Consider the following 71823-nt stretch of genomic DNA (forward strand, 5'->3'; position numbering starts at 1 on the left):
GAGAAGTATGGGCTATCATCCAAAGATAAGTAGTAGTTTGGTTGGTCTCTCTGCCACTCTTTTGTTTGTGTATCTCTTATAATGATTGGATTTGACTGATGTATTATTGACTTTTTTGGATTAGAACTCTGGTTTTGCAATGATATGTTACATTTACCATAACTTGTTTTGATGAATTGTCAGCATGTTCTTTTTGTTTTTATGGTTGCTTACAAAACTCCCAAATTTGATGTTTTGTTTGCGCTATATATACATATATATTATGTAATCTAGTTTGATTGATTGGTTGATTTGATTGCAATCTTGTTTGACAATAAGTTTTGGTGTGAGTTCTATTGGCTTGACTATCAGGGTAGTATTTGATCTTAGTGATAGCCATTGTTGGAGATGTAGTATAGATTGTGTAAATTTGGAGGATAATTTCTTTTAAGGAATTTGTTTGTTAACCTAGGGCTAGGGTATGTGGAACATAGTTTTTGGTGAACGGTGGAGGAATACAAAGCCTCTCCATGAAGTTCTTAAGTTATGACATGAAACAAAGGAGGATGAAACTATTATCATTTAGAGTAGTAAGAGTTTGAAATACCAACTTCTAATGAGAACACTTTCACTATGTTATTGAAGTATTGATGTTCTGGCCACAAGTTATGAGCTTATATGTACAGCAATATTTTTGCTTAGAAGTTTAGAAGCTGGACCTGGCTTTTTCAGGACCAAAGAAAATCCTTCTTCTTTTTTCCTATTTGGTTAACTTGTTTAAAAAGATGTAAATTCAATGCATCTTAATTGAACGAAAGGTAAATTTATACGTTGCAGTAATGGAGATTTTTAATTATTGCAAAATATCTTGGAAATCCAGTGTGAGCTGCTTCTTTTTCTGTATTTTTGTGTGTAGCAAGGAAACCTTGATTGCACTGTTTATGATACTTGGATGATTGTGTAGAACATGCTGATGTCTGATGTAGAAGAAGTGGTTCAGCATGTCATCAAAAGAGTTGATTCTAATTATTACCAATTCACAAGAAGGTTTACATAGTAGCTAACTTCAGATGTATGTAAAACATGAATTTATGATGTTAGCATTTCCTTTGGCGGTCTTTTTTTCAAATTCTTAATGTGAAGCAGCATACATCAGTTTTGCGGCATTTTCAGTTGAAAGTTAATTAGTAAGAGTTTGAAGTTTGTTACTCCATCTGTGTATCAGTTGTTTTCAAGTGTAAATACTACTCATTAATCAAGGCTAAACCAGGCTTCTGTTTGGAAATTACGGTCATCTATTGCCTTTAGTTGTGCATCATTAACATAGTTGGCTGGTTTTATAGCAATATAAAGTGATGTATCACACATAGCTATGTAAAGTGATGTATCATCCAATTGTTCTGCTTATTGTCAAAAGATGTTAATAATTGTTGTGAATGATGCATGGCTTGAAAGCCCATGAAAGCAGGTTGCACCCTATTCTTTTTCTCTCCTTTTCATTTATTTCAGGCTGAAATATGTTCTGCTTCATCTCATCATTCTCTTAAAGTTTGCTGTGATTGTCCTGGGATTGCACAGCTAATTCAAAACCTTCACCCCTGCATCGCCTGGAGATCAAATGTGATGATTCAAAAGCTAAAACTGATGCTGAAATCCTTTCCAGACATTTTCATGACTATCATTCCAAAAGAGGAGAACTCCATTGCTGATGAACTGGCTGCTTATGGTAGCCGCAACCCACATCTTTCTCTCTTCTTCAGAGGTCACCGTCCGAAATGGATTGAAGACCTCTGAGCCAGTCGCCAACTCTTCTTTTGTTTTCTGTTTCTTAGTTCTTGTTCGTTTTCCTTTTCTTTAGCTCTAAGCTTTTTGCTCAAAAAAATAAAAATAAAACAAAAAACCCTAAGATTCAAGCTTTCTCAGAACATTTATAAGTGCAAACAATAAAACCTGGGTCATTAATATAGTTGAAATACACTGTAACTCAACATACACAGAATGGTACAACATGAGATGTTTGAGACCCTATCATAGATAGAGATGTGTACAAGATACATTAGACCCACCAGTGAGCTGAATTCTCCAGGTCAAGCCTCATTCATAAATTGCATCCACTAGTCAAACTAACAGCTTGTTATGGCCAACAAGACCTCTATGAATTAGTTTGCTGCCACCTTCATTCCTTCGGCCGAGCAAGCCAGAGAGAACTCAAGGCCCGTAATCTTGAGAAATAATCATTTATAGCAAGAAGCGCACGTGCAGACTGGCGTGTTGTCAATATCCGGTGCATTTGTTGCAGGGTTTGCTGCCGAAGATTGTCAGCCTGGTTATCACAGCAAATGTATTGTAATATTTTTAAGAGCTAGCGCAATTAGAGAAGATTGCAGGATGGCGAACATCTTTATTAACGCAATCAAAAAGGTCAAAAGCCTCACCTGGCGGATAAAATTTTCAAGGGTCCCCAGCTTTCCCATCGCCATTGCCATCTGACCCATGTAATTAGCAACATTTCCTGAAGACCCTGACGGCCCAAGAGACCCAGCCAAAGTTTCTGCCAATGACTGTTGCAATGCTTCCATTCCTTGTGAAAGTGCATCTTCTGCTTGTTGTGACGACTGCTGAAGGTTGCAAATCCCGGCCAACTGCTGCTCTGTGAGAGGCTCCAGCTGACGAGTAAGTAGCTGCAATGTTACAGTATAATTAGATTTGACTGAACAATCTATTATGGCTGCAAAGTTCCATAAGTCATATAAACAGAAACCTAAATACCAATGGAGCAACATTGCTGACTTTTGGAAACATGCTGGAAATTCGAGAACTTGCAAAGACAATTTTATATAAAGATAACTTCTATCCCACTAACAAGCATCTCAATGTTCATGAAACAAATTTAGACCGGCCTTTGAAGATGCACTATATTTCCTTAGGGCTAGTGAGAGAAGTGAATCAGTAAACCTTAAGAAGCTCAGATGACCGGAAGCCTCCGAGCCATAGAAAACACCTTTCTGCTGGTGTCTTCCACATGCCAGATAACAAATGGAAGACATCAGCCTTGGCAGCAGCACTTTTCAGTTTAAAGATGTCATCATAGTGTGCCATGATTCCATCAACAATGGAACGGAGATCATTGTCACTTGCATGAGAGTTGACTGCAGATCTTAACTCACTTATCTGCCTATTATGTTCATCCAGCCATCGCGCATACTCTATGTCAAAGGTCATTGCCCCTGAAAGACAAATACAGAATTCTTGAATAGTTGCTAAAATGTAAGGCATATGAACAATTATCCACATGGCATAGTGTATATATATCAAAGCCAAGATATGATGATACATTCAATCTGTCCAAGTAATTCACTTTCAGCATATGGTATAGCTGCTCAACCCCAAAGAGACCCACAAAATGTTCCATGCCTTAACCCATATAAGTTCCCCTTGGAGTGAGCGCCATTTCAGTAATGAACATTACGAAGAACTTCAATTAAAGCTAGTTCATCAAAAAATTTCACCAGATAATATAATTAAATGCAATTTTATCATGTCATAAATAGCATTTCAACCATTAACCTGCATAAGATATGCTTGTCCATTTATAAGAAAAGGAAATAAATTTAAAATTAAAATAATAAATAATAAAACAAATAAATAAATAAACTGAATGAGCTAGATGCTATATACCATTTCCACTCATGGAATGGGCCTGGTCTCCTGAACTAGAAATAAAAATGCCCTGCAGAGGATGTCACAAAGATTAGCAATCTTAAATCATGGCCCACGAATACAATGAATTAATGGAAATTGCGCTGATAACTTAGAGAAAGACAATAAGACAATAAGAAATGATGTTCGGATCATACCTGCTGCCGAGCTCTTTGGAGCTCCTGTTCTAGCTGGGTAAGCTTCAGCCTGCTACTCTCAAGTTGTTGCACATACGCCTATATATTTATAAAAATTTGATCATTACATCAATAACTCAAAGAAGATGCTTAAACAATTTTCCAAACAAATTAGCATTAATGTACTTCAGCACATAAATACCATTCCTGTAATAATCCAAAGATGATGGAAAACACTTGTATCAGGGGTACAAAACCACAGTCCATCCAAGGAAAAAATGCAGTCAACATACTGCATAATATTCCAAACTCAACATCAGAAAAAAGTTTCAATATGTCTAAGATAACTGCCTATGATGTGAATACAGCTCAAGATGGTGGAACTAAAACACAAACCAATAGGGCATTTATTGCAACTTTATTCACTGGTTCAACATAAGTTGATCCATAAATAAGGGTTTCATCCAGCAAAAAAAAAAATAAATGCATATTTGAATACAGGGTCAAATTAAGTGTGTTATACCTTCATGCAAGGATGTGAGTTAATTAAATGTTTTCCTCTCAATAATAAGTGTTTTATGAATTAGTTTATCATGTTTAGTCCAGATTCCAGACCATATAGTTTAAGAGCAAAATTATAACAATGCAATCCAATAATAAATGACAACAAATCAATTGAACAATTTTCTTATAGGATGCTTCTCTTAAATTACTGATTTAACAGATTTTACCACTAACTAACAGGGACCAGTCCTACTGCCCTGTTGATTTGACTCACAATTCAGAAAATATAGTACCTTTTGTGTGGATTAGAACCATTACACCATCAGTAAGCCCCTTCGTAAATTCAAATTGGCGAGACCAAATACGAGTTGTTGTAGGGGCAAATTAAGGCCCATAAACCAATATAACTTGACAGGCAAACATTATATAATTAATAATACCAATACCTCCCCAAAAACAATTGATATCCTTAACATGTGAAGATACAACATGTTTTCCCACCACATAAAAGCATGTGACAATTTCCACTCATCAATTCTATATTGTCATTACGAAGTGGTAACCAAATAGGTATCAGAACACTTTGGCATAACAATGGTTCGTACTTCCTACAACCACAATGCATGAATGTCTACAAAATCTCACAAGAAGCATTATCATGCTAATGGGTGAAAATGGACAGTCAAAACCGGAATTGAAAATCTAATACCTTTTTCCTCAAGCGACTTTTCCGAGCAGCCTCACGATTTTGAGCCAGCCGACGAAGTGTCTGCATTCAAAATGAAGCTGAAGTAGCTCAGACTACTTTAATCGATACAAACAAAGATAGTGGTTGAAATAACAAATCAATTACTTTCTGATCCCCAGTCTTCTCCTTTGATCGATCACTTGAATCAGAAGGGACAACAGCTACTGGTTGCCCTTGATCAAACTGCAAAGTAAAAAACGTGTTAGTCTTCAAATTTGTAGTGCGTGAACAGTACAGATCATGAAATCTCCAATTTTTATGCACACATAAATGAGTTTCTGTCTGTGTCACACCGTACATATCCGATATGTCCCTCGCTTATTTTTCCAATATCCAGAGGTTAATTCAAAAGACAAACAGAGCATAAGAAAACTCAAGATTCGAAAACAGAACTGAAGAAGCAACAAAAATAGAAGTTAAATACAAGACAGTAAGGACAAAGTATTGATAGAATTTTAAACATAAAGGACTAAGATTTCTGACAATCAAAACATTTATGATGCAATCCTCAGCCAACCATTTACACACCAGCACAAGTTCAGATTCTATGGTTTCAAATCAATAAATAATGGTAACAATCAAATCAATAAATAATGGTAACAATCAAATCAATAAATAATGGTAACAATCAAATCAATAAATAATGGTAACAATCGACTATAGCCCATTATTATAGTATGGTAAGCAGTACCCTTACTATTGTCTATGTGACAGCACCTTCAGTGGCAGCTCAACACAAAGTAGCTAGATTAACAAACAGTCTGTTTATAAACTAATCTTATGTTGATCGAATAACAACTCACCAAAAGTGTTTCAGAAGTAAATCAAATTATACATGTATAGGTATGTAAATATGGAAAGAACAGGGACACCAATTAAACTTAGGACATTCTTCACCACTAGTAGTGATGCTTGTTTGATATAAACACAAGTCAATCTATGATTCAATGTTTTGGATGAATTTGTTTGCCAAATTAGGCATTAGATAAAATAACAATAGAAGCAGTTACAAACAAATACACCTTAGGGTCCTCCACAAATAATATAGAGAATTTCTTGGAAATATTGCAGCGTTAGTATAAAATTTTTAGAACTAAATCACCTTCATCCCCACCTGCACTTTTGATCAACCTCAGCACCACAAACCACAACTTGCAAGTTCCCTTGATTATCTAATAACCATACCCAGTGGTTCCAAGGGATTTCTTGCAAACAAACAAAAGAGAAATTATTCAATCATGAAACTCAGAGAAGATTCTGGTCTTTGATGTCTTAAATATTAATACTACATTAAAGTAGTAGAATCAATATAAACACTTTTTTTAGGCATATATTAATCAAATGAAGCTAATTTAAACCACCAAACATTTCTTTAATGGTCTTATTCACTTTCTGTAATTAAATAATTATCTTTCCATTTAAGTAGACTTCACCTGCAGGTCTCCAAAAACCTCAACTAAAAGAAGATATTAAAAAGAAGTGCATCTTTGAAACGGGAATGGGTACTGAAGGCAATAGATTGTCGTATACTGCCCAATAAAGGGACATAGGATCACACGCAAACTGTAAATACATTAGTGACTCAAGACTTTCTGAAACACCTCATGGTCCTAATTGCCTTTCCATCAAAAGGGAGCAAAAAATAAAGACCCTAGTAACCAACCACTCCAACTTTAGCAATGTGGTATAGTAAATGGCAAGTACGCCTGAAAATAGAAATTTTCAATGTCCTATAACCCACCAATTTAACTAGATGGGAAATCAAAGCACTTCATGCATCATGTCAGACCCATCTATCTTAATGGCAGGTAAAAAACCTAAATTAAGAAAAACACCACATGTCATACAAAGACCTTGAAACTTGCATCATCAATATTTATTGCAAACCATTAAGTCTTACTCGTAATGCTCCAAACCAATTAAACTAGAATAACACAAGAAAAATGAATGCATATGAGAATAACCCTGAATAACTTTGTACTTCAATGTCTAAAACAAGTTGAAGGTATGCCACCACCATGATAGCAGAAAGGTATCCAGAGTTAAAAATGATCTACTGATCAGCATTTCAATTACATGCAGGAAAGACATGTTAATGTAAAATATAGCTCCACTAATTTGGCAAGGAAACTGAGCATGTCAGCTCAACTTTCCAATAATATGTATAGCTATGATTTGTTCTAGAGTAGAAGTTAAACTAATAAGTGCACTAGATATGGCAAGTTTTAACTAAACTTGCCGTTTTGTAAAAATGATTGCACCAGCTAACCAGTGAATTTATAGCCCAAGCATTTTTACAGATAGTAGCAAACAACATGCTTGGCCCTAATGGAGATGATAAATGCGATGGGCTGATAAACCTTGAAACCGAGAAAAAAGGAGGAGAGCAGTCTACACAGGCTTTCAACTATTCACACACAGAAACTAACAGCAACACATAGGAAAGATATACCCTTTGATTTTTGTCATCATGGTCCACATCCGTTGAAGTATCAGTTCTGGGGCTCGTATCAGCCATGGTCGAGTCACCCCAGTTATCAAAGTGGCCACTAGACACTGATGCCAGATTAGGTTGTTGCCCCCTTTGTTGTGGCAATGTCAAAGGCCTAACTGTAGACACTAGAGAAGCAATATCCGTTGGAGCAAGAGGCTGTAATTAGACAAACTAAATCAGTTGCAATTATTTTTACCCAGCAACAAGCATAGAAAAACAAAGAATATGGTTTTTTGTACCTTACTATAAGCACCAAATTGAAGAGTGTCACTAGGACCAGCCTGACTATCAGATTTTGGATCAATCACAGTGCCTGCAAATAAAAAAGAAAGCACACAGACCTGACAAAGTAGATTTGATAATTTGAAAGGATTTGAATAAAAGAGTTACATATACTTTGTCATCCCATTAGCTACTTTTCACAAAGAAATTAGATTATTTTTTGGCTGAACTTCCTTGCATTTAGGCCCCTAACGCAGCATGGTGAAAGAAATCTTCTAATGATTTAAGATTTTTAAATTTTAAACCTTTAAAGTAGTTTTTTATTTAGTATTTTATAATTATCTTAGCTTTATTGGTTATTTTAGTTTATTTATTTATCTATCATTTTGTAATTATTTTAGTTTTATTTACTATTTTTTCCTTAGTCTAGGCTCCTATAAATACTTATTTTAGGTTTTGTAGAAGAGAAATAATCTATTGAAATTATTGTGTACTTTTTACTCGATATAGAACTGCAAATCCACTGCGTCAATTTCAGGCCCACCCAACTCAATGTCTAATGTATAACAAGAGCAAAAAAAAAAACAAAACAAAACCTTGAGAAAGCAGAAAACACGCAGCAAACCTTTTAAACTGTTATACGAGATTGAGAAAAGAAAATATCTACAACAATACTATAGCAACACAGAGCCACTTGGAATTCGAAGTAAAGATAACAATGCATACCTTGATTTAGTATAGCTGCATCCTCTACACGAAATCCAATGGTCTGTTGAAGCACTCCAAAGTCAGAAGCTCTAGAAGGGTGCATATTGTTTTCTTCTGGGTCACTAACAAATACAGAACCGCCAAATGGGGGAAAAAAAAGCAGGAAAACTATGTCAAATGTAGAATTAAAAAAAAATAACCAATATAGGCCAACAAAGTTTGCGAAGCAAAACAAACAGCAACAGTTGGAGACATTGAACAAAGAAATAAGAGACCTCCTGCAGAAATTGAATATTCTACTGATTCATTTAAACAACAAGAAGAATATAAATTTGCTTATTCATTTCATCGAATTGATATTAATATCCAAAAGTCAACTCATCAACTGGAGTTTAGCACTAAGCCCTGTTTGGTAACATCTCTCCTAAACTCATTCTTCAAGAAACATTAGGTAAAACTTACTACACATTACCTACCAATATCTGATACAGATATCTACAAGACAGATAGGTAACAACATCAAGCACAACAATGGCCCTCTCAGTATAAATGCACACAAGGAGATGCTAACAAGTAATAAAGATCAAACCGAATAAAGCCCCCACCTTTCCCACAGGAAAGCGATTATCAAAGCTCAAACCTTTACTAACTAAAAAACAAAGAAATTCAAAAGACATAAAGATCAAGATAAGATCAGCATACATTGCATGAGCCGCAGGCAAAGAGTTGACGAAGCTTGGCATCCCGCACGCCGCCTCCTTAACATCTTCCACTCTAACCCCACCCCTCCTACTTCCCCTCAATCATCCTCATCACAATCACCAAATCCCCACCACAACGCGTTTGCAATCAACCCCGAAACCCCAAAAGAAACCCACCTAATCCCCCAATAAAAACCCGACACCGACGCCTCTCCAACCCTTATCCGTACCGCCAAAGCAAACCCTAGAAACCACCACCTAAAAACCCCTCAGACCCCAACCCTATCAGCAAGAAAAGCTGCGATTCCACCGGAAAAACGGAGAAAAGAACCTTCAGCGACCTCGCCGAAACCCTAGAATGGATCAGGGGTGCTTAGCTCCGAACTTGGCCACCCTGGTGAGCTTTGGAATGCGTTTGGGTTTTTCTCGCTTTTTTATTGTGAGGATCATTCCAAATCTCTAGACGTCGTTTTCTCAAAATTTCACTTTTCGATGCTTTTATTTTATTTTATTTTATTTTATTTTATTTTATTTATTTGTTCTTCTTCTTCATTAGCATTTAGCTCATGCAGTGAACTCTATTTTCACCGTCTTGTTTTACTCTACGGGATTTTTTTCTTGCAACCCCTTGGCAAAATATAAAATTTGGTTTTTGGTGTTTTCCTAGGTGGTTAAAACACTTCTAAACCGGTTTTTAAGTGGCAAAGCTTTGGACAAAAGAAATTACTTAGTTTAACTAATAAGAAAGTTTAATTTAATATCGACTCAACAGTCAACACCGCCACTAATTTTTAAAAAAATAATAAATTATTTTTTTTTAGCCTCACTTGTGAAGATAAAACATATTTTGTAATCAAAATATTTTTATAAAAGTACTCCCCCTCTCATATTAACTGTCATATTTAAAAATTAATTACCACCTTTAAAAATTTTATAAGTATTAATTATTTTTTTTAATTTTATTTTTTTCTTTTGAATTAATAAAAAGTAAATATTTTTAATAAAAATAAAAATATCATAACTCCTTACTATTTGTACAAAGGGTGCATGTGATAATTAAAACGAAATAAAAAAATATTTTAATTAGTTATCAGCTTCTTGATTTATTGATACTGAACTTTTTGCATGATAGTGTCTGTGTTATTTTAAAAAAAATATGTTCAAACTTAATGTAAAGTAAAGAGTATATATAGATAAAGTGTTTAATCTTTTTAATTTATACAAGTCTTTTGCCTATGTGATTTGTCCGCTCATTAAAAATATAATTAAATAATAATTAAAAAAAAATGATAAATGAATTGTCTCTATAATGGGAGAGTCTAGTTCATTTCCCCGGGTTGAGGTTAACAAACAAGAGATAAATTACCGGATTTAAAAGTAATTTAGTTAACTTTTTTTATTAATAAAATATATTTTTAAAGTTTTATAGGGGGGAATAAATAAAGAGAAATGGATTAGTTTTAACTGCTGGTCTTTTGAGCTGGAGAGCAGAAGTGATAGTTACCGCGGCGCAGTGGGGACAAAGGGTTGTCAGAAACGCGGTGAGTCAGGGATCTCAATCTCATCCGTTTCTTATTAATGGGATTTGCTGTTTGGGATTGGACAGCGTCGCAGTTTATAGCAGTGCTTTGTTTGGATCGGTGGTTTTGGCCGTTCCTTTTTGCCTCGTGATTCACACGCTTTACTTGGTTGATATCTGCGTTAGAGTTGCAGGATGGGCTGGCACTGCCGGGACACGGTGCGGCCCGAGCACTGTACGTGCTCAGGCCCACACGACCCGGCTTTGCAATCGAGCCAGACCGGTACAGCCCACCATACAAGGGGGTTAACCCAGCCCGTGGCACGGTCCCAAATCAACTGGGCTAGGCCGGCCGGCCCACTTTTTTTATTTTAAAATATAAATTCTTTAAGATTATTGTAAAAATTGTATAAAATCCTTTAAAAATACTAAAAATTAAAGAAATTTTTTAAAAAATCTAAATATCATAAAATATAAGTTTCTTGATTGTAAAAAATATACAACACATAAAGACTATAGAAAAAATAATTAAAAATATGCAAAAAATTTAAATTTACATGAATACAAAAAAGATAATTTTTAAAAATTTAACATAATATTAGAAAATAAAATTACATAGAAAAAATAGAGATAAACTAAAAATAAATTACAAATTGATATAGGAAAAAAATTGTCATTTTATTTAAAAACTATGAAAACAACTTAGAAAATTACAAACTTCGAAACAATTTAGAAAATTACAAACTTCGAAAACAATTTAGAAAATTACAAACTTCAAACTTCATTTGATTAATCTATTTCTTCATCAATACGGGTTGAAGTTGAACACTCGATGGTGTAAGTCCCTCTCCGGTATCACTACCTTCTTCATGTATTTGTTGTTCTTGTAACCTATCTTCTGCTTCTAACCAATCCTTCAGACATATGCACATTTGCACTGTTTCTTGGTTCACGCCCTCTTATCATCGAGTACCCTTTTTTTCTGCACTAAAACAAGACTCCGACGCTACTGTAGACATCAGTGGAGTTAGTAGATCACGTGTCATAGCGGCTAGCACGGGATAGCTATGTTCTTCTTATTTCCACCATGAGAAAATATTAAAGTTATTAATTTCTTCGGTAGTAAGAAAATCATTAAAATTATTATTTTAAAAAAAGATTTAATTCATGCAAAGAACTAGTACTAGAAGAAGAAGAAGAAGAAGAAGAAGAAGAAGAAGAAGAAGAAGCAGAAGCATTTGTAGATTTTCTTCTAATCATATTTATAAGATCGGCCGGAGATTTAGTTTTGGAAAGTGAAGAAGAATTTTCAAAATCTCCGGCAAAAGTAGAAGCTCATCGACTTCCATATGTATGGTTATATTCATTATACATATCATGAAGCAAAGAACGATATTCATCTTTGAAAATTGAATGATCAAGTCCCATGTTTTCATCATAAAAATCAATCATACAAAAAGTACCATCAATTTTAAAACGGGGATCAAGAAACATAGATAAAAACGGGAAGAGGGTTGATTTTTTTGCAAAAATATTTTTTTAAATTCTAATTCCATAGGAGCAACAATGGGAGCAAAATTAGGATCACATCTATATTTTGCAAAAATTTCACTAATATAATATAAATGAGAAATAGTCATAAAAGTAGTAGGATAATAAATACCGGAAAAAAAATTAGTTGCGGAATTAAAAATTTCCAAAAACTCCTTTATCATATAGCAAACTTCACAATCATAATTAGTAATTCCAAGGTCAGGAAAAAACTCATGGCAATACATTGTAAGAATATCTTTATAATCATAAGCACAATTCAACATATTATACGTTGAATTCCACCTATGAGGAACATCGGAAATAATTTTTTTATATTTTTTCCCCATTTGCCTACAAAATCTTTTGAATTCATGCCTTCGTGAAGAAGCTTTTGTTGCATATAAGATAGCTCCTCTAACTTTATGAATATGAGGATCAATAATTTTTAAACCATCTCTAACACATAAATTTAATATATGGGATATACAACGAACATGAAAAAAATTTCTGGAAAACATAGGCTCTAAATGCAAATGTAACATATCAACGGCACAATTATTTGCCGAAGCATTGCCAAGAGTGATTGAAAATACAAAATTTCTCAATTTTGTACTCATTAATAGTACGCATGATGTAACCGGCAATATTACATGCGGTATGTTGGTATTCTAACTCAATAAAACTCAAAATACGTTTTTGCAAAGTCCAATTATTATCAATATAATGTGCGGTAACACAAAGATAATCGGAATTATTTTGAGAACAAATATCGGAAGTAAGAGAAATTTTAAATAAACCTTTAAACATTTCAGAAATTAATTTTTCTTTATATTCTTCATAAATAATAAGACAATACTTTCTCATAGTAGTCCTTGAAACGGATTTAAAATTCGGATTAAAACCCTTAACTTGCATTTTTTTATAAATGCGAGATTTTTCAACAAGATAAAAAAAGGTTGTTCATTTTTGAACAATAAATTTTTGCAATCCATTTTCTTGCATTTCATTGGAAAAAACAAAAGTTCCAATACTTGAATTTGCAAAACTAATTTGTGTTTGGGAAGGATCATTTTGATTAGTAGTATGTTTGTCGGCATGCCTTTTCAAATGACCCGTTCCACCCGAAGTTTGACAAGAAAAATCTTTTTTGCATTTTTTTACAAACAGCATGAGTCCCTTTGTTTGGAATTTCAACAATATTATAAAATTGCTATACACCCGAAGTTCTTTTTCTTGTGCTTGTTTGAGGCTTGTTACTAGATGCTCCCATATTAGGGGATTCAGTAACAGGCTCAGGCTTAGGCTGTGAATCATCAAAATTTTCGGAGTTGTTTTCATTAAAAAAAAAGGTGTATCGAAAGGAAAATTGGGAGAGCCGGCCATTATAAAAAATAAAAAAAGGGTTTAGGGTTACCTCAACCTTGATGATGTAAATTTAATTCATGGATTTCTTGAAAATTCCGAATTGATGAATTGATGAAAAGGTGGGGGAATTGCCGGATTGATGAAACACTTGAGCAGAATTTGACAAACTTCAAATCTTGAACTTGAAGAGAGTGAGAACTAAGAGAGCTTGGAGTCTTTAATGCTTGAGAGATTAGAACAAGAATGAGTAATTTGGTATGGAGAAATATATAAGTGTTTGAAGGTATTTATAGGTTTTTTAAAATTTTCTAATTCCCAAAATACCCTTGTAAACTAGCCGTTTATTGTTGTTAAAAAGGGTAAAAAAGTAATTATATTTTAAAGTCTAAAATAGCCTTAAAAACTAGCCGTTTTATAGTTGTTAAAGGGGCTACAATAGTCATTTTCCAATATTTAAATTAGTTAGGGAAAAAAAATTGGCGGGTCGTGCTACGGGCATGCACTGTGGCGGGTCGTCTGGTGGCCCAGGGCTCAAGACGACCCATGGATATGGGCCATGCCACCCTAGCCCGAGCATCGTAGTCGATCGTGCCGAGCCGTGCACGCCCAAACCGTCTTTCGGGCCGTGCCTGGGCTCGGGCCCAAGACGACCCAGTTTGCACCTCTATCTGCGTATATGTTTGTTTGTGTCTTTTTATTGGTAAAATAGAAGGAATATGTTTCTACTTTTGAAAAAAAAAACATAATAAATTAATTTAAAGTTTTTTATTGCGGCTTGTATTGATGTTTTCATTTTTTATTATGAAATTAAGAATTTATATTTATCTTAATATTTGTTTTTAACTCTATAATTTTTACATGTTTAAGGTGGATTTTGTGTTCTAGTTTTTAATAATTTTAGTTACTGTATTATAAAAAAAAAAGTTCAGTGCTATATTTTTATTTTTTATTATGTTTTTCAAAGTAAATGAACTGCCAGGCAGAGGTATATGTATGAGTTTTTTAAATATATCACACACTCTTATTCTGTATAATGGGAAGTTTAATCTTATTTGTGCACATCGACTCATGTGAGAAATAGAAATATGAATATTTTATCAATTTTCTTAATTAAAATATTTTTTAAAACTTTTAAGACGGTTTATATGATGTGAAAATGATTAAAAAAAATTGATAAAATAATAGTATGTTTTCAAAAATATAAAATCATTATTAATTTTATATCATGCATTTTAAATGTAGATAAATCAAAACTAATGGAAAAGACATATATATTAACAAAATTGGTTCAAAGAATATTGACTTAGGACTGTTTAGATTATGAAATAGGAATGACAATGAGAAAGAAGGGAATAGGAATGGGTCACGAAAAAGATTACAAGAGTTTGGGTTATAGAGAAGAAGGTGAGTAAAGTATCATGAAGCTATAAAAAGAGAAAAAAACATATCTTAGAAAAAATTATTTTTTTCTCGAAGAGGATTACTCAATCGCACCGATTCACAGGGGTGTGGGATTACTTTGTGAAAAGAGTTCCACTCCTTTAAGAAATAAATATTCATCCCTTTGTTACATACCAAAGGAGAGTATGTAACAAAGGCTGGAAGTCCATGGGAACCACTCTCATTAGCCAAACTGAGCTTTAGATTATTTAAGTATCTAAAGTTCAAATCTTTATCTATATAAAACAAACACTCTCTACAAGAACTCTACCTTTTGTAAAGGCCCCAATATCTTACCTCAAATCAGTTTAGAGTATGTGGTTCTTAAAAATTAATGAGTTAAATATTAAAAAAATAAATAAAAATAAGAATCATATCTAACATTTTAAAAATTTGATAACAAAGGTCAACCATACAACTAAGTACAACTAAGTACAACCAAGCATAAAAAGCAATACTGCAACTAAGTCTAAATGAAGAAATGATCATAGTTTTAGGCTGTGTTTGATTACAACATGAAAAATATGTGGAAAAGAAAATTTTTCTATAGAATATTTTCCATGGAAAACAAAAAAAATGGTTTTTGATTGGCATCATTTTCTGACTAGAAAATCAAGAATTATTTATGGAAAATTTTTATTTTGTTGTTTGATTGCTCCTATTTTCCATGGAAAATGTAATATTTTCTATGGAAAAAATCTTATTTGTTGTTTGATTGCATCAATTTTCTCCATAAAAAAATTACATTTTACATGAAAAACTTTTTATATTCCCCAAGGAAATAGTATTTTTGGCTACCTAAAATGCTATTAATCCTAATCAACCATTTTTTCTATTTTGTGATCATTCAAAAAAAAAATTATTTATGAATTACTGACTTTAAAAAATCATCATATTAAATCATTCAAATAACATAAATCATTTATATTCCTCAAAAAGTTGATATAGTAAACCACAAAGTTCAAAATTATCTTTGCAAATATGTCTATTGTTTCAAAGTACTCCAACTAAAAAAAATTCAAAGTGCACATATTTCTTCCATTGAAGCAAAACCACAATTCGAGATATGGATCACTTGCCAAGCTTGTGATTAACCCATGCATGCAAAACGCTTTATCATTGATCTCAAAGAAGAAATGAGCCTCTTTTTCATCATGCACAAATATTTACATGAGAACCATAACATCATCATCCGCAAGACCCAATTCTCGGACTTTCTCTAGGTTGACTTGTACATAGATGTGACTTTGACTTGCTTGCTTTTGGAACTCATTGGCTATTTCTTGTGAGGATTGAGTAATAATTGTGAGCACTAAGGTAGCATCATCCATAGGTTTTTGACGGGACTTCTCTTTTTTTCTACTTCATTGGTGCATTGGCTGTGCTAGAGTGACTTGGGTGTGCTTCCTCCATTTCATCTTCATCCCATAAACCAACTCCCACCGGGTTAGTGATGTCATCATCATCATATTTCTTCCATTGAAGCAAAACCACAATTCGAGATATAGGATCACTTGCTTCAAAGCTTGTCAGATCTAATCCCCTAAATAGCCATGCAAAAAACGCTTTATCATTGATCTCAAAAGAAGAAATGAGCATCTTTTTTTCATCATGCACAAAATATTATACATGAGAAAACCATAACATCATCATCCATGCAAAAGACCCAATCTCGGACTTTCTCTAGGGTCGACTTGCTACATTGATGTGACTTTGACTTGCTTGCTTTTTGGAACTCATTGGCTACTTCTTGTGAGGATTGAGTAATAATTGTGAGCACTCAAAAGGTAGACATCATCTATAGGTTTCTTTGACTGGGACTTCTCTTTTTTTCTACTTCATTGAGTGCAAAAAATCTGGGTCTGTAAAAAGCTAGAGTGACTTGGGTGTGCTTCCTCCATTTCATCTTCATCCCATAAACCAACTCCCACCGGGCCCACAACTAGGACGGACCACATGCTGGGCCGACCTTGGTGGTGGCGGGCCGTGCTGGCCCAAGCACGCATAGTGCATGGGCCGTTGTGGGCCCGGGGCATGCCGGGCCGGCCCGTTTGACACCACTAACTAAATCACAACCAATCATAAATATAACCACAGTTGTTTCTAATATCAATTAACCTTCACAGAACTTATAAAAGATAAAAAATAAAAAATAAAAATAAAATAAGAAATCAAACTCTAACGTGGGAGAATAAATGTGAAGAAAGGAGATTTTACTTAAGTGTGCTTCTCCCAAACAAGAGGATCCACTGTGACTCATCCGTTCTCATCCAAACCAAACCCACTCATCTTGAACAACTCTGTGATCTCCTTGTAATCAATTTTGAGAGTCTTCAACCTAGCCTCACATGAGCAACTCCTACAACCACTTGGTAATGTTCAAGTACTTTGCTGACAACCTTTGTACATTCGTCAGCCTTAAATCCATTTTCTATTCTTCTTGACCCCACAAACACCACCTCTAAAAGAGTATCTATTAGTGCTTGATCCATATTGCCTGACTAATGAACTTGCTTTTTCTTTGTTTCTACATGGGAAGAGGTTGGAGTGATTTCCTCAACATTACATGCAGAGGAGCTTGAGATTGTAGCAGGTCTAGCAAACGGATAAGCCTTGATTGCCAAATCATTGACTTCCCATTTTTTGTTTCACTTTAAAAATCAATAACATAACATAGCACATATATTGCTGAAATGTGCAATTAAGAGTACATAAGTGTAATATAAAGTTATGACAAAACATAACATAAGTAACTGAAATATGCAATTAAAGTGCATAAATGTATAAATATAAAGTTATGCCATAAAGTAACATAAAATAAGATGTCGAAATTTATAACATAACATAGCATATTAATTAATCATAATAGGTAATGTTATAACTACTGGTTGAAATTAGCCCACATAATATTAGACAGTGGATCTCTTTGTTTGGTCCATTCTACTTCAGATGTGATTCTGAGATTTGCATTAACATGTGTGTCTTCAGGTACATCAATATGCAAGGGGTTTATTTCATTGTCATTAACATCATCATCACTACAAAGATCATCTGAATCATCAATACGTAAGAAGTTATGCAAGGCACAACATGCAAAGGATGATCTTTGATTGTGTATATATGTCATGAAAGGATATGATTGATGCCTAAGACAGGCAAACCTCATTTTTCAACAAGCCGATAGTCCTCTCAACAACATTGCGAAGAGATGAGTGTCGAAAGTTGAATAGCTCTTTGTGATTTTTAGGAAGTAGACCCTGAATATCTCTACGATGATACCGCGTACCTCAATAGGGTGTAAGAAAACCAAGGACTAAGGGGAACCCAGTGTTGGCAAGATAGTATTTACCTATTATTATAAGGACGACTTTAGCAAAATGGTCATATAAGGTTCTTGTTATGATAGATTAAGGGATATATAACATACTGAGAGGAACTATCAACCTAGCTCCTTGCGGTGAGACTGCACTCCTTAACAAACGACCATCATGTATTGATCTTTCCCAACCAGCAAGCACATAGGTAATCCTCATATCAAATGTACATGCCACCAAAACATTTTGAGAAATGAGTTGTTTCCTATTCCGATACCTAGGTTGTTCTTTCACAAGGATATTAGTAGCAATATGAGTACCGTCTATAGCACCCACAACATCCTATTAAAGATATCTAGTTTTGAACATCGACATTTTTGACAACATCTCTATAAAGGTTAAGACATGCATTTAACACTCTATGGAAATAATAGTTAACAGTTTGGCCAGACCTAAAAAGTGTAAAACTTCCAACTCTGTTGCGATGGTCATGGTCAACTGTGTGCACAAAAATAGCTACTTGCTCTTCAACACTTACAAATAGGCTACCAGCTAACCCATAAGCACTTAAGCAATTGCACAAACTGTGGAATGCACCCATTTTCATCCTGAGTAGCTCGCGGCAAATCTTATCACTGGTGTTGAACATTCATTTAATGCTAACTCTCTCTCAGTTCTCCATTTCCTATGAGGGGCTCTGTGGATAATTCTATTTTGATAGTGTTGCCTCATATAACTATAGATCAATGAGGCTTGCATGACCATCATCCAAAATGTTATCCAAAGTTGATTTTCAATTAGTGCTCTCAGCATTCAATAACCCATGTAAATTATTAAATAAAGATAAATAAATAATATCTCAATTAAATAATTTGTTGCCCTAAGTATCTACGTCATGAACATTATTCATATATAACATAATTTACTAGATGTTAATTGGCATAAACAGCAGATAATGCTATGATGTCAATTTGGTTAAATGTATGCATAAACTAACATCACCAGTGCCCAGTGATAGAACCATAAATTAGAGGGTAGGGGGTGAATTGGAAAAAAAACATTCAACTAATAAATTTTTACTTTTCTTTTTATTTTGTTCATATGTTATAGTTAAGTTTATAAAAATCAGATGTTAAATAATAAATTTATACAAAAATCCTACTAAAAATATAATTTTATATATTATATAAATTCATTTGTAAAAATCAAAAACTAAAATATAGATTTTTTTTTAAAAATATACTCAAATATCAATAGATCAAATAATAATTTTTGTAAATATTTTAAAAAATATTATGTTTTATATTATAGCTATTAATTTGTTAAAAAAATTGATTTTTTTAAATAAAAATAAAAAATATAAAGAAAGAGATATTTTAAAAATTAAAAATAAACCCAAAAGAGAGAAGGAGAAAAATAAAAACCGAGAGATAAAAATATAAAAAGAGAGATACCTAATTTATAAAAAAATGATTTTTTTAAATAAAAATAAAAAACCTAAAAAAAGATAGAAATATTTTTAAAAATTAAAAATAAAAAACTAAAAGAGAGGGGAGAAAAAAAACCTATATATATATATATATATATAGAGAGAGAGAGAGAGAGAGAGAGAGAGCATGAAAAGGGGGAGGGGGTCGTCGACCACATGGAGGCTGCCGCTTCCCCTGTCCCCCTTTCTCCTTCCACCTTTTGCCAGTGCCTTTGTTCTCAAACTTGTTGTACTAATTTGATTATTTTAATAAATAAACATCCAATATTATATTATATATGAGAAAAGAAGCCCAACCCCCACCATAAGGGAAATCCCTCTTGAATGCAATAAAGAAACCCTTTTATGAATATATATATATATATATATATCTCTTATCTATGTTCTCTACTCTCTAAACTCTTCAAGCAAGCTTCCGCCATAACCGTTACTTCACCCAGGATGACCCTCGCATCCAGAGTAAGTTGAACGGCATCCCCAACATCCACTTCTTCGTCCCCGACAAGGCAGTACCGCTGTGGTGGATCTAGTGGTATCTATTATGCTTAATTAATCAATACAATTGTTAATGAGTTACTTCTCCCTAGTAATCTAATTATCAAAGTATTTATTTATTTATTTAATAATATTTTATGACTTCCATCTCCAACAAAGTACAAACTTCCAGATAGTAGACAAATCACCAAATAGAATACAAATTCCTCGATTATATGACAAAGATTGAAAATTCATATGCATATGCACAAAATAAAAACCGTAAATCAGACATTTACATGGATTTATGAAGAAAAGGGGAGAAAAAGGTCAAAAGATCTGACCTTGGTCGTTCCGGGTATAATGAAGATGATGGTTCCTCGATGATGAGACACTTGGCGATGTGGGTCTTGTGGAGTTGGGAGGTAGCGGGACGGATCTTCGACAGTACCGACTTGGAGCTTATAATTTTTTTTTCAAATAAGGCCCTCAGTTTTCCATGGAATAGTTTTCTTTGGGTTGGGAGAGGAAAAGTTTTCCACAGAGGAAAAAATTGTCATGTGACCATGTTTGATTGCCCATTTTTTCCATGAAAAATTTTTGCAATCAAACAACCTATTTGACTGGAAAATTCTTGATGGAAAAATTTTCCATGGAAAAAATGGTCAATCAAACACAGGCTAAGTGTTTTTTTTTAAAATTCAGGAATCAGAATAAATATGATGATTTCAGGAACCATGCACTTTTACCTTAAATTAACTAACACTGATTAATGAAGATAATGAACACATGATGGTAGGATTAATTCTAGAGATCTGAGTTAGCTTGGAAGACAACAAACAGTTTTAGGGACCTTGTTTGACAATGGTGGCTAACTCTGGTACCATCTGGTTATGGTGCTTTTATCATCACTAAAAAACTCAAGTTTCTCAAAAACTTCCTCAGGTCCTAGGCTAGGGATTCCTTTGGCTTGTTTGACATCCACAGAAACAAGCTTGTACTTGAGTTTGGCTCCCTGGATATCCTTAAAGAAGCTAAAGCGCTTTCCACAAAAGAATCAGCTAGAGAAGTCAAGGCTCACTCTCAACTGAGTTTGGTTCTCGAAAAAGAAAAGATTTTTTGGAGACAAAGATCGCGAGTCAACTGGTTGCGGGAAGGGGACCCCAATACTAAGTTTTTTCATACTATGGCGAATGGGCATCGAAACCATAAACACATTAGCCGTATACTTTTAGAGAAGACTTGGGTGGAAAATGATTCAAAGATAGGGGTGGCTTTCTCTAATCACTTTCATTCGCTCTATGGTACCAAGAAAAGCTTTCACTTTTTAGCTGACTAGGCTCACCTCTTCCATCTCAAACCCCAACTTGACCTTAGCACTTTGGAAGCCCCTTTTTTGCTTGTAGAAATTAAAAGAATGGCTTTTGATCTGGCTGCAAATAAAGCTCATGGGGCCAATAGATTTCCCTCTATCTTTCTTCCAGAACCATTGGGACATTATCCATCATGACTTGCTATGACTCCGCCAGGATTTCTTCTCGGGGAATACAAACTTGGAATGCATCAACTAGGGCTAATATCGTTCTCATTCTAAGGAAGAATGATGCCTCCGAGGTTGAGGACTTTTGTCTAATTAGTCTTATTAATGCCCCCTTAAGATCATTTCTAAGATCCTGGAAACTAGACTTAGTCTTGTAATCAACTCGTTGGTGGGCAAAGTCTAATTAGTGTTCATTAAGAGTCCTATCATCTTGGATAACATTGTTGTGGTGGAAGAATTAATCTTTAGCATCCAAAGTGCAACCTTAACGGACACATCTTCAAGGTTAACTTTGCCAAAGCCTTCGATATGATACACTGGGAGTTCTTTTTTGACATCCTAGTTGCAAGGGGTTTTGGGGAGAAGTGGACCTTTAGGATTCACTATATTTTGGAATCTTTAAAAGCAAATATCCTAATAAATGGTTTGCATTTAGGGTATGTCCATTATCAGAGAAGCCTTCGTGAGAGTGACCCTTTTTCCCCTTTGCTTTTTGTTTTGGTCGCAGATGTTCTCAGCACTATGTGTTCTCACGCTCTCTCTTCTAGAATTCTTGTTGGGGTCCCCCTCGGTTCGCTAGACAATTTGTGTCATTTGCAGTTTGAGGACGATCTTCTACTTATCACAATAGGAGGATTGGAAGACTTGAGAATCTTAAAGTTCATTCTTCTCACCTTTGAAGGTTTATCTGGTTTGGTGGTTAATTTTCTGAAAAGTTGTCTTTACTCAACCCTCCAAGGTATTTCTCCTACAAAGGTGGAAGTCACTATACTGAACTGCTCGGCGAGCTAGTTATTAGTGTTTTATCTCGGTATCCTATTCTCCAGGAAGCAACCTAGAAAACAAGATTTGACCAAATTTACTCTAGCTATTAGTAACTGCCTTGCTTCTGGGAAATCTCGATTTCTCCCTTTAGGTAAACGCATTGTTCTGATCAATTCCATGTTATCTGTTTTGCCCTCCTATTGGATGTCTGTGTTTGATCTACCTATATGGGTGTGTAGAGAGATCTATCAGGTCAGACGTGATTTTTTATGGAGTGGCTGCGATATCTCCAGACCCAAATACCTACTAGTGGGTGTGTCATAGATATGCGAATCTAAAGGCCATGGTGCGTGGGCATTCTGAATGTTTTCAATCTTGCCCTGTTGAGGAAATGGTGGTGGAAATTCTCTAGCAACAACACTAACCCTGTGTTGTCCAGAATCATTTCTTTCAATTATATGCTTGTTAGTGGTCTGATTACTTTACTGCACTCTACGCCTAGAAAAAAAATCTTTATTCCGAAAAGGACCTCTTAGGTACAGAGAAGCATTCTTGGCTAGCATTGAGTCTACTGTAAAGGATGGGGAAGGCATCTCCTTTTGGTTAAACCGTTAGTTGGAAGGTAGTACGCACAAAGATAAATGGCATGACCATTACAACCAATGTCGTGATCCCTCTCAGGTCGAGTGTGAATGTTTTACATTCTGGCCAGGACCCGATCCTCTTGGAGCTCCCTTTGTTGTGGCTTCAGACATCCATTTCTTCTTCCCAAGGAAGGGACGTTAAGACCTGGAGGTGGAATCAAAAGGGTTCCTTGGTCAAATCCTTTTATTCTTTCCTCAACGATAGGGGGACTCGTTGTGTCTTTGGGGAATCCCTTTAGAAATGTCACTGCCCCCTTAAAGTTAAGGCCTTTTTCTGGCTAACCTTTCACAATAAAATTCTTACTCAGGTAAACTTGGCTAGGCCAAGATGCAACCATATCTCTACTAGCACTTGCTTGCTTTGTAAGGCTGCTAAAGAAGAGAGTGTCCATCTTTTGTTGAGTTGCTATTTTTTTTGCAAGAATATGGGTACACTTTCCAACACTTTTTAGAGCTGCAATCCCTATTTCCCTGATGGAGGCTTGGACCTCTTGGGGGTTGCAAAGGGTTTCTTATTTCTAATCCCTTGAGGTTTATTCTTATCAGAGCCATATGTTGGAAATTCTGGATCGAACACAATAGACACATTTACCTTGTGGGGGGCGGCGGTACCCTGGACATAGTCCTTTCAGGCAGTGGTTCTCTTTTACATTTTTCAAATAAGCACTATATCATTTGTAAAATTAACCATTTGCTCATTGCTTGGTTTGATGCAGGTCCTGCCTCAGTCAAATCCCAGCTCAAGAATTCCCTCCAAAAGATCAAGCGAAGCCTAGTTTTTATGAGTCCTAGGTCTCTCGCTGCTCCCCTGGAACAGGAAACTCCAGTTAGCACGCTTGTTGCCCTTTCCCCGGAGAATGAGATGCCTGTGAACCCTAAGATTCCCTACCCCTGATCAACAAGCTCCAGCAAGCCAACTTGCTAGCGTGCCAGATGTCCCTCCCATTTCCGGCACCCATTTAGGTTGATTTTTTTCCCCTTTGTGTATCTTTCAACCCTTGGATGATGCTTCTATTTGTTCTTACTAGATGTTCTCGTAGTTCCTCCTTTTGTTTCTAGTTGTATTTCACCTATGGTGACTCGCCATTTTTTTTGTTTTTTTTTTTTTCCATTGTTTTTAGTATGATGTCATGTTGTACATTTTCCCCACTTTCGTTGCATAGAGTATGTGTTTTATCAAATTTTTTTAAATAAATAAATAAATCCAACATTTCCAATTTTCTAGTAAAAGAAATAAACTAAAACTCATAATTAAAAATAAATAATTTATTTATTTATTAACGATATAAGAACCAATGAATGCGGTACACCAACGTTGAACCACCTCCCTCGTAGTCCAATCCATCTGGCAAGACACCACCACCACCACCTCTCTCTCTCTCTCTCTCTCTCCCAAAACAAGAGAAAGCAAGGGAAGGAGAAGAGGAATCGAATCTCCGGCACCAAAATTAGAGCTTGGACGCGCCCTAAATCTCCTCGAGGTGCCCTCATGGAGCCCCTCTCCAAGAGGCCGAGATCCGAATTCGATGGCCCGGGCTTCCGCCACCTTGCCGCAGGTACGATTTATCTCGGTTTCTTTGCTGTTTCTAATGATTTTTCTGATTGAATTTGATGGTTGATGCCCTTTTTGTATTTATGATTCGGATGGAGAACTGGAGTGAAGGCATCTTGTTATGATAGTTTGATGTTGAATTTTGGATGTCTGATTGTTTCAATTGGTCGGGAATGAGGCGATTAGGTGGTGTTTTTGTCAATCAGCCTCTCGGTTTCTTATTTTAGTTGGCTTTAAGCAAAAAAGCTTGAATTTTGGTGATTGGGCGAGAAGTTTGTTTAGACTAATGGAGGCCGGAGGACCATGGATGGTCTCTCTCTTCTTTGGAGCGGCTCTCCAATTTTTGGAGAAGACCGGGAAATATTTTGATAAGGGGCTTTTAATTATGTTCTTTTTGTTGGAATTCACAGAGTTTGGGATTGATATGGTTGAAAGTAATTGCAAGTAATCTATTTTGATTTGTTCCCTATACAAGCGATGACACATGTTTAAAAACAATGAAAAAGAATAATATGAATCTAATACTTCTCTTGTTGTCAAGTGCCTTTTGTCTAGTTCCCTGATTTGTACACTAATATATATGTTTTTGTTTTATGCATGTGGTGCTATTGTGCTATATTTACCAGGTCTGTGTTTATGTGAATCATTCTACACGTTGCACCCTATAACTGCACGAGATTATGTGGTCTTAGAGTTAAGTAAATATTCTTTGGGCAGCTTGGAATCACTCTATGAAAATATTGCCACTTTTATAAATAGTATAGATTTTCCAGTGAATCTTGAGCAACGTAGCTGAGAAGATCTATACTTTTCTGAATTATTGATCATTTAACTGATATTAAAAGATATGGCGCCGTTATATTTATATCAAATGATATTAAAAGATAAACTTGAACAATTTATCTGCATCACTGAAGAATCTTGCATGAGACACAATCTTTGCAATGTGGCAAGCAAAACTATTTCCAAACTCACATGCATAAAAAAATCTTTCAACATTGAGAGGTGCAAGTTAGGCAGAGTCTCATGACCTAGAAGGGGATCACATCTAGATTGTATCAGAGTGAAACTTGATTGTAGAAGTTATTAAAAGAGATTATCTTGTGATTTAAGATCTTGCAATGAGTTGACTTGGAGTAACAGTTTTTACAATTTACCTTAAGTGGTGTTTGTATAGTGAAATCTTTTTTGAACAACTACTATAATATTCTTTACTTTAGGGGAGGTTCATCTTTCTGGTTCCCTTATATGTTAGTGCATACAACAATTATGAAAATGTTGAGAAGGGCACTTCCCATTTCTTTTTTACCACTCATTAGTTTTTATTGAGGAAACAATGATTTGTATGTTTCTAATAACTTGGTGTTCTTTGAAATCTTTCCATAGTCTTGCTGGTTGTTATATGTTTAGGATTGCCAGTTATATTTTTCAAAACTTTTTCAACATTTTGCACAAGTTGAGCCCATTGAATTTTGTAATCACTTGTATCCTACAGTGAGAATGTCTTTTTAGAAATAAAATAAATAAATAAATAAATGTCTTAAAAAATGTAAACCTATTTTTGAAATTTACAGGAGTTAGTGTTCTTCCTAAATTTTTAGCAAGTTTACATTTCATTAAAAGTTGTACTTGCAGTGGATAACTTGGGATCAGCTTCACCCACTTCATTTATAGTCTTGTGCTTGTGTTCTATTTGTCTTGACAATTTGTGATGATTAGATGATACAGTGATGAGATTATCTTTGAATGGAAAATTAAAATTTTCATGTATGATCATCAGCAGCTATTGTTCATGTTTCAAGGCATCTCATGAATGTGTATCAATATACCATTTGAATATGCCTTTGCATTTCCTTTTTCTTCCTGCTGAATGTATGTATTTTAAATTTATGAATGTGGCTAGTTATTTGACATGTTGCTATTTTGTGGCAGATGGAAGAGATGTTGGGCAGCAATCTTTTTCACCAGCTGGCAAGCCAAAACCTTGCATGAAATTTTTCAGGTGCTTCCCTAGTTTTTGGTATCTATCTAGTTCTAAAATTCAGTTATTGAACTAATGCTTTAACCTTGTCATAATAACTGCTTGTGAAAAAGTTGGCCGAGAGCTCAAAAACTACTATAAACAAAATTTGTCTTTGAAAAAAAAGATAAGACTGGAGTTGAAACTCTTGACTAATGCAGGATGTCCATCTATTGATGTAATATTTGTCAAAGAGATATTAACATTTGTGCCAATCAGGACAAGTGATCTATGAGAATGACAAAGAACATATTGGGTAGTGTTGAAATATGCTTAAAAGTCAATCCGTTGATATTGGCCTTTGGGATCCATGTGATTTTTTTTTTCTTTCATATCAGCTTCAAGGAAATGAGCATATCTCTGAAGAACATTTTGTCTGCCATTTTCTTTTGAAATAGTGATTTAGTAAATGATGCACAGGCCCTTCTAGTTTTCATTTTGCCATTGCTTTTAGAACTAATTTTAATGTGGCAACACTTTGCTTACCTCATCTTCTTGTGTATCTCTCATTGTTTTCAGTACATCTGGTTGCCCATTTGGTGAATCTTGTCACTTCCTCCATTTTGTGCCTGGGGGCCTCAGCTCTCTTGGTGTGGCACCTGTTGCCTCACTTTCTGCTGCATCTTCTGCTGCCAATCAGAGAAAGCCAGCAGCTGGCCCAGGTGGAGATCCTAGTGTTACAGTTAATGGATTCAAAACAAAGCTGTGCAATAAGTTTAATACGCCTGAGGGCTGCCGATTTGGTGACAAGTGCCATTTTGCTCACGGGGAAAGTGATTTGCGGCCAGCAAATAACTTGTCTCGAGGAAACAGAAGACCAATGTCCAATGGACCCCTAGTTCGTGCACCATCTCCAGCCTTCAGCAATAGGCCTAATCCAGCTGGCTCCCCGACCCTTTCTGTGTCTGAACCAAATTTCGCCTCTCAGGGCTATGTGCAACTAAATGAATACGGTGCTCCAGATAACAATGATGCCTCTGCTGTTTATCCGGCTGGACCTGTAAGTGAAAATGTATCAGTTTGCTGATAAAAGAAGTCTGCTGGCACTTGTTTTGTCAATTGGAAGATTGGATTAGTTCAATGACGGTTCTCTTTGATTGTTGAAGGTGGAGTGCTGTGGGCAGGTAGAAGATGGCGATTATCTTCTGACATGATTCCCAGCTTTGGTTTTGTTTTTGTTTTGTTTCATCTGTAGCTTGTTTTAGCAGAACATCAGAAACATTAAGATATATTTACCAGAAGAGAGAACATGAATGGACCTTTTTACTGCCAACTGGCTACTACAGCATTCCTGGTTCTCCTGCTTGAGGGAACTAATAGTGAAACATTACCATGTTCATTATTTATTTCATGCCTTGTAACCATTGTAGAACTTGATTTAAATGTTGGTGTTTGTTGAATATATGCTCCTTGTAATTGAAGTCTGTAGCTTTGCGGTTGATAAATGCACTGTCTTTCTATTCTTTCACTTGTTGCACTCTATCCTAATTCCTTCTGCCATGTCAGCATGGTGCATTTAACCTCATGAATGGTAAAAGAAAACAAATGAAGTCTACTGTTGGATTGAGATACATTTGCTTAACAATAAATTATGCAAAAGCAACTTAATGCTGTTGTTGGATTATAGGAACTCTGATCTGGCCTCTTATTCATATGCGATATACAGATTTTTTCCTCCTTTTCATGCAGATATCTCAACAGGTGAAGGACTTGTCAGTTTGCTTAATCTGCAGGAATGTAACCATTGGTGATTATTTTGGTCATATGTTCCATAGCAGCCTACTGCTTCACTGTGGTATCCACATTTCAGTGGCGAGACAAGATTGAAGGTTTGGCTGCCAACTTAAAACATCTTTCTCTTATACTCATGCATTGTGATTCACTAATTTCCTCCTCTGTCTACAGCAAGCGTTTGAGAACATTTCATACTATTACAACATGTGGATATTACAAGGACAGAAATTATAGGAGTGCAGGCTTTGCTTTAATTGATGTAAGTTCTGATTTGGATCCTTGGTATATATGCATGACTTACAAAATGGATTTCATGCTTTATATCAGTGCATACAAGTCTTAGTCTAAGAGTGTATATGTATATACATATTGCTTTCTTATCTTATTTTCTTCTTTACTCCTGCATCCTCAGAAATTTTCATGACCTGTATTTCTGAACTTGAAATTAATCATTATCTGCAACTAAGAAGAAAAATATATACTATTTAATGTACCCTCATTTATACTAGCATTAGCTTAACATCCTTTACCCCTTGAATCTAAATAAAACCAGCCCCTTTCAGTCCTCAACAAAGGTCTAGGTTATTTTACATGAGACTTAATGGATGTGATTCATGACCAATATATGCTGATGTTCTTACATTTTAGCATCATGAATACTCCAAGACCATTATGAATGCACCCTCACTGGCGAACATCTTTGTTAATGGTTCTATGTAGGTGAACAGTTCTCCGTCCACTAAACCATGCCTCTTAGGAGATAAAAACGTCACGCCTTTTCTTCGGGTTGTTTGGCTCTGGGTTCCCTTGCCTCATCATTGCCACGAACTCCTCATAGTTGATTCTTCCATCCTGTGGATAAATGATAGTGTCTTCAAGTGAGTCAAGTGACAACATAAAATCTAAACATTTAAAGAGAAGTATATGTAGTTCACTCACATTGTCGGCATCAGCATCAGAGATAATGTCCTTTATTTCACGACCATCATACAATCCTTGTGCCTTGAGAGCTTGCTCGAGCTCCTCTTTGGTTATGTATCTAGAATATAAAACCGAAGTGTTATTGGCATACAACAAAACGTGTTCATGATTCAGAACTGTTAACATGATATCACTTTTGCTGCACTTACCCACTGTTGTCTGTATCAAAGTACTGAAACGCTTTGTAGAGATGGTCTTCTCTGTCCATTCGGTTTATGTGCATTGTCGCTGTGATAAATTCCTCATAGTCAATAGTTCCATTACCATCGGCATCAGCCTGTTATGAATAACAAAAAGGCAAAGGTGATGTTAGGATAACCAAGACACTCTGAAGTAGTTTGTTACTGATCTGAATACAAAACTTACGGCTTCCATTAGTTGTTTGACTTCACTCTCAGTGAGCTTTGTTCCTTGCTTTTGTAGCCCTTGCTTCAGTTCTTCTAGTGTTATGCTTCCACTGTTATCTGTGTCCATGTTCTTGAACATCTCCTTCAACCCCCTTATCTCTTCCTCTGATAAACAGCCTGCAATCACCTGCAAGTTAAAAAGAAAAGCCAGCAAGTTCATTTCTAGATTACACAATTCCTTCAGGACAGGGTGTTTGCTCAGTTTGATACATAATGAAGTGAATAACTAAAATGGCTGATGTATGGAACATAGGATACATATATATATATATATATATATATGAGAAGGCGGTCATAAATTTCAGTGGAGAAAGGCATGGTCTGATGATTTAATTCTATTCAACTAATTGTACTTATGGACATTATGGTAGTTAAGGACTAGCGATATTAGCAACATATGAAACTTTTTTCTCATCAAAGTTCCATATAAATATATAGTGCATGCCAACTGCATTTACAATGTTCTAGCCAATCAATCACAACTGTATTTCCTTTGAGATTAGTATTTTAAACAAGAAGTTTACCCTCAGAGCAGCTTTCTTGAACTTGTTCATTGCTCTGAATTGTTTCAGCCTGTTAAGAACAGCATTGTCTAGTGGTGTATCAGGTGCTTCTCCATCCTCTTTGATCCATGGATGATCTGCCACAGAAATTCATCCCATTTTTATTGGGATTAACAACAAAAGAAACACCCAAGAAACAGTACAGTATCACATTAATTGAACATACAAAGTATTAGATTACTTGTCAAAGTTTACTGTCATATTATATTATCACACTCCATTCTACAGTAGTTTTTTACTTCTGTTGATTGTGAGATTAGTACTGTGCTTACTTACCTTAAGCAAGTGGTGAAAACGAAAAAAAAAAAAACTCCTAGTGCTACTGAATTAGTAAATTCTTAATATGAAGATTAGGTCTATCATAGCAGAACATCAAAATAATAAGTAGCCTTTTCCTGCTAAAACTACGCACGAGAAACTAGGAATGTTATGCGACTCACTAAGGACTTCAAATGCTGTTATTCTTTGCTTGGGGTCTGATGTTAGCATCTTCTTGACCAAATCTTTTGCACCAGCAGAAATTTTTGGCCATGGATCACTACTAAAATCAACTTGTCCTCTCAGGATTGCATTGAAAATTCCATGTTCAGTCTCTGGTAATAGCCAAAAAGAGACAGAAATTAAACAAACTCTAGCCATTGAGGATGAACAGAAACTAAGAAGAAGAGAAAAAGTACCGGCCCAGAAAGGAGGAACTCCACAGAGGAGAATATAGAGCATGACTCCCACACTCCAAATATCAACTTCTGGTCCATATCTTCTTCTCAGGACTTCTGGTGCTATGTAGTAAGCACTCCCAACTATGTCCCTAAACACCTCACCTGTCCCAGAACAACATCAAGTTATAAGTTTCATATCAAGATGCTATTTCTCTCATCAAGCACATGCACACTAATTCATAAATTTAATTGCAGGAAACCTTGCTTGAAGAACACAGAGAGGCCGAAATCAGTTGCCTTGAGAGGCGCATTTTCATCCTTGCTCAACAAGAGAAAATTCTCTGGCTTGAGATCTCTATGGACCACACCCATAGAATGAAATGTATGAACAATCTGAACAATGGTCCTCAGCAGAGAAGCAGCAGCGCGCTCCGTATAATGCCCCTTAGCAATAATCCGATCAAAAAGCTCACCTCCGGCGCAAAGCTCCATCACCAAATGCACTGATTGCTTATCTTCATAAGCTCCTTTCAACTCAACAATGTTTGGTTGCCCGGTAAGGTGGTGCATGATCTGCACCTCCCGTCGAACATCCTCGATATCCTCCTTATTAGCAAGCTTCCTTTTGGTAATTGTCTTGCAAGCAAACTGTTCACCAGTGGCCTTATGTGTGCAAAGGTGTGTGACACCAAATTGGCCACGGCCGAGTTCTTTGCCAATGGAATATGTTGCACGAACATCTTCCATAGGACGGCCGAGGACCGGACCAATGGCGGCCGGCTTCGCCGGAGGCTTGGTTGGGGCTTGAGGTGTAGGAGCTGGCTTCTGGGATGGCTTGGGTTCCTTGGAGGTGGCTGGAGGGGGAGGAGTGGAATTGGAGGACTTGCCATTGGAGAAGCAGTTGCAGTTACCCATTGTGGTGGAGATGGGGAAGGAGAGGTCCTTGAAGGGGAAGGGGTAGGCTTCCCAATCAAAGAACAAGGTCCATGTATTTGGTTGGGGGTTGAGCAAATGAAGATGGTGAGAGGAGACCAGGTAGGATCAGTGGGGGATGGAGAGGTTTGGAGGAAATGGCGGGAGAGGGCTAACTGTTTGTTTCTTCTGTTACTTTTCTTTAAATAGACTCTGAGATTGCATCCCTGCCGTTGGTTTTGCTTTGATATTCGTGCAGGAGTTTTTTTTTTCTATGTTTATGATTGAAGATTGGAGATTCTGTTTTGAGCTCAAATTTTCTGTTAGATCTTATCTTTTTGGTGAAATGATGAGTGATTGACATGGATTTTAGAGTTTCTTGTGTTTATCTCTTTCTGAATGTTATTTCAGGCATCTGAAATATAATCTATGATTCAAGATTATTAGGTTTTATTCAAATTTATTTTATATATATATAATCAAGTTGTGAAGATATGGTATCTTTTGATTTTTAAGATATTATTCCAAATAAACAAACTTACTAATTTGGTCCTAAAGAAGAATGATATTAGATTTATACTAATTTGGTTTCTCCAAATTTAATTATGTTTTGGAAATAATCTTGTTATTTCCACATCATCATCATCATCATTATTCTATAAGTCGTGTTTTTTTATTTTTATATAATACGAATTTAGAAATTTATTAGATATAACTTTCCCAAAATTTGGTAAAAGAACTACCAAAAAACAAACAAAATATACTACAATAATAAAAAAAATTAAAGCTTTAAATGATAATAGAAGAAACTATATACTCACAAAAAGAAGGATAAAATTCAAGTAATTCATACTACTTCCACAGTTTCTTATTTTGAGTCCCATTCATTCAAGGTTTCTCAATTAACTGATAACAGCGGGTGTAATTTGCAAAATAAAAATAATTAATAATAATAAATACAACATGACTACTGTCTATTGACACATGTTCTTGTATTACAACCTTAACAATTTAAAAAGAAAAAAAAAAGAACAATTTATTGAAATCACATCAATTGAAGGTGTGATGAAAATAACTCAATATGTTGGAATAGAAGGATCAGCTTTGACAGCATATGCATGAATGCCTCCTGCAATATTGAATACCTTCTTGAATCCCTGCAAAAATTTATTGCCAATATTAATTAGAATCAGCTCTAGTATGTGATGCTCATGAACACATCTTGTAACGATCGAAGATACATTCTTGATATGAAACTCTTCATTACTCGATTTTTTAGTACGACAGGAGTTTTATATACCTGGGTCTGCAACCATTTAGCTACTTGCATCGATCGCACTCCATGATGACACTGAACCAGGAAAAACAGGTTACTGAAACAAACAAAGAATGCAGTCTAGTTGATCTTTCTGATTTAACATTGTAAGCAAATAGTTTGTGATCACAAGCAAATGAGCTGAGCTTAAAGAAAAAGAAATCATCCTACCAATACATAGACGTCCTTCTGAGGATTGAACTCATCTGTGATTAATGATCCCCATGTCCCAAACTGACGCAAAGGTAGAACTTTGAAACCTGGCAATGAGGCTATATCTCTGCCATGAAAATACAAGAAACAGCACATGAGATGATGAAGCATGATTATATGTTGTATGGAACCAGAAATACTTTCAGTGTACATACTAAGTTCTAGCAGGAAAAACTATAATAGTCAAGCGCAGGTTCTACATAAAACTTTTCTTAAAGGCTGGAAAAATTAACTTATACAGAAGATAACATTAGAGATTATCACAAGCAAAATAGTTGCTTTAGCTGTATATGTGAAACTAGGAAGTTGACATTTATTTTGTCACAAAACAATCAGAGAGCAAGTTCTACAAGGAAATGAAACCAGAGGGCAACCATATATTAACTTTTGATCTCAGTATATCAGCATATACTTGAGTGATAGCTTTAACAATTGCTAGAGACTAGAAGTTTGAGAATTATAGCTAAGAAGAAGGTAGTACACTTCTTCAGGTTCTCGGACATCAATCAACTGAGCTGTTTCGACAAAGCTTGGATCCTGCATTTTTGAGTAAAATTCTTCTGGTCCAATATCTTCAAGTAGAGATTCTTCCCTGAAACATACATGCACAACTGTCTTCTTGAAATTTCTCTGGAGAAATAATTAATTAACAAAAGAACTCTTAAATAACCTTTCAGAAAGAACTTGCAAAAGGTGCCAGCCATATTTACTCTTGCAACGCACAACTTTATTCAAGGGTGCAGTAAATGCGACTTCCTCAAATTCTGGTATCTGGAAGGCAACATTAGAAAATCTTCACCTATTAAACTGCAAGCATTGTGGTGCTTTGATACAAGAAGTCACGAGGAGATTAATAATGACAAGTTGACGTCAAACTCTTCAAACCGAATTGAACATGACTTTGACATATGCATTAGATGAAAAGGTAACAACCATAGAGTGCAAAATATCCCTCATGCCCTATAATAATATAGAGATGGTAAATGCTGGTATACTTATTTTCTTTTTCAGGATTTATAACTTGAATACGCTTGCTCTATTGCAATATCAAAAAAGTTATTTCCTCCTATTTAACTATCACAACTAATCAAATTATATAATCAAAAAATATGTGCATGAGGCGAATGTATATGCCTTTCCCAAGGAGAAAAATAACAGTTGGAAGCTCTCATGCAGCAGAATCACTAAGTCTTTATAGTTGATATGAATTGACACATGGCCCTGAAATGCTTCTTCTCTAGGCATCACGATTTTTTTCTTTCCTTGTTTCGCCAATTTGATTGTTGAACACAAAGTATAAAGACCTTGAAAAATTACTAAATTCAGAGCGAGATAACGCATTAGGGTTCATTTGGATTCTGGACACAGTGACTTGTTTTCTAGGAGCTGGTATTAGTAAGTCTCGGTGATCTTTCCCTTTTACAAACTACATCTACCTAATAGATAGCACATAAAGTTTTACATACCATCTGCCCTCTTCTCACCCATCCAAGCATACCACCAATTTCTTTCGATGGGCAGATTGAATATTCTGTAGCTAAATCACTTAAATCTTCTCCTGAAAGAAAAAATGAAAAGTTATCTTTTAATTTAATATATATATATACATATCTATATATAAACATAATATCAGAAAATGATCTTCGCTTAAATAGGCAGGTGTTGGCAAAATGCATGACAGGCTTGGCAGCATAAGGACATGATCAAACATTTATTTGCTGATGTTCATGATAAATGATTATGGTAAATATATTGGCAATGCTCAGGTACATGCTTTCTTCTTTATGACTAGTGCTATTGAGTTAATAAGGAGATACCAATCCAAATCATAATGTTAAATGAATAGATATATTTTCATTAAGCCATTTTACAAATTACAATCTAGTGCACTAATGCATCAAACTATGTCATTGATGAATAGATTACTCGGACACCTCACAAGCTATGTTATACTTGAAATTTGCTAAAAATGTGGGTAGGTGCATTACTTGAGGTTGTGTTTCCTTTTTCCAACTAAAAACATAGAGCTCAATTTGAATTTTGCAAAACAACATAGCTGTAGTGTCACAGAAAAATTGAAGGAAAATCTCCGAGACCAAGGAAATATAATATTTGGCAAGCATGTTATAGTACTGTTTCAAGCAAATCCATATGATGGAATCCTTATTCATCTCATTAATATTGTATTACATTACTGCTTCGATTTTTCAAGCTGTGTTAGGATCTCTTCAAATATTACTGATATTTCTTTAACTACTCCTACCCCTTAATTAAACTCTTAGTAAGTTCAAGAAAATTTAATTTCATCACATGCATTTTCCTAATGAATTATCAAGTGTTCGAAACACCGCATGTCTAGCCTTTTTTGTTAGATTCTGAAGGTCTAGGCCACAAGGGAAATCTCATGCTAGAAGCTTGGATTCCTTGGGATTTTACTAATCTGATCACCTACACAGTAAAGTTAATATTGACAAAACCCAAAATGCATCATCATAGCAATCAATAGTCAAAAGACTTTTTCAAAGGTACTAATCTTTCTTCAAGATGAAAACCGAAAGTTTTGCCTAAGAGGGCCTTCCAATTGCTAGACTTATTCAGCAATCTTGATGACAGGGTTATTCGAGGTTAACCATGAACAACCAGCATAATAAAAATATAAAAATAAATCTCCATCAATATTGTTTACAAAATTTCATCACTTTGCAAGCCAACATTTAGCATAATCAATTAAGCCTAACATGACCTATATCTACAAGCAAGGCTTCCACTAACATGAGAAAAGAGCAAACAACTACAACACCAACCTCATCCAAGTAAACACTCCAGAACTTATACACAAAAATGTCACAAAACATATCAATAATAAAACAAAGCCAACTAGTAATTCAACCAAATAATACCTCCAGAAATCCGTTTTTGTAGCTCCACCAAGAGCTGAAGGTCATCTCCACCAACAAGCAAGTGCTGAACTAATATCTCTTTACTCTGCAACTCACCATTCCCAGCACTAAACCAAACTGCCAAAAAGCCATAAAGACAGTTCAACAAAGCAAAAAACTTGGAATTTCTTGATGGAAAAATAGAAAAAGAAAGTGATGGCAAACCTTTCCCTGAAGGTCTGGGGTTAGTTCCCATGAATGGATTCCAGCTAAAGAGAGAACAAGAGGAAGGAGGTGAAAAGGTGGGTGTGAAGAGTCTAGGGAGGTGAAGCAATGGAAGAGAAGAGTAGCAGGGGGCTCTCAAAGGAGAGAAGGGGAGAGAAGAAGAGGAGATGAGTGGGAGTCTGAGGTTGGGCAGGAAGAAGGATGGAGAAGAGAAGGGAGAAAGATGAGTTGTTCTCAACATGTTTAGCAAAAAAAATTTTGTTTCTTGCTCTGAACATCCAGAAAGATTGTCTTTGTGGAATTTCAAAGGAAGACAATATGTTGAATAAAAAAAGCCCAACCTGGTTCAAAGCCCATTGGGCCATTAATTAATGTTAATATTATTAATGTTTTTAAAAGATTTGAAAATAGTTAGAGTTGAAGAAATATTAATCCTTGATAATATTTGAAAAAATTATTAATTATTAGTTAATATAAACTGTTAATTAGAAAAAAAAACCTTTACTGAAGGGTGTTTAGATGGAGGATTTAGAATGGAAGGCACTAAAAGGCCTTAATTTTTTTAATTCCTTTTAATGTTTTAAATGGAAAGACCGAATAAAATATTTGGGATAAGGGTAAAGATTCAAAACACTCACAAGCAAATCACTCCTTAGGAGCTAGGTGCATGAAAAGAATAGTCATGACTCATGAGCTTCCAATTTCAAATTTTGGTTATAGTTGACAAAAAAATATATTTTTTAAAAAAACAATGTGACCAAAGCTCAAAGGAAAATTTTCGTTTGTCTCATGATCCGGATTAAAAGATTTTATTCCTCAAAAAGCGAATTAAACCATAAAAATATTTGTTAAAAAATTTAATAATTAAGAAAAATTAATGAATTTAATCCACTCTTTAATCCTCCATCCAAACACTTCTTAAAAATGTTGATGGTTGTCTGTATACTCCCTCCATTCACAATATATAACAAAGTCTTTTATGATGTCAAAACCAAGATTAAGAGTAAAATATCATTTTATGAAAAACATTATCAATTATTATTCTATCTTCTTTGCACATAATCAAAAGAGCTTACGAACGGCTTTTGGATTAATTAGTATGTGATTTTTTGCGTAGGGCATTTGTTTTGGGGAAAACCCGTATTGCGAAAAACAAAAATGAAACATTCAAAAGGTCTTGAGTTCAAAACTCATTGGAAGGAATAATGGAATAGAACGATTAACTCTCAATCTGTACGCACACCCTTAATGTATATAACGCTTGTTGTTTTGGTATCTCCTTCCACACACATTATCTTTCTCCTACTTTCGAAATTCTCCATATCTTAATATGAACATGCATCACTGATTGTTGTCATTGATCTCCTAATCATCAACACAGCAGTGGCGGAACTAGGATCCACTGGTGGGGGGCCTGAGGCAAAATGAAAAAAAAAAATTCACAGTTAACCAATAATATAAGTTTTGATTAAAATAACCATAATTTGAAAACATACACCATAAAAAAACATAAAACATTTATCTAGGGACACTTGAACTAGAATCGACACCAGTTCTAGTGTTGAACGCGCGAGGCATGCGATTAAGAGGAGGTAACTGCATTCGATGAGTTTGCATTTTCTGAAAACGTTGTAGAATTGCTTCATTATCAATATTTCCAAAAACCTCCCGCTCAATATAGGCAACCAGACTATCGTTCATCCATTCATCTCCCATTTTGTTGCGTAAGTCAGTTTTCACAATATTCATTGCGAAAACACCCTCTCAACATTAGCTGTCACAACTGGCAAAACCAATGTTAACTCAATAAGGCGATAAACAAGCGGGAAAATAAAACGTTTTTCTGTCTCAACCATCTTCCTAGCAAAATCTCCCAAGTCCCTAATATTTGTAAAATCTTCATCATGCTGCACATCGTAAATGAAGGTGGCAAGTTGATCCTCAAGCATCATGCATTCAGTCATTGAAAAATCTTCGGGATAAAGCTCTGCAAGGCGAAGTAGCTTCTGGATGTTAAATTTGGAGAATGAGTCCCTTGGATCAAGGCATGACATGAGAAGAAGTAACTCTGTGCTAGCTTCTGGAAAACGGTTTTGTATTTCTTGTGCAATCAAATCAATAACATAATATTGCAATGATAATAAAATTAGAAATAATACTAAAAGAAAATATCAATGGTTTTTATAAAAGCATAATAAATATAAAATAATAATAACCTCGCAGAAAATCTCCACACGGTAATGGTGAAAATGAGTAATGACTTGCCCCTCTCACCTAGAACGTCCACGAATTCTCATATTATCATCCATATTAGGTACTGGGATCAAGTTGTTTTCACAAAAAGAGCTAACCTCCTCCATAAATTCCTCCCATCCAGTCTCCCTTAAGCCTTGAAGCCGAGCTTTCACAGCCTCAATCAAACGCATGGCTTGAACAATATTCTGATCCTTTTGTTGTAAGGCAAGTGATAATTCATTTGTTATCCCTAACAAACGCCTCATCAAATACATTATGAATACAAACTAATAATTCTCCATTTTTTCAATTAAACTTGCCGCGATACCTCTATTATCATTAGAAGCACCATCATCATGCACATTTTGGAGTACCTCTAACACTGAAGTCCACATAGAGATTAGTCGAAGAATTGTAGTGTAATGTGATCCCCAACGAGTATCCCCTGGTCGTGCTAAGCTCGATTCTTGGTTTTTTCCTCTGCCACTGACTATCTTTTCTTTCTCTAACTGCTCAACCAACCTATCATGATGATGTTGCCGAAGTTGGTCTTTCCTTTTGCACGATGCTCCGGTCACATTAACAATCCTAGTAACATATTGAAAAAAATCACTCACAATCCTATTATCTTTAGCAATAACAACAATCACTAATTAAAGTTGGTGAGCAAAACAATGGACATATCTTGTATATGGATTTTCTTTTAGGATAAGTGCCTTCAAACCATTGAATTCACCTCGCATATTTGATGCTCCATCATATCCTTGCCCTCTTAGTCTTGAAAGAGACAACTTATGTTTAGAAAAATAAACAATCAACAAACGATTCTTCAAAGAAATGGCGTAAAGTGTCGGGCACATGAACCATAGCAAGGAATCGCTCTATCACATATCCATCTTTATTTACATATCGTAGAATAACTCCAATTTGCTCTTTCACTGAGATATCCCGAGCTTCATCAATCAAAAGGGAAAAATAATTATCCCCAATATCATCAACAATAACACGTGTAATCTCCGCTGCACAAGCATTTGCTAACTCCTTCTGAACCTTTGGGGAAGTCATTTGATTATTTCCAGGGGCGTTTTGATTAACTGTCCTCCAAACTTCTTCATTTCGTAGGCTATACCACTCAAGCAACTCAAGAAAATTACCCTTGTTCAATGAGCTCGAGGACTCGTCATGTCCACGGAAAGCTAGGCCTTGCTTCAAAAGAAAACGTGTCACATCCAAAATCGCAGTTAAACGAATATGGTATGCAACCTCCATCTCATGTGAATGTGCTGCTAATGGGTGTGATACACTTTGCCTTTGATTTTGGAAGCTTTGAAATTGTACTCTAGCATCGTTATGTGCACTGTTCACAGCACCAACATGTTCTATAAATTTTTCTAATGCTTTTTTCCAATTATTGAACCCCGTCTTGGTGAATGCATCTTCTCCTATTCGACTTACTCTGTTTGGCTTGCAAAGATAACACAAAAACAAAACACTACATCTTTGGTAACACAAAAACCAAGCATCCCGAAAGCTCCTCCTTTGTTTGCCATACTCTTTCTGTGGAAAATTGTGCCCAGCTGGTTGACAAGAGCCTCTAGTCAAATATTCCCTTCTAACTTGATCTCTAATCTCGATATCAAAATCTTCAATCAGCTTTTGCAATCCCGGGTCACTAATAATGTCATCTAGATCAAAATTAGCATGAGCATTCTTCTCACTTGATTCAGAGCCTAATGGTGCTTTGCAAGCATTAGATGACTCTCCACTTCATGGTCGTTTAATTAAAAATTTATCCATATTCTGCAATACGCAATTGATAATCCCAAATTTATCAAAGTGTTGGATGAGTCATCAAGACTATTTATTTTAGTACATTGGCAATATTGCTAATCAAATCATTAATCAAGATTAAAGAACAACTCAAGCTCAACATTTATACATTTTATTATTTTCATTAGCAGTTGAAGCATTGTGTCTAGTTGTGTGTAAAGCTTAGATTTAATTGGTGTTTAATCATGAATTAGTTGTTTAGTTATTCACATGTTAGTTATTCTTCACTAATCACTATGTTGTTCCCACTGAATACATAAGCATATTTACATAAACTCATTCACAATTTTGCAAGTGAAAGGAGCTTTGCATCACTGGTTGACTATCAAACAATTTTGCAAGTGAAAGGAGCTTTGCATCAACTAGAAGTCTAGAACAAGTAATGATAATAAAGAGCAAGTATTTATTTAATTTGCTAGTTAATCTCCGTGAAATAATCAAAAGTAGATGACTAGATGGTATAAGCTTACCTTGAATAAACCAAAGATAAGCAACTAAACAAGAGTTGGATTTTCTTAACAATTGGAACCTGCTTCCTGCCAGTGCCACAACAAAATGAGGAATAAAAAATTAATAAGAAACTTTATAATTAATTTTGTCAACAATGAAAGTCCTAGCTTTTAATTTGTAATTTGTAAACACATCATTCATTCATATTCACTCATTCACATATATGATATATTAAACAATAAAATTAATTTTTTTAAAAAAAAAGACAAACCAAATGAAACTCTCACCTTTGAACAACTGAACTATTAGCTGATTTTCAACAAACCCTCAAATCGGGCAAGATGAATTGATGCAGAACTCTCACTACTCAAGAGCAATGGAAAAGTGGAAATTGGAAAGTGGATTACCAAAATACCAGGCTGGATGAGTGGACTGCTAGAGCACTCACGGATTCAACAAGAATAAAAGATTAACATTGGGATTAGATGCTTTAAGCCTAATCAATTAGTTATGTTTTTTTAAAAGCACAACAAAAACGTAGTCATTGGATGAATATCATGTGGTTGATCAATGGGTTCATTCTCCAAAGCTTGAAGCCTTTAACTTTGATTAATGGTGGACCCAGACCATTGAATCATTGGTTCATTTTACAAAGCATTAAGCCTTTAACATTGATAAATAAATGGTGGACCTAGTGGATCATGGTCCATTCTTGCTAATTTGACCCATTCACTTGAACTTGAAGGGGAGAGGGGGTTGAACTAGCAACTTGAGGGGGGCTGAATCTTGGTGAACTCTGGCGGCACTGTACATCGGTGGCTTGACCTCCGGGGCAAGGGGCTCACCCCAGTGTGACATCACATATGAACATTGTTTAATCTTTGAGCTGAATTAATTGAGTACCTAACCTTATCAATTAGAGCAAGCAAACATGCCATAATAATTTATTAAATATAGTCTACGTACAAAATGTATCATAACTTAGCCATTTTCTTGTGGTTCTAGAATTCATGTTTGCTTTGAATTTCAAGATTAATACATTTGACTTTTTAGTACTTTTAATTATAATTTTTTTATTTTTTGAAATATCCTATTCAATCGAAGTAGCGGAGAACCCAGAGAAGGCCAAATTCCATCAATATACTATTATGTTTGGACAATGACAAAAACTTTATTTTTTTTAACAAAATTTTTTTTGATAAATAAAAATATTATAATAGTGATGACTTGTGCATAACATGTTATTTTTATTTCATAAAATTTATGATACTTTGGGTTTATATATTTTTTTATTTTTATAAAATAGATAAATCATGTTAAGGGTACCGATAAACATAGAGTTAGTATCTCAACACACATGTACTCTCATTTGTCTCAATTAAAGTTTGAACCAGTTTTTTTTAGTAAAAATATGAATACTTTACACATGATTTGGTGTCAATAAACCAAAATATTATTAACAACACAATAATGTGGAAATACTAAGATGTTGCTATCTCTTTTATTTTTGCACTTCCTTTTAATATATTTGGGTTTACATTAAAATTAGTTTTTTTTTTTTAAAACAAACAAATCCAATTAATTTACGAAATTAATTACATTTCCAACATGCTTTAATGCTACTCCAAATAATAAAGCAATCCATCTTTAAACATTATATTTCTCTAATTCATCACATATTTAATTCTCCAAAATTTACCTTCATTTGCCATTAGAAAACAAATTGAGTGACCACCCAATCTTGCTAATTAAAGGAAAAAACAACATGCCTTCAATAACATCAGTTGCTTAAACTAATTTAATTGGCCATATAATTTCATTTTCAACTTATAATGCAGCTCTTGCATAATACTTAATATAATATATAAAATGAAATATAATAACACTGTTGGAACAAAATTAAATAACACAAGAATCAAACCAAACTATATGATAATTCATACTTTTAATAATAATACATACAAAAATCATTTAACTATAGTTAATTGGTGACATTTGTATGAAAAAGATCACTACATCTTACATCCTCGATTTCCCATGTATCTTATTGATCTAGATATTTGTATCATTACTGTCTCCATTATTATAAAAATTAAAAACACACACGCCATCATAAAAAATCACAAAATAATAGAATTAAAGGCTAGAGAAATCGCTCACAAAAAGGGTAATGAGGTAAGGATGCAAAAGGAACAGCCGGAAATTTCTAATAACAAAGAAAAAAAAATGCGATGAAAAATTTTGTATGTCTCGTAATCTAGATTAAGCTATTTCAAGGTTGCAGACTTGCACTGAGAGTACCTTAATCTAAATTAACCTCTATATTTATAAAAAAAGGATCTAAACCATAAAAATAGCACTTGTTAAAATTTTAAACTAGGCTTAATCCACCCCTTAATTCTTCATACAAACATCCCCTGAATACCTTGATTATTATCTAAATCTCCATCTGATAAATATCATTTATGATTTTTATCACAAAAATTAAGAGAATAATTAATAGCTCAAATTATAACAAACATTCACAATTATTATCCTTTTAATTCTCGTCGACATAACATATTTCTCTTACTTTAGATAAAAATGAAATAAGTGTAAAATTTATTTTCTTAATTTTACTACGTGTAAAATTATCCAAAACAAACTTATTTTATTTTTCTAAACTGACACTTATTAATGAGTAAATTTGTTCAAGGTTTTTTTTTTCTACCAACCAAGTTGTAGTAACATAATAAAATGTTTAAAAGAAAGGGAAGTAATAGGTATCTATTGTACTTAAAACAGCCTAAAATTATAAGCTTTGCTAAGATATTATGGAAAACTAGATTAGATATTCGAATATGCTATGGAGAGGGAAAAATTATCAAACTTTGATTTAATTACTACCAATTAAAGTAAATATCTTATACTGTCTCCTTGATCTTAATATGAACATGCCATCTCCTAATCCTCATATTCTCAACCCCCACCCCCCAACACAACCAAAATTGACATTATTTGATCGTTGAACACAAATTAATTGAATGCCTAACCTTACCAATTAGAGCAAGGAAACGTGCCATAATAAATATAGTTTGGTTCAAGATGTACCATATCATTTTCTTGTGGTTTTGGGATACATGTTTGCTTTTGAATTTGCAAAGATTAATGAGTTTGACTTTTTAGTACTTGCAATGATAATTTTTTATTTTCTATAATTTTGAATACACCTTCAGCTCTAAGTATGGCAAAAGACTTGATTTAATCAAAGTGCTATTGTGCTTTGACAATGACAAACTTTTGTCTTTAAAAGTTTATGAAAGGTCCATAGAAGTGTTATTTTATTTAAACTGAAAAATATAAAATTTATTTGTTGTTCAAGAGATTGCCCACTCCATTAAACATAATTTTAATAACCCCTCTGGGAGGATATTTGAAATTGGTATAAAAAAAATACATGATGCTATATGGAATGGATTGGTATTTTTGCTTCCCTCTAATATGAATACTATTGGTTATAATTTGTATTTTTTCTGCCAGTTTTTTCTTTTTAATCAATGGCTAATCTACAAGCAAAATTACTCCAACTAAAAGTATTAGATGAGAAAATCCGTACATCTTCTCCTTACCTCATTATCTCTGTGTCTCAAAATTTAACTGTAATTCTTAACCAAGCTATTTAAATCAACCTAATTACTAGTTTTAAGTCTAGATCACAATTGAATTTTAAACACCTTAAATGCATTGAGAATCTCATTTTAACTATTAGAAATTTAAATTATAATTTACACTTGTCGATTTATTCATCTCTCACAGATTAGAAATTTACTAATAACAAATCAGCCAACTCTTTTCCTAGTTGGTTTAATAAGAAAGTAGCTAAGAACATCAATTTTATTTTGATTTCAAAATTTGTAGTTTTTCTTTCACTTATCTAGGATTCACATTGGTCCTAGGAGAATTCCGGTTAATCAATTAATTAATCCCCTTATTTGTAAAATTTTCAACAATATTGCTTTAAAAAAAAAATTAATAGTTTAATTTTATCCTTTCCAATTTATTATCTATAGGCTATCCACTCCTTAGTTCTATAATTGATTTAATATCTAGAATGACTAGGAATTTTTTATATATCATCTAGAACACGCAGATGTAGTGACATCTATTTGGTTCGATAGAACAATGCTACACTTGATAAATTTGATAAAGGTTTTTCTCATGATCTTAGATTTATTAAACTTGCAATGATTACCAATAATGTTTTTACTAATTTGAATCCTGTAAATAAGTTTGAATTGACATCATGAGAATAAAAAATGGGTAATATAGCTTTTGGAGTAGTCACACCCTATCAAACTGCTCTTGGTTGTAAAGGTCCCTATGTAAATCTATTACGGTTATTAAATCTAATGTGTGGATTAATTCCTTGAGTCCTAGTTGTCCTATGTTTTTTTTTAAGGATCCTTCTTGTCATGATATTCCAATAGTCTTTAAGCCCACTCATGTCAACATGAACCTAGATCTTAGTCATATTAAGTTGGAAGAGAGTTTCTAGAGCCGCTTTGGGATCTTGATCAAGTGAAGACCATTCTTGGTCCTAATTTAATTCTCCGATCTTTGTACCAAGAAACACTTGTTAGTCTAGAACAGAAGGTGTGTGTAACGTAAACGCTCAATCTCACAAAAAATTAAAACACACACAAATAATCATGTAAGAGAAAGAAGACACACAAGTTGGTTACCCAATTCAACATAACCTTGCCTACATCTGAGGAGGCCAAGTCCAGAGAAAAAATCCACTAAAAGAGGTAAATGAATGAAGAGTACAACACACTCTCCCTCACAATAACAAAGAACACCTTCTTAAGATTGCTCGATGCCCATTCTCTTTAACCTTCACCAAAGGGTCTCTCACTCGTGGCTCATTCTAATTCTTCGAGCAGAGTATCTTATATAAACGCACCAACGTCTCAATAGATCCTCTTTTTTTAGACTTCTCAGTGACTTCCTAACTTAAACACCTTTCAAAGTTAAATGTTGCAGCACATAATCACAACGTTGCCCACCTTGCTAAACATGACTGAGTTCTATCCTAGTTGCAATCGAACTTGCCACACCATCAACCTCCTAGTTCCTTCAGTTCGTTTAGTAGCAGTTGACTCATCCCGAGCTCCTCCTGCTTATAACCACTTCTTTCCTCGCGTCATTTCAGCAAGTCCCCTCTCTCAAAGGTCGCACCCACCAAGACGCGAACAACCATCTCATCAAAGATAGCTACAAAAGATCTCCTGATCTTCATTCCAAACTTGGCCCAAGTTTGGTCTTCCCATATGATTTTCGTTTGAATCACAAATATATTGTTACTAAACTTGATCTCCTCTCATCCAAGTTTAACCTTCAATATCTTCCAAGCATGATCTCCAATCATCCATGCTTGGGTCTTCAAATCGTCAATCAATCTTCAATCTTCAATTAATATCCTTGAATAGCTTCATCCATAATTAACCTTCTTACTATCTTTTACTCGATGATGATCTTCTCTCAAAAAAGAATAATTCATCTCTCTTTAAAATTAATCTTTTATAAAAAGAGTTTACCAAAGATATGATTTATCATCCCGGATCTTACCAAGGATAGATAAAATCATACATAAAGATAAAACTTACCCTTTTTTATGAGATCCCTTTACCTTGATGCACTTCCCAAAAATATTTATTCATCAATAGAACCAATGAGAGGAAAATCTCTCTAAACAAGATCTTCTACCTCATCACGTATTTTGCCACATCATTTTTCTTGTCACTTCTCCTTTTTGCCAAGTCACCATTGTCATGTCACATTTCTTTGTCACCGGGGGCGGAACCAAGGGGGGGCTAGCAGGGGCTGAAGCCCCCCCTCGGCGCCGGAGAAAATATTTTTTAAACAATATAAGATTTGGTGATTTTTGATTTTTCTATACTTAATTTATGTAAAATACAATATTTGGACACATTAAAGTGTGGAGTGGTTAGTGAGTTTATCGATAAGGTTTGGGAATTTTTGATCCACCCAAGTTCAAATCCCACATGGTGCATTTTTTCACATTTTATTTTTTAATTTAAAAATTACTATTATTTCAAAATTTTAATAAAATAAATCTTATATATAAATTTTGCATTTTTCTCGCATTTTATTTTTAAATTTAAAAATTACTATTATTTCAAAATTTTAATAAAATAAATCTTATATACAAATTTTAGTAATTTAAAAAAAGTTTGAATTGATCATGAGGCCTAACATATATACATATATATGTTATAATGTACCATATATGCTAGAGTGAAACAACAAAAGTTTTTTTATAAATAATAGTTTGGTTGTTTGTAGTGCGGATGATCAATTTTACCATATTTTTTAAAAAATACAAACTTGAGATGTATTCTTATTAGTTGAATTATTAAAAATCTCATATATTTTCTATCAGTAATAACAAAATTTCAAATTATACTTCATATTTTTTTAATATGTGTATTCAAATCCCACATGGTGCATTTTTTTCACATTTTATTTTTTAATTTAAAAATTACTATTATTTCAAAATTTTAATAAAATAAATCTTATATATAAATTTTGCATTTTTCTCGCATTTTATTTTTAAATTTAAAAATTACTATTATTTCAAAATTTTAATAAAATAAATTTTATATACAAATTTTAGTAATTTAAAAAAAGTTTGAATTGATCATGAGGCCTAACATATATACATATATATGTTATAATGTACCATATATGCTAGAGTGAAACAACAAAAGTTTTTTTATAAACAATAGTTTGGTTGTTTGTAGTGAGGATGATCAATTTTACCATATTTTAAAAAAAATACAAACTTGAGATGTATTCTTATTAGTTGAATTATTAAAAATCTCATATATTTTCTATCGGTAATAACAAAATTTTAAATTATACTTCATATTTTTTTAATATGTGTATTCAAATTTTGGTTATATTAGTACATTATTCTTCATTTAAAATAATTATTTTGTTAGATTATTTTTTTTTACTTTTTATTTTTTTCTTATTTTGTCTTTAGGCTTCAACCCCCTCTACCATTAAGTCCTGGTTCCGTCCCTGTTTGTCACTTCACCTCTTGACTTGTCATATAGTGCCAATCCAAGTGTTCAGATCTAATAACACTAATCCAATGGATAAATGCCATTGTGGTTCTCAATTTCATGGAGACGAGGACATTCATGTTGTGGTTATCTAGTGAGAATGGAATACTGTTGTTGATGATTAAATGGTTGCATGTGTTAAAAGAAATATAGATTTTTCTTTATATTACAGGGGTTAGATTTACCACTTGGCTCAGTAGTTTAGGGCTCTAGATTTGGTTTATGAGCGTCTAGACTTGGAGTTAATTTTACTCGTTTTGTGTTTTCTAGTTGTTTTTAAAGCTTGGCTTTAGCTACATGTGTAGCTCATTTTTCAAAAAAAAAAAATCAAGAAATAAAAATATTGTAATATTGATAACGTGTCTTAACATGGTATCAGAGCTATGACTAGGATCTTGGGTCCCACATCTGCTGTGAGCCCAAGGGGGTGACGCATAATGAACGCGTACATACGTCGTGACTCCTCATGGCGACGACGACCGGTGCATGCCTCATCAGTACAAGTAAGGAGCTGAGCAGTGTGGGTAGGGCAGTGAGAGGATGTAAGGGCATCAATCTGGCGCCATAACCCACATAATCTACTATAGTAGTGATCAACAGTATCCTCCCCTTGATGCAGAGTGTCAAGGGCTTGATATAAGGTATAGATCTGTGCCTGACTGGAACCACAGTAACGACACTCCAAGTAGCTCCACATCGCACGAGCAGTAGGTAGATCTGCAATATGGGTGCGAATATCAATGGTAACAGTCTGACAAATAATCATCCGTGTCGTAGAATCATCGACAATCCACTTCTCAAGCTGTTGCTCATAAGCTTTGAGAATGGCAGAATCAGTGACTGTCGGAGCTGCTGGAGCAGTAGAAGTACCGTCAACATGGGAAAGAACACGAATGCCATCAAGAATGGGCTTGAGAGTAAGCCGCCATGGAATATAATTGGTGCCATCAAGCACCACATCAGAGTGGGAGATACTGCGGTGACGGATATCAGGAAGAACTCCACTCGAGTCCATGACAGTCCATACTTTTTATAAGATGCCCAAAAAAATAAGTTACAAATACAAATAGACAAAACAGAATAAAAAAATAAATAAAAAAAAATTCCAGACAATCAGACAAAACAAAATAAAATAAACAATATCCCACATCTGGCCGGATATTGTGGATCTGGTCGGGCGACCAGACCTGGCAAGCGAGACAGAGGGTGGCGCGGCAGAGTCGATGGTGGCCGGCAGGATCGACGGTGGCCGGCAGGCTCGACGCAGCAGTCCGGCAAGCGAGCGCCGAGTCGAGCGGGCTGAGGGCGGCGAGGGACGAGCGCGGCCGGGAGCTGGGATGAGCTCGTGCAGTCAAGGGCGAAGACAAGTTGGCGCGGCCAGAGCTCGGGCGCAACCGAGGCGGGGAAGAGCAGGCGCGGCCGAAGCGCGGTAAGGGCAAGCAGCGCAGGAATGGTAGCCGGAGAGGAGAATCCGGCCGGAGAGAACGACGGTGGTCGCCGGAGAAGGAGTGGCGGGGTTCGACACCACTGCAAAAGACCAGCGCAGAGATCCGATAGTGTTCAAGGAACAAAGAAGAAAGAGGAAAGAATGGGATGAGTCGGCGACGGTGGTGAGAGAGAGAAGGGAGGTGGTGGCGGCCGACGGTGGCCGGAGGAACTAGGCGTCTGATACCATGTTAAGACAGGGACCCACCACCCTAACTTCTCCATAACCGCAGTTACAGGGAAGGGTTGGTGGTAGTATATCAACTAGAGGGAAGCGTCTCCCACAGGCGATGTGGGACTATGGTCCTAAGCCACTGCGTCCCAACACCCCCCCTGGGCCCACAGCGGATGTGGGACCCAAGATCCTAGCCATAGCTCTGATACCATGTTAGAGAGTGAGAGGAAGAGAGAAATGCTTGAACCATTGATCTCAATGGACAAGCTTATGTATAAATAGATGATGAAGTGTACAAGTACGTATAGTGTACATGGTCTATACTCAGGATATACATACACATATATACATGTATCTAACATATATCATCATGTTTTTGCTCATAAATTTTATGATATTTTTAGTTTGGATGATATGATTAAAATCAAACTCTTCAATTTATTAGTTATCTCAAAAATAGTATTTTTTTTTAAAATAATAGCAAACAAATCCAATTAGTTTAAATTAATTACATTTCAAGCATGTTTTAATTAATGCAACTCCTTACAAATTTATATTTCAATAATTCATCACATCTTTGTCCAAAATTCACCTTCATTTTGACATTAGAAACCAAATTGATTGACCACCTAATCTTGCCAATTAAAGCAAGAAAATACAATGGCTTTCAACAACATCTATTGCTTAATCCAATTTAATTAGCCATATAATTTTTATTTCAACTTGCAAATGGATAAGATGAACGAGATTGTTTGGCTCATTAGAAATTAAAATTGTGATGAGTCATTTTCTTTGAATTTCCCCATTTGATATTGTGTTTATATATACACACAGAAAGATACATTATTGATTCTTTCACATTCTTGCCTTACTTTAGATATAAATATATTACTTTATTTGTTTGGCTACATATTGGGGTAATGGTTTCAATTAAATATAATGTTCACATGTGAAGGATTATGGAAGAGTTTTTTAGTACAAGATCAATGAATGTAAAGTGTCATTTTTCGGAGAGAAATATAGTCATGTTGATGATAACTGACAAGACAAAATTGGAATTTAATTCGTTTTATGTGCATCCAAGGTACTCCCTCTATTTTTTTAGTTGTCACATTTAACTAATTCACATCGATTATTAGTTAAAATTAATTGATTACTTATATTTTATAAAAAAAAATCCATTATTTTCTAAAATTATCCCTATTTAAAACCCCACTAGTGGAGAACAAGGTAGCCAGACCGAGCCCGGGTATCGACCCGGCCAAGTTCAAAGGTCAGGGGTTGATGGGTTCGACCGGGTTGAACCGGGGTTAAACCGGGATCAATAATAAAATATTAAAAATATATATTATAATAATTAATAATATAAAAAAATATAACTTATATTTTAATAATTAAAAAACACAATTAATTAAACATAATATTTAAAATTTTTATTTTACATATTTTTTTTACTTTAAAAATATTTAAAATACAATTAAATTTAATATAAATTTTAGATTTATATACAATATTTGAAATAAAATAAAATATATTAAAAAAAAAAACCTCTCACCGCTCCTCTCTCGGGACTCACCAAAGAAATGAAAATACCCCTCTCTCTCTCTCTCTCTCTCTCTCTCTCGGGACTCACAAAACGAAAAGAAAAAAATCACTCTCTTCATTTCTTCTCATCTCCATTCTCCACGTCTCTCATGTTCTTCGTCTTCTCCAGTTCCCTCATTTCTTCTCATGCTCGACGTCACTCGTCAACACTCTTTCTCACTTCTTCTCATCATAGCATTTTTTTTTTTTTTCTTTTTAATTTTATTTTTTTAACCCGGTAGATCCGGCCGAGTTAACCAATTTCCGGGTTGACCGGCCGGGTCACCGGTTTTTGGCTGGGTTATATCAACACCGAATCAAAGGAGGTAGCCGGACCGGCCTCATGGCCGGTTCCCGGTTTTTCCGGTTGAACGGGCCGAGCCGGTTCGGGTTTGATAACATTGGTGGAGAATATAATTTAATACTTAGTTGATTTTGTTTTATTAAAAATTATATAAGTATATTAAATTAAAAGATAAATTTTTTAAAAAAATTATTTAATACTTCACAAAGTTTTTAATGTGACAAGTAAAAAGAAACAAAGAAAAGCTCCAAAACATGATAACTAAAAAAGAACGGAGGGAGTAAAAACTATTGTTTCTATTTTAAAAATAAAAATTATGGCTATTAAGATGGATAGTTAACACATGCATAAGTGTAATTAAAGTCTATTTCATGAAGTAATTATATTTTTGAAACTTAGAATACAAAATAGTCATAAATGAGGCTAAGGCTTTTACTAAGGATAAGAACTCATAGCTTGTTCTTTGCAGGTTTTCACTCATAATAATGTGAGTTTCTGAAAATTTTAAAAATTCTATTCATGTATCAACATAATCTTGTCATGTCTTATGGGTTTCTAGGCGATTTTTTAGTAATAAATGGTTAATTTATCAAAATGTTGTTTATCCGCTTTAGTTGACAAGCATAAACAATTGTGTCACGTATTCATGAATTGTAAAATATAAGTAAAAAAGTTTTCTTAGTTTTGTTGGCTAAAAATAATTGGGAAGAAACTTTTTGTATATATTGATTTTGAGACTTTAATTAATATTAATTAAAATAAATACTTTGATTCATCCTATTACTGTTTTCTGTTATTGAGGTTTATTGATATTAATGAATTCATATCATCTGTTAAAAATTATTATATCATTCCAAGTTATTCATCACCAATGGTGTTTGGTTTGAGATGTTCTATTGATCTCTAAGTAGGATCTTGTATGGTTAAAAAGTAAATTATGTTCCGTCGAATAAAAAAATAGATTTTATATGGAGAAGACACTATAAAATCATTTATGATTTAATAAAAATAGTCAAGGTAATTTAAAATTTTGAAAAATAACTGATCATAATTTCATCTTTTTTTCTTCTTACGCCAATATAGATGTGAGGTATCCATTATTGATGGTTTTATCTTGTCTTATTTGTTTTGATTGTGTGTGCTTGATTTTTTAATTTTTAATTTTTTTTCATTGTTCATTGCACATGGATAACTATATATATTTCAAGTTTTTAAAAGTTCCTTTTTCTATAAGACTATATCGATAAACAACACAAATTACACCATGAATAGGTCTATAGTTGATAAGTGTTTAAATGAATGTATTTGATTACTATTATTTATAGCACTTTGCATGTAATTATTGAATATATGATTGAATTTGGTGATTAATTCGATTCTATCTCGTATTCAGACTAAAATGAAGGCATACAGATCAAGATAAATAAGTTTGAGACGATTTGAGCTAATTTAGGAGGAAAAACAGAGATTTTAGAGTGACTTATGGGCGAGCTCAATGGTGTTATTATAGAGTGTGTACTGTAGCAATACACTATTTATGTCATTGTAGCAAATCACTATTTATGGGCACTACTACAGCCATAAGGATCTCTTACAGTCGTAAAAACCCCCGATTCCTGAGTTATGAAAGTCAGAAATTAGGGTTTTTGGGGGATCTTCTTTTCTACTCTTTGGCTGCCCTTTGGGAGGCGATTTTTTTTTGGGGGGGCGGGGGTTTATTGGATATCTTGCCGGAGAAGGAAGAAAACAAGAGGGAGAAATTAGGAGAAGGTTCAAAGCTTCAATGGAGCCGTTCGTGGAGAGATCTAGGTGGTAGATTATTGGATATCTTGCCAGAGAAGGAAGAAAACAAGAGGGAGAAATTAGGAGAAGGTTCAAAGCTTCAATGGAGCCGTTCGTGGAGAGATCTAGGCGGTGATTTTGGTGAATCTTTGAAGAACTTCATCCATCCAAGGAGATTGCGAGCTTTGAGGGAGTTTTATTATTTTTTTATGTATTTTAATTCATTTGGATTGGATTGTTGTTCTCTAATGATGGAGAACTAATTTTTATGGTGTTTGGGCTTACTAAACTCTAGGGTTTATTCTTTGACATTCATTGTGGATTCATGTAATTTACTTTTTTTTTTTTTATTGCAATCCATTCTATTTGAGTCTAATTACGTGCTTGAATGCTAGATTACTACTGTGGCGAAAGCCCTAGTTGTCATACCCAATGTGTTTTGTGACGAGAAAAAAATTTCCACTTAGCATAGATAAATTGTGATTAGAAGGAATTATGAGTAAGTCTAGACATAAGGTATCTTGGAGATTCCATCTCCCTCAATTCTCTCGAGTGAGTTAATGAGTCTCTCCGTGCTCTTTGCAATCATGTGGAGTAGATTTTAGAAGCTAGAAATCACATCTCTATTCTGTATTTTGATTAAGGGTAATCACATCTCATAAGAGAGATTACCTACTTAAGATATTCTCATTAGCTCACGTGAGGTTTTATAGAGTGTTAATGCGATTGTGTGGATGACAGCTCTGTATCGATTTAGTTACTCTTCACCCTCTACTGAAGGGTTTAGTATAATTCTTGAAACTTCTCAGCTCAAATAGGATTGCATACATAGACAACCTTTGTCCTGCACTTTTTCAAACTCTAGAGGAATGCTATGCCCGGACATCATTCTTTCCTCCGATTTGTCTCATGTTTTATTTTTGTATTTCTTGCTTTATTCTCTTTTATTCACACACACATCCCTTGATCGATTAGGCTAATTTTTGAAATTAGAATTATTACCCGTACTCTTATTCTTCTCCGTGGACCGAAATCTTGCTTTACACATACTATTATTACATGATCAACATATATACTTGCATCCCTTTCAATATTATTTGTTCTTATATATATATATATATATATATGCATAATTTTAATTTTGACTAAAAGATGCAAACTGTTTACATGAATATAAACAATTCTGTTAAGTCTAGTAAAATGGATTGGCATTATATGACAAGCCATATAGTGACATGGCAAGAGGATGATGACGTGGCTATGATGACTTATCAAAGGAAGAAGTGACTAGGATGATGATGTGGCAAAGGATAATGTCATGACATGTGATGAAGATCAAGGTGGAGATTTTATTTAGAGGGTTATGAAGATCAAGGTTGAAGATTTTACTTAGTAGATATTCCTCTGATCAAAGTCATGTGATGGTAAACTATTTTTGGAAAGTACATCAAGTCTATAGGATCTCTTCAAGAAATGTAAGTTTTATTTTAGGTATGATTGTCTATCCTTGGTAAGATCCGGGATGACAATTCATATCTTTGATATGACTCCTTTTTATAAAGATCTATTTGTAGAGAGAAGAATATTCTATCATTGGCAAGAATTCAAGATCATGAAGATTGTATGAAACTATTAGAAGACACAAGTTAAACTTGGTATGAAGCTATTAGAAGACACAAGGTTTAGTTTGGTGTGAAGCTATTTGAAGACATAAACTAAATAAGGTAAAGACATGCCAACTCAATTTCAAGGAAGAACCAAGAGCTATCTATGGGTGAAACTATTCATGGACACTAATCATACGAGGAGATTGATTGAAGATTGCATAAGATATGATTAGAGATTTGGAGATCCAAGCATAGATGATTGAAGATCATGCTTGAAGATATTGAAGGTTAAACTTGGATGAAGATGAGATCAAGTTTAGTAATAATATTTCATGTGCCAAAAGAAGATCATTTGGGAAGACCAAACTTAGGCCAAGTTTGGAAAGAAGATCGGGAGATCTTCGGTGGCTATCTTTGGTGAGATAGTCGCGTGTGCCTTGGTGGGCACGTCCCTCGGGAGAGGGAGATTTGCTGAAGTGGCATGAGGAAGGAAGCAACTGCAGGCAGGAGGAGCTCGGGTCGAGTCAACTGCTATGAGCCGGACTGAAGGAATCAGGAGGTTAAAGGTCGCAGATTCAGGTGCATCTGGTTAGAACTCAGTCATGTTCAGTAAGGTGGGATCATGTTGAAACTGAGTGTTGCAACATCTAACTTTGGAAGGTGTCCAAGTTAGGAAGTCCCGGAGAATTCTAAAAGAGGTAACTGTATTAGACGTCGGTGCATCTATATAAGAGACCCAGCTCGAAGATTTAGCATGAGCCAACTAGTGAGAGACTCTTCGGTGAGAGTTGAGTGTGTGGCCGTCGGACAATCTTGAGAGGATATTCTTTGTATTGAGAAAGTGAGAGAGTGTTGTACTCCTTGTTCTTATACCTTTTTTAGTGAATTGTTTTTCCGGCCTTGACCCCTCAGATATAGGCAAGGTTGTGCCGAACTGGGTTACCAATTTACTTGTCTCCTTTCTCTTGATGCTTGATTGTGTGTGAGTGTTCAAACCTTGAGTGAGTTTTTGAGTGTCTTTAGCACCACACACACTCATCGGAACTATCAGATTCTAATAAAACTATATATTAAAACACAATAACTAAAGAAATACTTATATTTAGACTAAAATTTATGAGAAATGTGGTTTATCAAAAACATAAATAATTGCATCCCGTATCTGCCAAGTATAAAATATAAATAAATTTTTTTTTGCGTAACCAACAAAATTAACTTTAATTAAGTGTTTGGTTAGTTTAAAATAAATTAGGAATGAAATTTTTGCACCAAGTTGGAGACTTCAATTAATGTTAACCAAAACAAATATTTAAGTTCAAATCATTATTATTTTACTCTATTGATGTTTATTGATATTTTAAATAATTATTCTAATGCTCTACCAATGGTGCGCATCAGATAAGCCATTGGACATCATTTATTATCCTATTTTATGTTTGAAGTGAACCAGATAATAACAGGATATGATATGAATGATATGTAAATAGACAAAATTATCCTTTATAATATAATTATATATTATTTTTCAAAATAGACTTTTTTTTTAAAAAAAATTTCCTTAATGATTTACTTATCGGTATCTTTACGAGTTTTTATTAAATTATTAAAAAAAACCTATAATGCCCACAAATATATAGATCATAATATCACCAACTTGTAAAAATTATATTTCATACCAAAAATCCAAAAATAACATGATAAACTTGTTATTTTTTATTTACTAGAAAAAAATAACCAAAAATCCATAAATATAGCAAATTAAATAGATCACATCAAAATCAATTAAAAAAATCATCTGATTAGAAAAACTAAGACATGATAACAAACGATATTTAGATAAAAAATAACATGTTCAAGCACAAGATCAACGGAGAAACTCTTCAACTACTTCGGATGCGAAAAACCCATACTTAGTGAAATTAGCGTCATATTTAGTTGTTGATAAGTTTTTTGTTCCAAGTATCAAAAGATGGAAAGAAGGCATATAATCAAACCCTAAATGTGTTTAATAAACCATAAATAAGGGTAAAAAGGTAAGTTTAAAATTTTATCATATCATACATGTTTCTATCCTAACTCTCCCCACATGATTTAATATCATGTCCCCGGATAAATTGGGTCAATAGGATAATATTATCATGTCCTATTGGCACACCAAACAAAAGAAAATAATAGGATATGATAGTCTATCATATCCTATGACCTTTATCATGTCTACCAAACGGGCCCTTATTTTGTTAATTGTACCAAGAATGCTAAATCGTTAAATATATTTCATTTTATTTTTTAGAAAGTCTTTATTTTTTTACCATAAACAACACAAATTACATGATAAATAACTTAATTATCTATATTATCCGTTCCTATATAGGTGTGTGTTTAATTTCAACCGTAACATTCAATGTGTTTACATGAATATATAAGAGATTATAATAATAACTAAAGAAGAACTAATTTAACTATTAGACTAAATCACAAACTGTACTATTAAACAAGTAAACAAGATTTGATTTCATTGAGCTACGTACATGGACCTCCATGAACACATGCAAACTTATTCACCGGGACAGGTTAGGTGAAGAATAATCCCCCTTATTACAATAAAATCTTATTCAAGCCCAAAAAATAATTAATATATACAAGCTTATACATTAATATTATGTTCATAATTATTTCTTCACTAAAAACAAAGGTTGAAAACTTGGTAGAAAAAGTAAAACCTAGCCAATTTTCTAGATTATCAAGGCAACACACAAGTTTGGAAGAAATGAAAGTCAAGATAAAGACATCACAAAAAGGCTACCTTTTCAAAGTCTTTCATTTCTTCATATGAGCGTGCATGGAACCATGCAAGCCACCTTCCTTCCTTGCTTCTTCTAAAAGCAAACTTGGGAGAAAATCCACATTAATTATTTTTTCCCCTTATTTTGGCACATGTTTGCATTATATATATATAAGTCATTGAGATGGTTAAGAAGAAAGAGATTATTAATTGAAAGATAAGAAAAAGATAAGAAAAAGATAATGAAGAAGAATAATAAGTCTATGTATCTTATTCTTAATGTTTTTATATGGCTATAAATTACTTCATTGTCACTGTTATTAATGCCATTCTTCTTCAGCAGTTAGCCTTTGACTGTGGAAATGTATTATTCCATCAGAGCAGGTGTGGTCTTTTTCATTTGGTGTTAACTTGAAAATAAGAATGCATTGAAAAGAGATTTAGAGTTTGATTACTCATTATTAATTTCCACTTATCATAATTGTTAATTAGATGAGTTTAGTTGATCAACCTAAAAAATTAAGTTGATAGGAAGTGGGTTTTGTATGTCTTGGTAGACATATTGGTATATGCTTAATTATATGTCTTTTATATGATAAAAAAAAACTTAAATAAAACATATTCCTTTTCATGTTATCTATGTTGATGATATATATATATATATATATATATATTGAAGAAGTCATTCATTAGTAATTAATATATGCATGATGTTGGATTGAAAATATATATAGCAAGAACTCTTTTTGCATGTCTCATATCAGTAGGAATGGGGGTGGGGTGGGGATTCCCCGAAACATCCCCCGCGGGACGGGGAGCGGGGAAAAATTCCTCTCCGCCTAGCCCCGCGGGGAACGGGGATTCCCCGAAACATCCCCCCGTGGGGCGGGGAGCGGGGAAAAATTCCTCTCCGCCTAGCGGCGCGGGGCAGGGCGGGGGCGGGGAATGGTCTCCCCGCCCCACTAGGATCCCCGTCCAGCTCCCCGGGGAACCCCGTGGGGAATCCCAAAAAAATATATTATATATTTTTAATATATTTATTAAAGATTATTTCAACATTAACATAATATTATATATATAATCAATAAATATTTATTTGTTAATATTTTTAGTTATTATTATGGAACTCACAATTATTTCATACAACTTATTAACTATTTAAATTTATATATTTCATTAAAACATATTTATTTAATAAAATCTTAAATTATTTTAATAAAATTATTATATAATATATCTACAAAATTAAAATTCAAACTTTTATTTTTCAAATTTCTAATATTCATAAAAACTAATTATTTATTTAATTTAAATGAATTGAATAATTAGGTAACTGTAATTTATCTAGATTTTTTTTATTCAAATATCCATGTATGTTCTACATATAAAGCGTTATATTTTTTTATTCAAATATCCAGTTTTGTTTTAGATTTTTTACATACATACATTATATTTTTTTATTTTTCGATTGTATATAGCGATCTTTTAAGCGTGTATAACATAAACGTCATTAGAAATATTATAGTTATTTATAGAAAAATTTTTTTATATTAATGTTTTTAGGGCAGTGAGGGATTCTCGTGGGGTGGGGATCCCATGAGGGAAGTGAGGGGAGGATTTTTTTCCCTGAGGGAATTTTCAGGGAATCCCGCCCGTGAAAGGCGGGGATGGGGGACGAGGGATCCCACTCCCGCTCCGCCCCACCCCACCCCACCCCACCCCATTCCTACATATCAGCTCTCTCAAAATATCTGACATCTCTCAATTTTTTGTTAAACAGATTCAGCTAAACCATGTAATATATATTAATAAAATAGAAACATATATGGAACCATATAGTATATATTAATAAATTAAAAATAGGTACAGAGTTTTTGTCTATTAAATAAGTTAACAAGACATAGAGGAAAAAAAGATATAAGCGGTAATTACAAGTGGCAATTAACTTAAATTTTTTTTTAAAAAAAAAAATCTATTACGCGTTATAATGGCTCTATGACACGATGTCTCTCAAATTTTTAAAGAGATTTTCAAAATTACTTTCTTTAAATATAATGGCTCCATTATATTCTAGAGATAAATTTTTTTTAGTAAAAGGTAAATAACAATTTAAAGTTAATGTCTATGATATGCCACACAAAATCATGTGTTTCAACAAAAATTCTACTATAATTTTTTTGTGTTTATAATTTGAGAACCTAACCAAATTGTCACACTTTAATTTCATGCATTTTTATAAAGGGAAAAAAAATCAATCTCCTCAATAAATCAATGAATAATGAATCAATCAATCCTTCAAACAAAAATTTAAATTCATATGAAGATCATTCATTGGTCCAATTAAAAGCGGTTGAAAGGGAGCATGCATCATATATACATGAGAAAGGACAGTCCACTTGAAGAATTAAAGCAGTGATGGAAATGGATGAGCATAAAACAAGGGACCATGTCCCTCAGTACCAAACTTTAGATCAAGTGGTGTCTTGTTCCCTTCACAAGCATGCGCATTGGTTGCACTTCCTCCAAGACACATGCAATGCTTTTCCTAACTAATCAATAATGTTTTATTTTTATCTAATTTTGAGATTGTTTTTAAAAGATAATGATATTAAAATTCTATGTAGATAGATAGTTTATAGTTTAACTTTGAATAGCCACCGACCTTGTAATAAGATATTTGGTATTTTATTTAACTATCCATATTCAACAGTTGAGGATTTAAATTTTAGTTATGACTTCTCCATAATTTTTTAAAAAAAAACTTTCAATGAATAAGTGTTTGATTGTATCAACCATATGATTTATAAATGATTTTTAATAAAATATGAATAAATCATGTTACAAGTATACAATGAAGTAAAATTAATACTTCAATATATATATTTGTTATTTTCTTTAAAAAACTTTTTTTATTAAATTATTTTTATTTGTTTTTTAAAATAATTTGTATGGTTGTTTATATCTGTGTAGAAACGATACCAAACCTAAATTTAATGCGGGAGTATTTAGTTTGTTTAATTTTAGGTAATGTATAATAATAAGTTTTTTTTAAAATAAAATTTCACAATGCTAATCAATAAAATCATTATATAATTATAATATTATTTAATTTGGAGAAAAAATTGCTGATGTGACAACAGTGTCATGACATGTTTTTCTTTTTGCTTTTATTTCTATTTGTTTGTATCCATATTTAGTCACACTCTACCTCTAGTCAGTAAAATAAAATATTAATTTCTTTTTGTTTATAATACATTTAATTTTCCAAAATTTCTTCTACCACCAAGTCCAACTCCAATAAAAGAAACGTTATTTCTCTTTAATAATTCACTGTATTATTTATTTTCATAAGTCTAAATCATACATGGAATGAAAATATTATTTTGCAAACTTTTATTTTAAAACCTCAAAATTCACCAACTTAATGACATAAATCTATAGAATTCTAGAAAATATAGAGAAAGATATATAAAATACTTATTGTATGCTATATTTAAACAATGAAAACTTAAGAAAAAAATTGATATTTTCATAGATGGGAAAATTTAGTGGAAATAATTAAAAGTACAAATATGGTTGGACCATCAAGCCTTGGTAATTATGGTGAGGGGGCCATTTAATGAAAAACAAATAATTGTTATCAAAATATAGTACAACAATTTATGGTCCCTTTTCAATCTATGACAACTTGATTGGAAAATGAAATATTATATATTAATATCTTTTGAATTTGTATTGATTTGAAGTGTCTAACGTTATGAGCCAATGACCATCTCTTTTCTTTATCCACAAACAAGAAAAATCCCATCTTGAACTTAACTGCTTTGATTAACATTTTAATTGCTATAAAATTTTAATTATGATTTCATGTAAATATAATGATTAACATGACATAATATGAGCAGTTGAAAACTTAAAGATAAAGTAAAGAACCATTTTACTTAATTAATATATATCTAATAATGAAAATTTATAAAATAATTTGATATTTTAAAATTTATAAACTACATAAAGTTGTTGAATGTGAATATCGATGTTAAAATTTATAAACTCTACTCCACATTCGATCCCTGTACTCTGGACCACATGGATATCATCCCTTACTCCTCAGCACCGAATTCTCTGTGATCTTATCTCCCGAGCTATCCTTTGGAATATCTGGACTGAAAGAAATTATCGTATTTTTCATTCGAATGCTTTTACTGCATTCTGATATTATTTTTTTAAGATCGCTAACACGTCTTATCTCTTGATTCCCACAGACTGGTAGAGCACCAAAGATCATCTAAATGAAGCTTCACAGAAAATCAAGCACTCACTCAACTTCCATAGCGCTAGAGAATCTACCTCTGCTGGCGATCATGACACTGGTGCTGCTCTGGAGTAGGTGTTCCTGTTGTTTGTCTAAGCAGGCCTGAGATGTCTGTTGACACCTCCTGTCTTCTTAGTTCCTCTTTTTTCCTGTTTGTTTTCTTCTTCTTCTTCTTCCTCCCTCACCCCTGGTGAGAGTTGACTTTCCTATTGTACCCTGCTTTTCTTTTGTACTGCTATTTTCTTTTAATAAATTTGTGGTTTATTCACTTTTATAAAAAAAAAATAAAAAAAATAATACATGAACCTATATTTGATGAAAAACTGACAGATAATTATTATATATATTGATTGAATTAATTAAAAAATTAATGTCCACATATTTAAATATCTTTATTTGATTGGTTGGATCCAATCTTAAACTTAAAACTATTGCATTATTATTGAATTGATGGCATGCTTTAACTTAAAGTTTGTATATAAGATAATTTATTATTATTTTAGATATCTCTAATTATAATTTGATAATTTAAAAACACTTTGAAATTCAAGTGATCAAACAACAAAAAAAAAACTCATAATTACTTACGATAATCATAGAAATACCTATAAATTTTATATATATATATATATATTGTAAATGTCAACAAGCACCTCCCGCTTTAATGGGGTATGAAAATGCATCAATCATGATAACTTAATGTATCCTAAAAATTCATTATGTAGGGTAAACTAATATATGGGATAATAAAAACCTGTCATGTGCAGCTAAGATAATACATCAGAGAAATCTCCCTTCCATACAGTCCGAAAGAGATGAAAGTAAAACTTCTTCTGCATTAAACTTATATAATAGCATGTACCATCAAACAAAAAAAATGAACAGTACTTGCTAGTGTTGGCATAAGGCAAATGCTTTAAAAAATTATACGTTTAAGCAAATTTTTTCATAAGCGAATCCAATGGCCCTTTAATTAACCACTCATTTGTTATTATTTAAGATATTTTAATTTAAACAATTACAATAAATATTTTTTTCAACTAAAAGTACTAAGAAAGAGACACATAACCACAGGTTTACATAAAATATTTAATTAATTATTTTAGACTTTTAGGAACACCACACAAATATCATTAATTGATATCATATTTATGATTTAGTGTGACTTCATTATCTAAACGAGACATGGAGGAGCGTGCATCTCAAATTTAAACTCTAGTTACCCTCTCTTTTCACACTACTTCACACTATCTCACACCTAAAGTAATTCTCTCTTTTTTTTATTCTTTTTATCTTTATGGTTTCCTCTTTGTCTTAAAAAAACCTTAATGATCCAATGTTCATATATTTATAGTGTAAACATTTATTTAATTACTTGCTGTAAACTCTTTTCTAATTTTTTGTATGAACACATAGAAAACTTTAGTGTAAATAATTAGTAAAAAAATTACTAGATTTCATGATATGGTCTTCGCTATCAATATTCCCATGATAGCAATTATTATTATTATTACTATTACTATTACTATTATTATTATTATTTATTAATTCAAAGAACATAAAGAAAGAGCTCCATAAAACAATCAGAAACGTGGACAATCAACAAATAAATTGATATCATCCTACCACAATCCAAAAACCAAAATATCCACTTCCCACTATACCCCAAAAATAGGTCAATTTACGTATATATATCCTCTTGAAAATATGAAAGTATATTTCAAAGTATATATGAATTTTAAAAATTAAAATTATTTTTTATACATCTACAAATATCAAAATCAGAATGATGATAATTTTGTTTGTTACCAAGTGAGAGGTCAAGCAAATAATTTTCTCCCCATAATATTGATTGAAGTGAGTGATTTATATATCTTATAAAAAACAATATATATATATATACACTCACAAAATTAACAATAATTTTTTAAAAAATTAAAATGCTATTCTTCTTTCAAGATAAAAAGAAGATTAACACATCTTTTTCATGTTCCTCCAAGATAGAAAAGAAAATAAAATATCATTGTCAAAGGAACAAATCACATACTCTGGTAAAAGTGAATAGTTAAAAATATATCCTCATGAAAAACATATTTATTTACTTTTCTGCAAAACATTTTGATTTACTTTTCTATCCTATAAATAAAAATCAATTTTTAAATTTTATAAAAAATATAAATAAGAAAAAATAAAATGATAGTTCTTTTTTAATATATTTTTTTAATTTTCAAATGATTATTTATTTCTCTTTTTCTCACATACCATCACTTGTACTTGTTTCAATTTTTTTATTTTAACAAATGTGAATAACCCACTAGTTCTACGAGAAGCTGAGTTTTACAATACCGGTATCTTCCACCTTGGCTGTTTGTTTTGATTTTAATATACTTTTAATAGTTTACCAACTATAATAAAAATAAATAATTAAATAAATAATTTTTTATAATTTTGAAGATAAGGGCATATAAATAAATTATATTAAAAATAAAGGTTTAATTGTTGTACAGATCCTTATAATTGTGTACTTTCTGCTTTTTTAATCCTAATATTTTTATATATAATTAAGTCTTTATATTTTTGGTTGAGTTAGGTCATTTTAGTCTATGGTAATATTTTTAGATATAATTAAATTTTTTCAATTTACACTTGACCATCAACACCACAGATTAGAATAACCCAATTCAATTAAATATAAATATTTAATTATATTTAAAAATATTACAATTACTAAAAAAATATAGAAAGCAACCAACTACATAAACCTGTATAGTAATTAAATCAAAAACAAATATCTTTGTAGGTGATGTCACTACCCTAAGCAAGAATGACATCATCATACGCATCCAATGCCCACTTTCCTCGAAGGGGCACGTGTGCAGAATTTTGGATAGATAGATTACCGCGCCACCCAAAATAAATAAATAACCAAATTTCTCTTTTTCTTAAACGCACTCACATCATTGTCCGGAACTTTCTCTCTCTCTTCTTCTTCTCCTCCTCCTCCTTTCTTTTTTCTTGTTTTTCCACACTTCCTTCTCCCTTGTCTTCCTTCCAAGAACCACCATCTCTAATCCCTTTTTAACCATTCATACTTTATATATTTATTTTATATATATATATATAGACTTCTTCCTCTTGATTCTTGTGTAGTTGTGTTCCTTGAGCTTTGGAGATCAAGATGGACAAGCTAAGTGTTAACCAAAAGAGAGGAGCAAAGCAAGCAAAGAGCAAGAGAAAAGCTCCACTCAAAGTGGTGTACATCTCCAGCCCCATGAAGTTTGAGACAAGCGCTGCCAAATTCCGGGAGCTTGTCCAGAGTGTCACTGGCCAAGATTCCGACATAGATAGTTTGCTTGGATTCCATGGAAGTAGTACTACTGTTGATGTTAAGGTTTCTTTGCCTGCTCAACCTGATAGTGTTAACCATGTGGTGGAGATAAACCATGGTGGTGTGAATGATGGTTTGGGTTTTGGGACTGAAGGTTCTCCTTGGCCTTCTATGTTTTATGAGTCTCCGGTTATGTATGACACCCCGGCTTCCGTCTCTGGTGCCGCCATCACCTTTCGGGCTTTCGATTAAGTGTGAGTTGGTATGGATGATGATCTACCTAGCTTTGCTAGCTTTGTATATGATTGTGTACGTCATGAGCTTTTGTGAATTGTGGAGTAGCATTTACTTGTATGTTAATGTTGGATTTGAAAGCTCATTGGCTTGTTGGCATTTGTATATGGGGATTTGATCTTTTGCTTGAATGCAATTGCTATGCTAAAGGGGAAAGGTTTGATTGACTAGAAATATCTAGAAATTAATGAGATCAAGCTAAATAGTTTGATTTCTACTCCTTAATTAGGATTACTGGTTGTTAGGATGAGGATTTCTTTGCTGATTATAGTTGACTTAATTTTGATACTTGAAGCTTTTGTGGATACAAAAGCTTGGCTTATGGTGTTGAAGGTATGCAAAGATATCCCCCTTTTTGCTTGTCTTTCAAGTAGGTATGCAAAGATATCTCCTTTTTTGCTTGTCTTTCAAGTACAATGCTTTTATTTAGCTTGTTTTGTAGCAAGTTAATGCTACCAAAGTGTGATCATGAGGTCTTATTGTTTGGCTGCTAGCTACTTTGCAGTGATATTTCAAATCAATTTGGATGCTGAGTGATATATGATAATGTGATATATTTGTCTTTATTTGGTTATCATATAATTAAGTGGAGAATACACTGAAAATGTGAAGGGTGCAGTGGTTCCTATTTTTAAGGTATCTTTTGAGGTATGTGAATGATTACCAGAATTACTGAACCTGTATTTGTGATCTTATTCAATTATATGTTTATACATAGGAAATTTGCTTGCTGTACACTTAACTAATTAACACTTGAGCATTTTGAAATTTGGAGTTTAAGAATTATATCTAGTTAAGCTCATTTGTGCATAAAGGGCATTCATTTATAATTAACATGTTGTTATATATATCTGTTGCAAATATTTCAAATTAAATTATATTTGTCCTAAATGATTGAGATACTACTTTATTAGTTTTTCTCTCATGTGAATGATTAGCATATTTGGAGAATCACTACCAATAATGTTCATGGTTTGGTTTCATGTTTGCTTGATCTTTATAAATTTGTCATAAAATATGTATGATGCTTGAGGGAGATATCCCAATATAGGATTATATATAGATAGCAAATATTAATAGTGAAGTTGATGAATATATATAGCCATTGAGTTCGTTCCTTTTTTTTTCTTTATGAAAAATTGAGTCGATGTATATAACAGTTGAATTGTTGTGAATGAAAGCAAAAGGAAGAGAATACCAAAATAATGTGCCGAACATACATGGTTGGATGTTTATCCATTGTATATTCCTTGCTTGATATGATCAATGTGTTAATTTGAGTACCACATTTCCATATTGTTGGAATGTTTTTTGGCATTTAGCTATGAATAGTGAGTCTATAATGAGTGCTGAATTAGGTAAGTCAATATAATCATAAGTGTAAGTATCTTTATGGAATTTTTTTTCATGTAATGTTTTGGTTTATTACACTAATCATACTGTTTTCTATTACCTTACTCTTCTTATCTTCTCCTCATTCTAGTTTCGTCCATCTGTTCTTCTATTCACAATTGGACCATGATATTCATTTACTATGCACATATCATTAGCATATTCAAATTTAGACCATATATTGACAATGCATGAAAAATTTTAGCGTGGATTATATTGGTTTTGTTAAAAGTTTCACAGCTTAGATAGAGATAGAACATCAAAAGTTTCTGATTTGGCGTAGTGAGGGATATTCTCAATTCAGATATATGTAGATTGGATCAAGATCATAATCTATATATGGTCTAAACCATGTCTATAAAACCAAATTGTGAATCAATTGATCCACTCCAAAAGGATAAAAATAAATAAATAAACTTGTGTTTATAATGTCATGGATTAGTTTTAGTTTAATTGCCTTAGTGTGACATAATTATATTTATTTCCTTGCTTCTAACATATCTTGCCTTGTTTTTTTTGGGTTGGAAATTTCACTCGTTTGTTATAATTTTGGGAATACGTTTTGATGCTATTATATATGTTGGTATTTTAGGTTTGAAGAGCACAATCAATGTCTTTCATATAAAGAATGTATAGTAATTTCTTTTTGTATATTTCATAGATTTAACTAATTTCAATCCATGTTTCTTATTCATTTTATTCAATTACGCTTCTGAATTTATATGTTTAGTTTGGATCTTTCCTCCCTTCCTTATAATTTTTTATTTTAAATTATGGACAATCAAACTCTCAACTTTTGTGTATAGGAGGAATGAAATATCAACTATTCTATTGCAGGAGGGGTGGTATTCATTGTAATTGTAAAGTTGATGAGAGTTCATCTCCTATTGCCAAGTAAAATGCACTATATATCTCACCTAACATCTCAAAATTATATAGGAGAGATAATAGTTGTAATAGTTCTCCGTTGTTTAATTAAGTCATATATATATATATATATATATTTGAGTCACTCTTTCTATTAATTTAAGTTTTTTGGTTGAATCAAGTCCATCTACTGAATTTTTTTTAGAGCCACTAGAGATAGTGACAATTTTTTTAAATTGACAATATCATGTCACATGATACTATTTCGCCTACCATTTTCTTGTGAGCCTATTTAAGGTTGATGTTAAAGATTAAGTCATTGTAATAGCTAGTTTTCGATGTCCAATTATTATTATAGGATGTGTTTTGATGCAAGTTTCTAGTTAAGGGGGTTTTCTAGGTGGATAGCTAGGGATAGGGATTTGGTCATTCCTAACTAGTGTCCTTTTATAAAAGATTGTTAAATTAAGGTGGATTTGTATCATCTATGGATGTTGACTTCCTATCCTCTTTTTAAGACTTACTCATGTTTCTTATCCTTCACTATATCCAACTTTGACATGATAATCTTCCAATTAAGAAGCTTTAATGGGTCTCTCCTACTTTGCTACAAGTCATATATTAATCTAGCTTGCTCAGAAGATTAAGCATTGAACTTTTACCGATCATTTCCGTTTATGGTAAAAACTGTTTATATTCACTCAATCTTGATTGTGAATTAAGTAACAGTGAGATATATATATACATACTGATCAAGTTTAATTTGCAAGTTGAGGAATGAAACTGAGATTAATTTATTTCATATTATTATTATGGTTGTATATAGTTCCTTTATCTCTATCAGATCATTGTTAATAGCATTAATGCATGCAAGTTTTAAGTTTTACAGTGATAGGATTTTTTTTTTTTTTATTCTATAACTTCATTTTGAGAGGTATAGTAGAATTTTTTTTCAATTTGCAAATCATGTCAGCTTATGTGGATTGGTGGAAGAAATATTAGATTGATTTGATATGATTACAGGATAAGTTTTTCTGAAAGAAAGCATATGAGTGTAGATAAAATAAGGAGGGACAAATGTAGTTTAGCTATTCCATTATTTAAGCATGTTGTTGTTATTAGACAAATTTGATGTCATGCTTGTATAAAATATAATTAGATTAGACTAATTAGAGTAATTAGAGTTATGATGAAAATGAAATGCCGGTCCTGATTATTTATTTATGTGATAACATTTGTCACATTTGTGTCACAATCCTACCATGTTATATTAATTTTTTTCTTTCATGATCAAAGCTTATTCTATGAAAACTATTGGTGCTCAAGATCTAATAATAGCATTGATACAATGTATTAATTTATTTCAAGACATGCAATTGAGGTATTCCCTTGAAATCAATGCTCAACTCTTCATTTGTTACCTGCTCATAGTTTCTGCTCAAACTAAGTGAAACTGACAATATTAGTATTTACTTGTGACGGTGGACCGGTGGTAAGTGTTTGCGATCACTTGTTATCGACTTCTGCTATTGAATGTCTAGAAGATCTCAACATAATAATTTATGTAAGTTTTACAAATAATCACTGTCCTTGACCTCATTTTTTTAGTCTCATAGCTTGAATTCCGATTTGGAAAGTTGAAGTTTGTACAGTACTTTTTCATTGTATTAGGCTACAATGCTGCATAATTTTGGGGTTTGTGTTCGTTTTGATTGTTTGTGATTAATGTTATTATTCGTTTTGATTGTTTGTGATTAAATATATTTAAATATAACTAGTTTCTTAGGGTTGGTTTGATTGGATGTTAAGTAGGTGTTAGAGTTAGCACCAAACTAGCCAAAAAATAGAAAGGAAAGGTTTAAAAAAATTTTAAGTCTACCACTGTTTTCATGATATAGAGAGTGTGAAAGTTATATTATTTGCATTGATACAATGTAATGATAAATATATTAGTTTTGATGTTTACATATATGAATTGTATATATTCTCCATGCGTTTTATTTTATTATGTTCTTCAATTGAAATATTATATGATCCATACTTTTGGAAAAATAAAAAAAATCACTGTTATGTGAAATAAAAGACAAACAAATCTGCTATCTATTTTGCATATTTAATAGTACTAACAAGCGACGAAATGCTTTAGAGAGTTGAAAATAAGCATAAATCCGAAGATTCCGAAGAGGTCATCAATCTTTCGAACTGCTGCCATATGCATTAGTTCACTCAAGACATCCTAACAAACTAAAACATCTTCTATGAAACAGTCTCTACATAATCAAACATCCATAATACCAAAAAAATTATTTGCTTCTTTGACAAATCTACTAATTAAGAGCAGTTTTCATCATTTTCGAAATTCTTTCCCAGTTAGTTAAAAGAATGAGATTTGCTAACATTGATCATGAGGGTAGTACTAGGTAGTATAGATATTATTATGGGAGAAGTTTATCATTGAAATGAAAACCAATATGACAGAAATTAATGCAAGGTGCTATCAAGTCTTTTTTTTTAGCTCAGAATTCATAATAGAAGTCTTATGGACTCATATTGATTGTAAGTTAGAGGATTATTTTTGAATAATATTACAATTCGCTATCACATTCATAAGAATCATATAAGAATCTATGAAATCTTTTTTATTTATTTTTGAAATTGAAGTCAAGCAAACAGATTTTTCTGGAAAACAAAACATATATACAACTTTCATCAACTTGAGCTCCAGCATGCCTTCTTTCAAGGACAGCAATTAATATATATGTAGACACACACACACACACACTAAACGCAGCAATTAATTTTTCTTTGTCTTGGTTGATTGTTGAAACTTTTTTCAGGTTTAATTTACTGAACATATAGAACATCCTTGCAACTTCTTATATCAGGAAGGTATGTATACATATATATACTAATTCAATAAGACAGGTTCATGTTTGTGTTTCTCAGGGATGGATTTATGGATCAAATGGGTCACTCATGAAGTCTAACGGATTGGCAGGAATTCAGAACCTATGCATAAACATATAGATATGCTTAATTCTCAACATAATTAAGCAATTTCTGCTTTCCCACTGGTGTTTTCATGGATTATAGGACTTTGTTCTAGTACCAATCAATTAATATGGCTATATGGAGACCTTTTATTCTGATAAATTTCTACAGAAATTAACAAGAGAGAAAATGGTGTATGAATGGCTTGCGGATGGTTAAGAAATGTGCACCAACTTGAATTATTCAATTCGTTAGAGAAACACATTGGGAGGGAAGAATTAATATATACCATTGATTTTAACTGCAAGGTTTGTTCTTCATATGTCGATGAATTTATCTGCTGTAAATGAATGTCTGATAGTTTTCATGCAAGTTTACTATGATAATATTTTAGACGCCGGCTATCATGTTCCTTATGCACATAAAGGCTTTTCGTTGTCATTCAACATGAAGACATACAATGCTATTTGAGGTTAATATTTCGTATAAATTAACATGAAACAAATAAACAATGATTCATCAGAGTCAACTATTGTTATT

General features: G+C 33.3%; 7 protein-coding genes and 1 long non-coding RNA gene across 11 annotated transcripts in view; 4 read left to right on the forward strand and 4 right to left on the reverse strand.

The window, feature by feature from the left end:
- Positions 1-162, forward strand: part of LOC120265592 (splicing factor 3B subunit 6-like protein) — a 504-nt gene extending 342 nt beyond the window's left edge. Inside the window, exon 1 of the mRNA XM_039273535.1 lies at positions 1-162. This exon is cut by the window's left edge and continues 342 nt beyond it. Coding sequence (XP_039129469.1) covers positions 1-33 — 33 coding nt within the window. The 3' untranslated portion in view covers positions 34-162.
- Positions 163-1914: 1752 nt separating this feature from the next.
- On the reverse strand, positions 1915-9627 carry LOC120264287 (transcription factor TGA2.2-like). 2 transcript variants are annotated; one of them, XM_039272086.1, is made up of 12 exons: positions 9194-9627; positions 8510-8613; positions 7801-7874; positions 7520-7717; positions 5173-5250; positions 5029-5088; positions 4018-4107; positions 3837-3914; positions 3658-3709; positions 2935-3206; positions 2415-2660; positions 1915-2302 (listed from the first exon to the last, which is right to left on the reverse strand). In XM_039272086.1, exons 1-12 carry the CDS (start codon positions 9232-9234, stop codon positions 2156-2158), a joined length of 1440 nt encoding a protein of 479 aa, XP_039128020.1. In that variant the 5' UTR covers positions 9235-9627; the 3' UTR covers positions 1915-2155. The 2 variants fall into 2 exon arrangements, with proteins under 2 accessions (XP_039128020.1, XP_039128021.1); XM_039272087.1 differs by lacking the exon at positions 4018-4107 and having other exon boundaries at positions 9194-9623.
- A 14989-nt stretch (positions 9628-24616) lies between these two features.
- LOC120264735 (zinc finger CCCH domain-containing protein 14-like) lies at positions 24617-28309 on the forward strand. The gene is made up of 4 exons (XM_039272559.1): positions 24617-24831; positions 26760-26829; positions 27367-27847; positions 27954-28309. Exons 1-4 carry the CDS (start codon positions 24765-24767, stop codon positions 27999-28001), a joined length of 666 nt encoding a protein of 221 aa, XP_039128493.1. The 5' UTR covers positions 24617-24764; the 3' UTR covers positions 28002-28309.
- A 260-nt stretch (positions 28310-28569) lies between these two features.
- Positions 28570-31180, forward strand: LOC120264736. Of its 2 annotated transcripts, none has more exons than XR_005537530.1 (3): positions 28570-28676; positions 28753-28840; positions 31097-31180. It is a non-coding gene; the product is annotated as an uncharacterized LOC120264736 (long non-coding RNA). The 2 variants fall into 2 exon arrangements; XR_005537529.1 differs by lacking the exon at positions 31097-31180 and adding an exon at positions 29302-29383.
- LOC120264733 (calcium-dependent protein kinase 2-like) lies at positions 29015-32359 on the reverse strand. 2 transcript variants are annotated; one of them, XM_039272557.1, is made up of 8 exons: positions 31452-32359; positions 31210-31353; positions 30973-31125; positions 30494-30609; positions 29929-30096; positions 29712-29839; positions 29521-29620; positions 29015-29433 (listed from the first exon to the last, which is right to left on the reverse strand). In XM_039272557.1, exons 1-8 carry the CDS (start codon positions 32104-32106, stop codon positions 29335-29337), a joined length of 1563 nt encoding a protein of 520 aa, XP_039128491.1. In that variant the 5' UTR covers positions 32107-32359; the 3' UTR covers positions 29015-29334. The 2 variants fall into 2 exon arrangements, with proteins under 2 accessions (XP_039128491.1, XP_039128490.1); XM_039272556.1 differs by having other exon boundaries at positions 30973-31353.
- Positions 32360-33028: 669 nt separating this feature from the next.
- On the reverse strand, positions 33029-37018 carry LOC120264734 (rhodanese-like/PpiC domain-containing protein 12, chloroplastic). The gene is made up of 8 exons (XM_039272558.1): positions 36736-37018; positions 36532-36648; positions 35098-35189; positions 34302-34402; positions 34113-34223; positions 33590-33698; positions 33404-33454; positions 33029-33260 (listed from the first exon to the last, which is right to left on the reverse strand). The coding sequence occupies exons 1-8, from the start codon at positions 36974-36976 to the stop codon at positions 33180-33182; spliced, it is 903 nt and encodes a 300-aa protein (XP_039128492.1). The 5' UTR covers positions 36977-37018; the 3' UTR covers positions 33029-33179.
- A 1462-nt stretch (positions 37019-38480) lies between these two features.
- Positions 38481-40239, reverse strand: LOC120265223. Its single transcript, XM_039273105.1, has 4 exons — positions 39794-40239; positions 39299-39558; positions 39087-39220; positions 38481-38741 (listed from the first exon to the last, which is right to left on the reverse strand). The coding sequence occupies exons 1-4, from the start codon at positions 40237-40239 to the stop codon at positions 38481-38483; spliced, it is 1101 nt and encodes a 366-aa protein (XP_039129039.1).
- Positions 40240-65378: 25139 nt separating this feature from the next.
- Positions 65379-66250, forward strand: LOC120264580. Its single transcript, XM_039272402.1, has one exon. The coding sequence runs from the start codon at positions 65590-65592 to the stop codon at positions 65989-65991; it is 402 nt and encodes a 133-aa protein (XP_039128336.1). The 5' UTR covers positions 65379-65589; the 3' UTR covers positions 65992-66250.
- The last annotated feature ends 5573 nt before the right edge of the window (positions 66251-71823 follow it).

The sequence above is a fragment of the Dioscorea cayenensis genome, chromosome 7, assembly GCF_009730915.1.
Source record: "Dioscorea cayenensis subsp. rotundata cultivar TDr96_F1 chromosome 7, TDr96_F1_v2_PseudoChromosome.rev07_lg8_w22 25.fasta, whole genome shotgun sequence".
Classification (NCBI taxonomy): Eukaryota; Viridiplantae; Streptophyta; class Magnoliopsida; order Dioscoreales; family Dioscoreaceae; genus Dioscorea; species Dioscorea cayenensis.

Coding starts and splice junctions, on each gene's coding strand:
- LOC120264287 (XM_039272086.1), bottom strand. CDS start 9,234: ATGCCAAGCTTCGTCAACTCTTTGCCTGCGGCTCATGCAAT. Junction 8,614..9,193: donor TTGCCTGCGGCTCATGCAAT/GTATGCTGATCT, acceptor TGTATTTGTTAG/TGACCCAGAAGAAAACAATA. Junction 3,915..4,017: donor TTTGGATTATTACAGGAATG/GTATTTATGTGC, acceptor ATAAATATATAG/GCGTATGTGCAACAACTTGA.
- LOC120264735 (XM_039272559.1), top strand. CDS start 24,765: ATGGAGCCCCTCTCCAAGAGGCCGAGATCCGAATTCGATGGCCCGGGC. Junction 24,832..26,759: donor CTTCCGCCACCTTGCCGCAG/GTACGATTTATC, acceptor ATTTTGTGGCAG/ATGGAAGAGATGTTGGGCAG. Junction 27,848..27,953: donor CTGTTTATCCGGCTGGACCT/GTAAGTGAAAAT, acceptor TGATTGTTGAAG/GTGGAGTGCTGTGGGCAGGT.
- LOC120264733 (XM_039272556.1), bottom strand. CDS start 32,106: ATGGGTAACTGCAACTGCTTCTCCAATGGCAAGTCCTCCAATTCCACT. Junction 31,354..31,451: donor CTCTGTGTTCTTCAAGCAAG/GTTTCCTGCAAT, acceptor GTTCTGGGACAG/GTGAGGTGTTTAGGGACATA. Junction 30,610..30,972: donor AACAGCATTTGAAGTCCTTA/GTGAGTCGCATA, acceptor TTTCTGTGGCAG/ATCATCCATGGATCAAAGAG.
- LOC120264734 (XM_039272558.1), bottom strand. CDS start 36,976: ATGTTGAGAACAACTCATCTTTCTCCCTTCTCTTCTCCATCCTTCTTC. Junction 34,403..35,097: donor GGGTGAGAAGAGGGCAGATG/GTATGTAAAACT, acceptor GTTGCCTTCCAG/ATACCAGAATTTGAGGAAGT. Junction 33,699..34,112: donor GTCCGAGAACCTGAAGAAGT/GTACTACCTTCT, acceptor TTTTCATGGCAG/AGATATAGCCTCATTGCCAG.
- LOC120265223 (XM_039273105.1), bottom strand. CDS start 40,239: ATGGAGGTTGCATACCATATTCGTTTAACTGCGATTTTGGATGTGACA. Junction 39,559..39,793: donor CGCCATTTCTTTGAAGAATC/GTTTGTTGATTG, acceptor ATATGTTACTAG/GATTGTTAATGTGACCGGAG. Junction 38,742..39,086: donor GGGAGGAATTTATGGAGGAG/GTTAGCTCTTTT, acceptor TTTAACATCCAG/AAGCTACTTCGCCTTGCAGA.
- LOC120264580 (XM_039272402.1), top strand. CDS start 65,590: ATGGACAAGCTAAGTGTTAACCAAAAGAGAGGAGCAAAGCAAGCAAAG.